We start from the raw sequence: 72,089 nt of genomic DNA, 5'->3' as shown, positions 1-72,089 counted from the left end.
GGAAATGGTATTGGGGCAGTGATTGTTACTCCTCAGGGAACCCATTTTCCTTTTACAGCAAGGCTAACTTTCAAATGCACGAATAATATGGCGGAATATGAGGCATGTATTATGGGATTGGAAAAGTGTATTGATCTTAGGATCAAACATCTTGATGTTTATGGTGATTCGTCCCTTGTTGTTAATCATATTAAGGGTGAATGGGAGACGAATCAGCCTGGCCTCATCCCATATAGAGATTATGCGAGGAGGATTTCAACGTTCTTTACTGAGGTTGACTTCCATCATATCCCTCAAGATGAGAATCAGGTGGTAGATGCTCTTGCTACACTTGCTTCGATGATTATGGTGAAATATTGGAATGAAGTTCCCAATATCACTATGATGCGCTTGGATAGACCAGCTCGCGTATTTGCAGTTGAAGAAGTGAAAGACGATAAGCCATGGTATTATGATATCAAGTATTTTCTCTAGAGTCATATTTGCCCGCCAGGGGCATCTGTTAAAGATAAGAAGACTTTGAGAAGATTATCTGGCAGTTTCTACCTCAATGGTGATGTGCTTTATAAGAGGAATTTTGACATGGTTCTGCTCAAATGCGTGGATAGACACAAAGCAGACCTGTTGATGACTGAAGTCCATGAGGGTTCATTTGGTACTCATTCCAATGGACATGCTATGGCTAAGAAGATGTTGAGAGCAGACTACTATTGGCTGACAATGGAGTCTGACTGCTGCAAATATGTGAAGAAATGTCACAAGTGTCAGATTTATGCGGATAAGATCCATATTCCCCCGACACTTCTGAATGTTATTTCTTCATCATGGCCTTTCTCTATGTGGGGAATTGACATGATTGGCATGATAGAGCCAAAGGCGTCAAACGGTCACCGTTTTATTCTCGTAGCAATTGATTACTTCACCAAGTGGGTTGAAGCGACACCATATACGAACGTGACCAGGCAGGTGGTTGTGAAGTTTATCAAGAATCAACTTATATGCCGTTATGGTGTGCCAGACAAGATCATTATTGATAATGGATCTAACTTGAACAACAAGATGATGAAAGAGCTGTGTAGTGAGTTCAAGATTGCACATCATAATTCTTCTCCATATAGACCCAAGATGAATGGGGTTGTTGAAGCTACTAACAAGAACATCAAGAAGATTATCCAGAAGATGGTTGTTACGTACAAAGATTGGCATGAGATGCTACCATTTTCTTTGCATGGTTATCGTACATCTGTCTGCACTTCAACAGGGGCAACCCCTTTCTCCCTTGTATATGGCATGGAGGTTGTGCTCCCCGTGGAGATTGAGATCCCATCAATGAGAGTCTTGATGGAAGCCAAGTTGACTGAGGTTGAATGGGTTCAGAGTCGTTATGACCAGCTGAATTTGATTGAAGAGAAGAGATTAACTGCCATGTGCCATGGTCAGTTGTATCAGCAAAGGATGAAGAAAGCCTTTGATAAGAAGGTTAAGCCTCGTGTGTTTCGAGAAGGTGACCTCGTGCTCAAGAAAGTCTTGTCTTTCGCGCCCGATTCCAGGGGCAAGTGGACTCCAAACTATGAAGGTCCATATGTTGTCAAGAGAGCCTTTTCAGGCGGTGCTTTGATACTTACAACTATGGATGGGGAGGATTTCACTCATCCTGTGTATTCAGATGCAGTCAAGAAATACTTCGCCTAAAATAAAAATAGAATAGCTCGCTAAGTTAAAAACCCGAAAGGGCGACTTAGGCAAAAATGAGCGTCTCGGTGGATTGAAAACCCGAAAGGGAGATCCAGGTAAAAGTTAGAGACACAAAAAGATGAATATATATATCCCGCTAGATTGAGTACCTCACCCTAGGGTAATCTAGGCAAAAATTAGGGATTTGGCGAGTAACTGCATCTTGACAAGACTTTGTTCTACCAGCTGTCGTCTGTCAAAGATTCTCACTCAGTCATCGTCAACTGAAGCTTCAAATACATTGGATCCAGAGTTGGTGGAGAAATTGTCATTATGTTCAACATAGCCCTTTTTCCAATATATATCACCAATTTAAAATTTTGTAAAGATCCATGGAGTCTCGCCATTTGCGGACTACCATTCTATCAAATAAATTTGAGCCTTTATCCAATTTTTCGCACACTTATTTGTTTTTGTTTAACAAATGTTTGCATGTTTTAATTTATAAATATCATTGTTTTAAACAAATAAAGTTTTTGTAAAACTGTTTTTAAACAAAGTGAACATTCACAATGATTGAAAGGATATACGGAATGTCTTCGGTGCTCTCCCAAGGATAGTACGATTTCCAAAAGGGTAAGACATTTGTTCATATTCCTAGCACATTTGTTTTCTCTTCATCATCTTTCAGGTTGTCTCCTCAGCAAGTGCAGAGAAAGGTGATACATCATCAAGTCCCCAGGGAATCTGGAGTTTTGGCCTTGATCTTTCGGGAGATGTGTATACCTCCGTCCTTAGATCCCTAGAGAGTCTGAGTTTGGCATTTGCGTTTTATCAATTATATGGTTGTCATCCCTTGTGTGGACTGACCTAAAGTCCCTTATAGGTTGATGAAAATTGATATGTTATCTATTTTCGAGGAAGTTGGTCTTTCCCTTAGCATAAATGAAAATCTCCCGCAGAGTAAGCAGGAATTCCCGGCATGAGTGAAAGCCCTCAGCAGGTTGGCTTGTAATCTCTCCTCGACATGTTGCCTACAACTCATCCCCGGTAGGGTTGCTCACAGCGGTTTATCCCCAGTATGATCGCCTTCAGTCTTCCCTAGAGGAGTTGCCTGATCAGAGCCTGATATTTGTATTCCCCTCCTTATTGGAAAGTTTCCTCCTAGCAGGACTAGTGTTGAAGATGTTGTGTCCTTCCCCAACAGAGAATTGGTTCTCTCTCCTTGGCAGAGATATCTCTTCGGTAGATGAAAGCAAGGATTTTGATTGTTGAAACTTCTATTTGGTGGGTGTTCCCCATAGAGCTTTATATCTTTCCCACTGATAAGTTCCCCAGTAGAGTTTCTTCTACGATGGATCCTATCCGTGTTGATCTCCTCGATAGAGTTTCCTCTACATCGGATCATTTGTCTGTTCAGCAGCAAATCCCTGGCGGTGACTCTATAGCTTCCCCATCAAAATAATTTGTTCCTGCTCCCGGTGGCATAAATGTTTTCTGCATGTTCCTGAGAATAGTTGGAAGATCCCCAGCATTTGGTAGTTACGACTTTTGCTAATCCCCAACAGTGGTCTCTGATTCCCCAACATTAGTCATTGTCCCTGGAAACGACTCTGTTTGATCCCCAGCGGTGATTGTTGTTTCCTGGTATTAGATGCTCCCCACCAGATTGGATTTTCTCCTGTGGGTCTGGCCTTCTCTTTTGAGATGTTATACCGGATGTCTGTCCATTGATCCTTGGACCGGTTTGTGTTAGATATGTCTGTTTGTCAGCATTAATCATACATAAACCACACATATACATGCATAATCATAGCATTCAGATATTCATGTTGCATCTTTTGCCATATATCTTTGCTTGTTATCTCCTGCAATTGGTGAAATGATCCTCCCCAAGCAGATGATTGTGTCTGATCTCTCCATATAGAGTCAGCCTCATAGGCAGAAAGTGTCTATCTTTCCTTCATCATTCCCCACTGAGTTATGTCCTCGTGGATGATTAAGGTTTCAGTTTCCTCCCTAAATATGTATTGGGATGGAATTACCCCCCTGAGTTATATCCTCATTGGGTTGAGTCTTGATTCATTGTGTCTTTCTAGTTTGTTCCTAGATTGACCCTTTTCTTATTATTTCCCCTGCAGTTCGCTGTGGTTTAGGTAATTAATTACCCAGTTGTAAGACCCCAATTTTCCCCTAAGATCCCTCATGACATCATAGCATTGCATTACATAGCCTAAAGGATCATTGAGCATCTTGGCTTCCTTTCCCTTTGGGTAGGGATCTCTTGTGAGTGGTTTGAAGATCACCAGGCATGCTTGAATTGTATATCATTGCTTTTCTTGTTTTATTCACTAACCAAAAGCACAAAAATATGTCATTAACATTTTGTTTTGTAGCTTAAGCAATCATCAGGTCAAAGAGCTTCAAGGAGATCTTCTGTGTAAGAGATGAAGTATTTTTCTTGAGATGAGGACCACATGATCATTATATAGAGCTTATGTGAGCTAGGGTTTCATTTTGATGCAATTTCCCCAAGTGGTAAAGGCTCAAGCTAATCAGACATTTCAAGGTCATCTGAGGACCAGAAAAGTCAACTGTGCAGTCAACTAAGGGCTATGAGTTGGGAAAATGAGTTGAGACACCTCATTCATGTTCAAATGAAGTCTATTTGTCATTTTAATGATCTATCTTGAAGATTCAAAAGTCATGGCAAAAGTTACTAAAAATGGAAAGTGACCTGTAATTCAAAGTTTCCAAATTTGGAAAGTTTCTGGTCCATATTCAACTTGACTTTTCAACATCAAAGAAGATTTAAATGGATTTTTGGTGAACATGAAAGTTGAATATCTTTGTCTCCCCTTTTCAAAAAGTCCTATTTCATGTCCATATGATGATTGGTTGAGAAGTTATGGTCTTTTGATCACAAAGTATACATGGAAATTCAAAATGGCCTAACTTTTGATACAAAGCTCCAATTTGGTCCATTCTTTTTGCAAAATACTCCTCATGACCAATACTTCTCAAAACAAGCTTTGCCATGCATGAGAGAAGCTTGTATGCTCGCTATTTCATTCATGTTCATTTTGGAGGGAATTTCTACAATTCAAAATTGGCTTATGGTAGAAGCAAATTAATCATTCCATCATGACCATGGGATAATTTGGAGTGAATTCCAAGCATCGCATGAGATTTGGCACGTGCAATATGGCTACATGAGCTTAATGTGCATTTTTTACAATTGCCTTATAACTCCTTAATCATGATTAGTACAAGGCTAATTTGGTTTTCAGTGTCATTAGCACACCATATAAAAGCCAAACCCTAATCTCAATTGCTGATAACAGAATTTCAGATCTCAAATTTTCCATTTCCCTCCATTTTTCTCTCTCTTCGAAACTTGAATTTCTCCACACAATTCTTCAATATTCTTGTAGATTCTTGATCAGCATGCTTCATTGAGCAAGAATCAACCATTGGTTTGATCAATTCAGTCCATATTCGAGCTGTTCAAGTGCATCTTCATGGAAATGGATGTTTGAAATTGAAGCAGATCCAAGCGTTTTCAGTTGATTCTTTTTCCTCAAAGCTTCAAGGCAAGGAAAGTATAGTAGATCTGGAGTTGTAGAGTACTCGAGGACACGAATTCAGAAGCTTCAAGTTCAAGGTGACTTCAAATCAATCTTCTCCTTTTGCTATTTTCTTGTTATAATTGTGTAGATCTCACTTAGTTGAGCATGCTGATATATTTAGATCTTGATTTGGCTTAGAATTGAGGTTGTATGATGAAATGGAAGTTTTGTTCATGATAATGTTTTTGTCCGATCCGTAAAACCTAGCATGAATTAGTTGATTTGAATATGATATTTGGACTCCTGGTTGAAATACAGTTCGATTGATGTACAAGTTGTTCGTTTCTGGAAATTTTTTGTCGTGAATCCGCCGGAGCTTGGCCGGGGAAGACGACCGGAGCTACAGCTCCGGCGTCTGGTTTTGTTTAGGGTTTATCCCGTGTGGCCTCCATGTGTACCTCACGTGTCTGTTTAATTGGCCATGATTCCATTGACTGTGCCATGTGTTGCGTTGAATGCTGACTATGCTTGCCATGTAATAAATGAAACGTTGCGTTTCATTTAGCTTGCACGTTGCCATGTGTGTTTGCTTACTTGTCCATTCCATTGGTCCTAATTGCTTTGACTCGCTTGCGTGTGCCTTGACTTACTGACCATGCATGTTGACTGTTTAATAAAACTGTGCGTTTTGGCATTTGAATATGAGCCGTGTGATTGCATTTCGCGCTTTATCCAATGGTTCTGATTAATTCTGGATTAATTCAAATATTATTTCCCTCCATTTTATTTTGTTATTTCATATTATTTTTCTCATCTTTAAAAAATCATAAAAAATAGTAAAATGCTCCAAATTAACTCCAATTTTTTTTCATAGTTCTGTTTTAATGTCTATTATTTTTTGATATTATTTTCATGATTTGTGGATTGCTGGATTTTCTATGTGTGATTTTTGATTCCATGCCATGCCATTTTGATATGTTGTGTTCAATGCTTTGTGAAATCTTCATTGTTGATCCAATTGATCTGATTTTTTGTATGCTTGATCTTCACTCATGATATGATTTTTGAGCACTGGTTTGGAATTTTTCTCATATGCTATCACTGTTTTTGACACATGAAGATGTAGTGTGACAATTTAAGTCACATTTTTGACATTGCATTTGTGCATTTTTGTTCACCTATCATTTGAACCTTTCTGGAGTTGATTTTTTGCATGATGATTGTTCATAACATGAGGAGCTTGCATAAAAAATTTCATAGCCTTGGCATACATTTCTGATTTAATTTGGATTTTCTAAATTGGATGTCCATTTTGAGCTCATTTGTTGGTCTTTGCATAGCATGAACCATTTGATGCCTTTCCTCTTTGAATTGATGCTGGTCCTTTTGAGGACATTTTATGACATGTTTGAACTTGCTTTGTGCAAAAGATTGACTTCTGTTTTAATCATTTGGTTTGGTTTTGAACCTAGTCTTTGTACTAGTGTTTTGTGCATAAACTAATTGTGCTTTGTGTTTCAGGTTTGGACATTTAGCATTGATGGTTGGTTTGGTCTCACTTTATGAGATGAAAATGATTTGAATTCTATCTTTTGTTTGTTTTGTAGGATTCTAAGTGATAGGCTTGAGCTCATTTGAGTGCTTGACAATTGTTCATTGAGTTGTGTACAGTTGGATGGTTTCACTGTTTGTTTTCTGATTTTTATGTCTGAAGTACTAACTGGTTAGCCTTTGTACAGGTACCTTAGTTGCTTGCTTTTAGCTCTTGCTTGAGCTTTGAATTGTGGTTGATACACCACTTAGGTAGCTATTCTCTTACTTCATGTAGTCTGGAAGTCCTGTCACCTTTTTTGGCAAGCATTTTGCTGGAAGTCCTCCTTAAGAGGCTCTGTTTGTGTTTGTTTACAGATTGTGCCAAAGACCTCTAGATGAGGCATGTGTTACTTGATAAGTCCTCCTAAGTGAAGAGGCAATTGACGGATAAAAAGGATTAGCAATCAATCCTCCGTTATTCAGTGAGTCGTTCATTATGCTCGCACTACGTGCTGATGCTTATGAACAAGTACCCAAGATCTTTGTCCAATGTCTGTCAAGTGGAATAGGATCCCTCTTTCTGGATCCCCACGCTTTCTTTATCATGAGCTAACCCAGGCTAGGGTTAAGAGCATGAGGTTTCATCCTCATTTCCATTTAGATCAGCTTCACCCTAACTTTCAATGTTAGTGGTTAAGAGCTACAAATTACACTTGTACAGTTTGACTTATTTGTCGAGGTTGATATGACCCCTCTTGACTAAAGCCCACCCATTTGTTTGAGCCTCTTGGTTGTATATAGTGTGTGATGCATTGTTTGCTTGATTGCTTTTGATGTGTTTGCCTTTGGTGTTTGTTTGTTGTTGTTAGGAGTCGGATCTAAGTCCATATATTGGCATTCTGTTTCCTTTTTGTGGCTAGGAGTCAGATCTAATTGGTTAATATAACCCACTCAAATGTTCTTTTGTGGTTCCATATGTCCACTTCTTAATCAAATTTTTCATAACCTTTAGCTATTAGGTTTGAGTTATCTTTGTGGTAGATGTAATACTCACCTTTGTCCTTAGTGATGGACAATGAGTCTTCCATGCTTATTATAGGGTTAACCCCTCACTAGCATGTTGAAGCTATCCTCACATGGTGGACTTGTGGTTTTTCAGGTTGAGTTTTCTCCCTTTGATAACAAAAGACCTTAAGGCTTTTGGACCAATCAATCCACTCATTTGTTTTTGAAATCTTTTACCCGAACTACGAGGTTTTGATCCTAATCTTTTTATAAGAGGGTACGTAGGCAATGGGTTTATCCATCCAAACACAAAATGTAAATAAACTTGTATATTCTTTTCTCATCTCTTCAATCATGTTTGCACAAAATAATTTTCATAAACAATAACCTTTACGACAAGCGTGAAAAGGGCTCCCTAGGAGTACCTAGGATGTTTTGGGTGCCTAACACCTTCCCATTACATAACCAACCCCCTTACCCAGATCTCTGTTTCTTTTACTAGTTTTGTTTGTAAAACTTTTTAGGTTTTTGTTCGCTTTCTAACCATTCCTTTGGATAAATAGAAGTGCGGTAGCGACTCGACTTTGTATGATTTACCTTGGATTTAGTCAATATTTCCAATGGTAACGAATACACCGCTACACCAGTAAATAGTAATTATTCATTCTCTCCCCAGCGGACGTTGTGGCCTTCTACCCAATAACCGGTAGTTGTAAGTCCTACTTCTATGGTTTTCTACCCAGTAACCGGTAGATGTAATCCCCTCTTTGTTGGTTATCTTTATCCTATATTCGGTATTGATATTCCTTCATTCTTTGAGTATACCACCCAGCAACCGGAGATATATCTCCTGGATGATTGCTTTTGTTAAGCAATTTACCCCCATTGAGTCATCTTTCATTTACCCCTGTTTGGTAATGATTGTTTCTCCCCTTGATTGGTCATCATTATATACCCAATAATCGGTATCCTGATGTCCTTTCTTTTCGGTCGATCTATCCTTTATTAACCCAGTAACCGGTTGTGGATAATCTTCCATGCGAGTATGTTATCTACGTTCTGACGCTAATAGATAATATATCTCATGCACTTTTCAGTCGAAGTCTTTGTTCTTCCCCAGTTGAGTAAGATTCGTATTTCCTTATGGAATCGAATGTCTATCCTGTAGTCGAGTTTGCTTTTCCAGCCCTCCCTTTGGAGGATGAGTGTCTTGGATATGTTCCCAATTCACGCCTGGTTGGTCACCTATTATATGCCCAGTAACCGGTATCCCTGGTGTTCCTTCCTTCTGCTCCCTATTAGGACTTTTTGTCCCCTGTGGAGTCAGATTTTCCTGAGTTGAAATTTTTCCTCAGATGTTTGGATGATCGATATCTCTCACCCTTATACCGGTCTTAGATATTCTTTCTCCCTGAGCATGTTGTTCTCTCACCCTTATACCGGTTTTTGATCACATGTCTCTTTTCGAGTTTATTACCCAGTAGCCGGTAATATTTTGTTGTTTCTTCCTCAGCTGAGTCCTTTGTGGACATCCCCACCTGAGTCCAGATTTTTATCTGAAGTACCCTTTGTGGATAGTTTTGCCGTATTGGCATATTCCCCAATACATGCATCTTGGTGTCAACTCGAGTCTTTCCATTGATTTATTTTCAGGGAATCCCTTCGTGTCTCCCAGCAAGTTTTCAAGTCGTGACTTGCTCACGCATTTTTACCCTATTTTCCCCAGAGTCTCTGTCTCCCTAGTGAGTGTATTACTCCTATGGATTTTCAGTTTCTCCGGATTTCTTTTTCCTTTGTGGACACATATCCCCACAGAATATTAACTTTTGCATACATACATCTGCATTATGAGGTCTCTTAGGGACCAAAATTCGTCTCTTTGTTATTATTTAAGCCCATTCTACCTCGTCGAGACGAAGATTTTAACCTTCATATCTCCGGTTAGAATGACCTTAAATAGAGGCATCTGTAAGACCCTAATTTTGACCCTAAGATCCCTCATGGCATCATATCATTGCTCATTGCATTTTGCCTCAAGGATCATAGCATCTTGGTTCCTTTACCCTAGGGTTGGGACTTGTGTGAGTTGGTTTGAGATCACCAAGCATGCTTGAATTGTATATTATTACTTTTCTTATTTTGTTTACTAACCAAAAGCACAAAAACATGTCAGTAACTTGTTTGTTTTGAAACTTAAGCAATCATGTGTGCCCTTGCTCCTAGGAGGCTCCTATGCTCAATGAAGTGGCCAGATAAAGATGAAAGCAAGCATGAAAATCGTTCCCAAAGCTCCCAATCATCATATATGTCTCCCAAATATGTCAATTTGCCAATTTGATCAAGATAACCAAAGGGGCTTGAGGATTGTTTCCCAAGGAAACCCTAATTCATATGTGCATTGACTGTGCCTTGCTCATGAAGCAACCTCAACCTATGATCAAATTCAATCAAGGGAAGTTCTTTCATTCACTATTTTGTGCATATATGAGCTTATTTGAGTATCCTGAATCATTCATTCATCAATATTTGAGGGTTGGACTTGAGAAGTTGACCAGTCAAGTCATCTGACCCAAATTGAAATCCATTGAGACCTAACTTTTGATATGTTTGTCAAATGAAGATGACCCCAAGCTAAAAAATGTTCTTAAGAACCATATGAACAACTTTCATGTTCATCAAAAATCCATTTGAAACTTGGAAGGTCATTATTCATTTCAATACATTATAGGTCATTTTGATTGAAACCCTAATTTTGGGTCAACTTCCCAAGGACCTAACTCACTCATTTTTTATGATTTTGAGGTTAAACCAATTGAATTGGGAAGCTTACGATGTCTAATTAAAATGTTATGTTGGATCAAATTTCATAATCCTAAAATAAACACATGTGATAATACAAAACATTATAGGTCACTTTGGACCAAAGCCATTGAATCTTGAAAAAGTCCAACTTCAAGTGCCCATAACTTTCTAATAAAAAATCCAAGTGATGCAAACTTTAAGTCCAAATTGATCATCTTGAAAATATCTACAACTTTCATGTTGGAGGTTTTTCCATTTGAAGCTTGCATCACTGAAACAGAAAGGATTAAAGTTGGTCACTTTTGGCAAAGTTTTCAAAGACATGTTTTTTACTGCAAACTTCATGGCCAGTTTTCACAATTTTACAAACTCCAAATGGATTTTTGTTCAACATAGCTTCTGTTCCTTATGTCAAGACCTTTCCAACCACTACTCACATGCCTTTGTTTGGATATTCTAAGAGTGAGTTTCGAAGAGGGGAACATTTGTGATCAATTATGCATTACACTTTGTAACTTGATGCACAAGCCAATGTAGCTCAGAATGCACGTCCATTTCAATTCATTATGCTATCAGCTTGCAAAACCATCAGCTTTTGGGCCTCACATGCGCCTGTACAGGCCCATGCATGGAGGACCCAAAGCTTCATGCACACGAATTCCATTCACCTTGCCTTGCATATCAGCTATATATAGGAACCTTGCTTCATTCAATTATCAACCTGAAGGCGCCTAAAGCTCTGCTGAAATCCATTCCCAACCTCACACAAAGGAATTTTGAATTTTCATTTCTCTTTTCAAGTTTGAATTTCAACAAACTCAGTTGATCTTCAACACTTATTCCTTAGCCTTGCACTCATACCATACCTCAAGTTCAAGCTGCAAGTAAGAGTTTGGTTGGATCGTGCTCATCGAAGCTGCACTTCAAAGGTTTACATCTCAACTGTTTTGATTCGAATCTCATCATATATTGTGCTTTGCTTGTGTTTGTTTGGTCTCTTAAGTTCTCGTGTGAGAGGAAAGCCAATGGTGGCTTTAATTTCATGAATTGATGCATTTCAGATTGAACACTTGGATTTTCCATCTCAGATTTCTCCTTCCATAGGGATCTTGAGAGAAATCCAAGGTTACAGGGGTGATGTATATCACCCCAGCTTTAATTTGGTATAAGGCACGTGTAATTTGGTTGAGGTTGCAAAACCTGCAACTGGTGGCCGGTTTCTGTTTGCACACCGGAGAAGACGGTGGTTTCCACCACCGTCCCCACGTGGAAGAGCTTTGGTCTTTGGATCTCACATGAGCCTTTTAATATCAGCCTTTGCCTTGTTTGACTTTTTTTAATTTGTTTTGTTACGCGTTGGACTAATGATCACCATGCGCGCGCATTAGTCCACTTACGATTGCTTAACATAGCGCTAAATTGCCTTATGGCACACTAACATTAACTTGCGCTAAATTGCCTTATGGCGTACTAGTCATGATCTCTAACTTGCGCTTATTTGCCTATAGTTTTAATAACCAGCCTCAGATAGGTGTGACTACTACATTAGTCCACTTACGATTGCTTAACATAGCGCTAAATTGCCTTATGGCACACTAACATTAACTACAAACACTAACTTTAATTCAAGCATTTAATTCTTGCAATTTACTTTAATGCAATTTAACTTCTTGCTCATTTATTCATATTGTCTTTTCCCTTTGCTCATTTGAGCTCATGTTTATGTTTATGCTATTTTCCTTTTGGTCACTTGAGCTTATTATTGTATATAAATATATTATTGCTTTGTGTTTGTTTTTTGTGATTGTTTGTGTAACCCAATTCAAAAAGGAGAAATGACTTAGACTTAGGACCTAACCTAGGCTTAATGGAGTTCAAGAGCAACTAGGTCTCATGCCTTTAGAATGCTAAATTTGTTAAAGAGCAACTAGGCCTCACGCCTTTAGAATGCTTAATCTTGAAGTTGGCTTGAAAGGACCCCTAATCTAAACTCTCTTTGTCCATTCCTCTTATTGCATTGTGAACTTTTTGATTGTTTGTTCTTGTGTGATAGGGATTCCAAACTTGAGATAGTTAGAAGGACCATTGTCATAAGCATCTAAGTTAAGAGAGACAAGCCAAATGGAGATCCTAGGAGCTTGATTGAATATTTGTTTGATTGCTTGAGTTAATTGCTAAGTCCAAAGGAAATGAGCATCTTGAATCATCTTTATGATCTCAAGAAAGGAACTCCAAGGGTTTTTATCTCTTCCCTCATCTTTGCATGTTTAGGACTAGCCCTTCTCTTCTTCTCTCCACTCTAACCCAAGCCAAACTCATTTTGTGCAAACATTGACATTGTTTTAAAATTAGAAACCTAGGCATTATGCCTTTGATTTTTCAAACTCTTTTCATTAATACTTATTTTGAATCGAATCTTAAGTCAACTTTGACTTCATTTTGTGAATACTTCTAATTTGTAAATACAACTCACTCAAGATTGTTTTTGTGGTTCCAATCACCACCTTTATGAAAACTTTTTTGATAAACATTAGCCATAGGTTTGAGTTATCATAGTGGTTGATGTAAACCTCACCTCATCCTTAGTGATTGGACTGTAAGTCTTCCATACTTAATATAGGGTGGATCCTTCACTAGTATGTTGAAGCTCTCCTCACAATGTAGATTGTTGGTTTAGGTTGAGTTTTCTCCCTTTGATAACAAATAACCTTAAGGCTTTTGACAAATCAATTCACCAACTTCTTTTGAGATTTATACCCCGAACTACGAGGTTTTGATCCTACCTTTGTGATGGTACGTAGGCAATGGGTTTATCCATTCAAACACAAAAATTGTAAATAATTTTTATATTCTTTTCTCATCTCCCCAATCATGTTTTGCACAAATATTTTCACAAATACCAACCTACCATACAAATTTGCAAAAAGGGCTCCCTTAGAGTACTAAGGATGTTTTGGATGCTTAAAACCTTCCCATTACATAACCAACCCCTTACCCAGATCTCTGACATTTTTATTAGTTTTTGATTTTATAAAACTTCTTGGTTTTTGTTGGCTTTCTAACCTTTCCTTTGGATAAATAGAAGTGCGGTGGCGACTCGAATTGTATGATTTACTTTTGATTTAGTCAATAAATCTAAAGGTAACTAATACCCCACTACAGAAATGCAAAGACATATTTTTGGTATTTTGGTTAGTGAAATGATAAAATACAAGTATGATACAATCACAAAGTGCTTGGTGATCTCTCCCAAAACAAACCCAATGAAGGATGGGTAAGGAGGATGCCAAGGTAATATCCCAATGCTAATGCTTATGTTGAAATTGCATGAGGGATCTTAGGGTCAAAATTGGGGTCTTACAGCTGCCCCTATTTAAGGACAGTCTAACTGAGGAGGCGAAGGTTAAAATCTTCATGTCAACTCAATAGAATGGGCTTAAATAACAACAAATAGAAACAAATTTTGGTCCCTTAGAAACCTCATGATTCGAATGATATGAATGCACAAGTTAATGCTCCGTGGGGAAATATTGCCACAAAGAAAAAGAAATCAGAGAGACCGAAGATCTGCCGGAGTATAACGTATTCCATAAGGAAAATTCACTAGGGAGACAAAGACTCTGGGGGAGAAAAGAGTCATGCGTAGGTCAGGCTACGACTTAAAACTACTGGGGGACTCGAGGAAATCCATATAAAATGGAAAGACTCAGCCGGGGAAACAAAACATCTGCAGGGGATACGAGTAAGTCAGGATAAAAAAGATCTGACAGAGAGGACATCCGTCATCGGCTAAGATGTACATATCAAGGATGACTCGCTGGGAACCGCCAGGAAAGGAAATTCATTATCGGTTACTGGTTAAGAATAACCTTGCTGGGGAAAACTGCAGAAAATAGGATTTACAACTACCAGTTACTGGGCAGAAGACCAAGGGTGAGAGTATCCGTCATCGGTTAGGATGAACATATCAAGGATAAACTCAACAGGGAAGAAAATCCATCATCGGTTAAGATGAACATATCAAGGATAGACTTGCCTGGAAATGCCAAGGAGGATACCCGTCATCAGTTAGGATGAATATATCAAAGATATACCAACTGAACAAAAAGGGTAGGAATTACATCTATCGAAAGCTGGATAGAAAACCGTCAGAGAGAGAATCCGTCACCGGTTAGGATGAACATATCAAGGATTAACTCTGCGAGGGGATAAAGTAGGATTTACAACTACGGGTTACAGGGTAGAAGACCAATCAAAGAGAAAATCTGTCACCGATTAAGATGAACATATCAAGGATAGACTCTGAAAAGGGGATACAATAGGATTTACAACTATCGGTTACTGGGTAGAAAACCACAAAGAGAAGATCCGTCATCGGTTAGGATGAGCATATCAAGGATCGACTCTGATGAGGATCATAAAATAGGGATTATATCTATCAGTTACTGGATAGAATACCAAAGAAGAGAAAATCTGTCACCAGTTAAAGTGAACATATCAAAGATAGACTCCGCATAGGGGAAAAATAGGATTTACAACTACCGGTTACTGGGTAGAAAACCACAAGGAGAAGAAAACCCGTCATCGGTTAAGATGAACATATCAAGGATTAACTCTCTGAGGAATAAAATAGGGATTATAACTACCTTTTTACTGGGTAGAATACCAAAGATGAGAATATCCGTCACCGGTTAATGTGAACATATCAAGGATATACTCAGGCAGAGAAAAGAAAGATATACGTCACCGGTTAGGATAAACATATCAAGGATATACTTCCTGGGGACTCTACTGAGGATAAAAATAAGGGTACTTTTGCCGAGTATTGGGAAAGAAGTAACAAACTGCAAACTAAGAAGAACATTACCAGCTACTGGGTAATAGACTCTTAGGGAACCAAAGCATCTATCTAGGTAAGAGCTAGAAAGAAACAGTCAATCAAGACTCAACCCAATGAGGACATAACTCAAAAGGAGTAATTCCATCCAGAAAATCTACTGGAGAGGAAACTGAAATAACAACCATCCACGAGGAAACAAACTCAGTGGGGAAACAGAGAAAGGTTAAAGTCTTTCTACTTAAAGGGGCTGACACTGTACAATTAAACGAGGACAGACACCAGATTTGGTATGGGGATAAAATACCGCCATGACAGAAAATAAGAATCTCAAACAAATCAAATATGAAGATGCGAGATATGCAAATTATGAAATTATATGAATGTATAAGTATATATGATGGTCATGCTGACAAAACGATCACGAAGGATACAAAGGTGTCGCAAAGAATTTGAACCATCGGTACAATCCTCGATCAATCCACAAAATATGGAGACAAACTGCTGGAGAACAGAGAGATCAACATCCCAAAGGTTCAAACCTAACTGGGGAAGGAGGAGATCTGCTGAGGATAGAATAACTAATTTGTGGGGAATTTTAGGTCAACACCATAAAAATGGGAGACAACCCTACAGAGAAATAATCATAACAAAAGCTGCTCAGAAACCAGGAGGAAACTCTGACTAGGAGCAAGTTGAATAGCGATTAGTAGGGAAACCAAAGCGATCCACTGGGGAAGATCAACCATCTCTGAAGATCAACCCTGCTGAGGAAATACAAACTTTGTTGGGGAAAGCAGAAACTCTTTCGGGGAAAACAACACGCCGCAGGGTATCTGAATCAACCAAATCAGCTGGGGACAAGGAAAGAAATTCCGTTGAGGCTCAAACACTCCGCAAAGGAACTGAATCAACAGAAATGTCTAGGGATATCCAAAGGGTTAACTTCTTGGGGAACCTCTGATGTTTCACACTTAAGGACTTGCTATCCATTGAAATACTGTTAATATTCCTTTTAACTTGCTTTGGAAAAATTCTTGAGTTTATATACTAAAGAAAACTTGATTTTGATTTAAAAACTTAATTTCAAAATGATCATAATAAAATTTAAAACTATTGGCTGAAATAAATAAGAGTAGAAACAATTTGGATAAAAGCTCAACTTTATTTAATGGAATGGTAGTCTGTAAATGACAAGACTCCATAGATTTTTACAAAGTTGAAAATGGTAATTTACATGGAAAAGGGGTACATTGAATACAAATGATCCTTAATCCTTCTACCAACTCTTGATATCCACTGTGCTCTTGACCACTGCTAGGGTGATGAATCGATGTCAACCCTTGTGCTCAATCAAACCTTCAAAACACTGAAGATCAGCAAAATGTAGTTACTTGCCATAATCCCTAATTTTTGCATAAGTTGCCCCAAGGTGGGGTACTCAACTTATCGGAATATTCTTTCTGTTTTATGTCTCTAATTTTTTCCTGGATCGCCCTTTCGGGTTTTCAATCCACCGAGACACTCATTTTTGCCTAAGCCTCCCTTTCGGGTTTTCAACTTAGCGAGCTATTCTTTTCTTTTTAGGCGAAGTATTTCTTGACTGCATCTATGTTCACAGGACGAGTGAACTCTTCACCATCCATAGTTGTAAGAATCAATGCACCGCCTAAAAAGGCTCTCTAAACAACATATGGGCCTTCATAATTAGGAGTCCATTTTCCTCTGGAGTCGTGCTTTAACGTCAAAATCTTCTTGTGCACAAGTGTAATACCTCAAAATTTGCCCCCCTCATTCATGCATTCATTTTTATGTCATTTAACATTTCATATTGCATTTCATCATGTTAATCGGAATTAGATCCAAGAAGCTTGAATATCATCCAAGACATTTTGTGGGTCCTATCTGGGTGATCAGTCAACACAAGGGAATGGCTTGAGATACTTCCAACATGTTCAAATGGGGTCTATTCATCAGTCAAAACGTTAATCTTGAAGGAGCAAAAGTTTGTTCATGAGTTGTCATGCTCGCTAGGCGAGCAGAATGGGTCGCCTAGCGAGTCCCAAGAAAAGCCACCAGAATCACCTACGCTCAGAGGAATTTCTTGAACTGTCATGCTCGTTAGGCGAAGCCCACGCGTTTTGAAAATAAATAAATAAATAAATAAATAAATAAATGAATGAATAAATAAATAAACAAAATATAATAGAAAAATCTTGGACTTGGACCTCTCTCTTTTGAGCCGACAAAGTCACAAAAATCAGGTTATAAATGCTAGACTTCCATCTCCCAAAAAAACCCTGGGAAAAAGATAGTGAGAGAAGAGCTAACAGAGTTCAGAGCAACTTCTAGAGACTGAAAGGAACTCATCTGCAAAGAGCCAATTCCATCTTATATAAACCCTCAGATTGCTTTGCAAACCCAACCGGGCAATTCAATTTCATTCGATCTCTCCAATCAGGTTTGCCCTATTTCCACTACTTTATACTTTCAACCTGAAATTTTTGATATCCTTTTAATACATTTGTTTGACAAGAGGTTTAGGCCTCCTACCCTTGGTTGCTTTTTGTGAACTTTAATGGCATGATTCATGTAACTCTATTATTTGGGGCAACTCTTGATTGCACCCCATCTTGTCACTCTAACCTGTTTGTTGAGTTTTTTGTGAGGGCTCACATGACTCCTGAAAGGATAGCTTGCTTGGCATTCCACTTTATTTGTGGGACACCATTTGGAGATTTATTCTGATTACCTGTATTGACTTGCTTTCTTTGATGGTGCCAGCTCGAGAGATCTCTGGGTTTCTTATTTCTTTATCTGTTATTACTTCGGATCTTTATCCGTGTGGTAGATCTCTTGATCCTTTATCTTTCCCGCATTTTACCGCTTTCTTAGCTGGAAGACCTCAATAGGAGGCAATGTTTTCTTTTGCTTGTTTACTTTTGTGCCCAAAGACCTCCAAGAAGAGGCATCAGTGCTAAAGACCTCCCTGAAGAAGCAATTGACGGATAAAAGGGATTAGTAATCAATCCCCCGTTATTCAGTGTGTCGTTCTTTAAGCTCGCACTACGTGTCGATGCTTCAGAACAAAAGCCCAAGATCTTTTGTCCGGTCAGTCAGTGGAGAGGGTTCCACCTTTCTAAATCCCCACTTTTTGTCATGAGCTCACCCTGTCCAGGGTTAAGAGCTATGAGGTCTTATCCTCATTACCCGTTTGATCTGCTCACCCTGACGTTCAATGTCAGTGGTTAAGAGCCCATTTGATTACCTTTTTCATGGCTTGTTTGTCGAGGTTGATATGACCCCTCTTGACTAAAGCCCTACCCACGTATGTTTGAGCCCCCTTGTTGGTGTGTTTACTTTATGCATATTTGTTTTGTATGGTGTGATCGTCTCCCCATAGGATTGCTAGGCTTCGTATAGTCTCCCGTTTGCATGTCAATTAAGGTAGCATTGTTCCTTTGTCTAGGACTTCCTTTTTGTATGAGCATTCCTAAAACACAACAAACTCATTGATTTTTCTTCTCCTAAGAACCCGTTAACTCCTTCTACTACAGGCGAGTAAGTCTCCAAAGGTCGAGCATCCGGTAGATTGCGTAGTAACATCGTTCATCCAAAAATATAACCCTTAACCCGTAGGTAGCCGAACTACGGCTTGCTCTGATTCTCATTCCAGATGAGATATGTAGGCATAAGATGTGATGTCTTAGCGAGCACACTCCTCTTTAACCTATAGGTAGACGAGCTACGAAGACTCTCATTCTCATATTCATATGAGATACGTATGCAGTGGATGCGACATCCGTGCGAGTCATTTTCTTTTGACCCCCTTTTAGTAAATAGTACATTAGATAAACCCACACCCTTTAGACAAGAACAACAAGTGTGGATCCCGTAGAGTACTACGGATGCGTAGGGGTGCTAATACCTTCCCTTCGCATAATCGGCTCCCGAACCCAAGATTTGGTTGCGAGACCTTGTCTTTTCCTTTCCTTTTTTCCAAGTTTACTTTGAGCGTTTCCTTTCCCTCCTTTGGGATAAATAACGCGCGGTGGCGACTCTTCTGTCATTTCTTTCTCGCCGGTTATCTTTTCGCATCTCCTTTTTCGCAGGTTGCGACAGCTGGCGACTCTGTTGGGGACATATTTTCCCTAGTGGGCCTTTCCTAGCGTTTGCTTGTTTATTGTCTATTGTGTGTTATTTATTGCTTTGCATACGTATCTGCTTGCATTGCATCCTATGTGTGATTTACTGTCTCATGCATACTGTGCTGGCTGTGTATCTGTTTCACTGTTGGGTGGGAATCACAAGAGGTAAAAGGCCCAATACACAGGCTATGAGTGAACTTTGGGACACCTAGGAAAAGAGTGATTCATGGGAAGCGGGTGGTATGGCGCCACTTAGCGGAACATGGTATCACGAGCAGTTCAGATTCTGATGGGGTATTATCGTTGCATACACCTGGTATGCATATGACGGTATTCTTGAAAGGATTGTTTATCCTGCGTTTCTCTTGACCTTACCCTGGCCTAGATTACACCCGTGAGTGGGGCGGGAATGATCATTTACAGGTACTGATGGTGACTTGTTCTGTTGGTGACCATGTCCTGTTGGTGACTTTTGTTTGGTTCTTGTTGGTGACCGTTGGTTCTGAAGTATGGGTTCTAAGTTGATGACTGTGTTCTATGGTTCTCGATTCAGAATTCATGCTGAAGTTCTGATCCTGTGCCTCGTGATATACAACCAACCCGATTTTCTGGAGCAGAGTTTTGATCTCGTATTACATTCTTCAGTGGTTTTCTCTTCAGACAGTGCAACCCAACAGATATTCAAGCAGATACAGCAACCTTGATTTGCATGTCACTGCATTGCATCACATCATTCTGCATTCATATCATTTAACACATGTTTATCCATTTCTGTGGGGTTTATATATTCTTCTTGATTCTAGTCGGGGTTTTCTGGTACTTATTAAAAGGGATATTTTATCTGATGAGAGACTGGAATCAAAGGGGTAGAATACCTTTGGAATTGATAAACATAATACTGCACTTGCATATTCATTAGCATGTCTTGCATAACAGGTACTGCCGCAGTGTTCTCAGTTTGTTTGGTGTTCCACTAGCAGGATAGCTGACTCAGGCATTCACCGGTACGGTACCCGCAGAAATCAACAGAGAGTAATGGAAAGCCTACAAGCAGAGCTCGCCGAGATGAAGATCCGCATGAACTAATTCATGGATGTGGTTCAAGGGGTGGCTCAGGGACAACAAGAGCTCAGGCAGATGATGCAGAGGAATCCCGCCACTACTCAACCAGAGACGTTGACTGATCCTCCAGCTGAAGAGGTTAACGGACCCAGTGGACCGGGGCCTACCCCGATCCTACATGTCACCTCCGGTCAACAACCCGTCCATGATGACCAGGAGGATCAGTTCCCCTTGCTTCAGGAAGACTTTGGAATGAGTCATGGTATGGACCCTATGTTTCGGAGAGAAGGGGATGCGAGTGCCTTATCTTCTTGTCAGAACAGGGGTAACAGGAGGAATAAATTTCAGAACTATCATCAACAATCGTATGTTGCGGCTGTGACCATTCCGGCTGCAGCACCACTACAACAACAACCACAGCGTTAACCAGCTCAGTACCAACAACAACAACCGGGTAATAGACCCGCCTATCAACAGAGGTAAAGGATGATGGACCGGCATTTTGACACTCTTCCAATGTCATACGCTCAGTTGCTTTCTAGTCTTCAACAACGACAACTTGTGCAGTTACGCACTCTGGCTCCTCCCGTTGGTAGACTTCCGATGGGTTACGACGCTAATGCTAGGTGTAGCTTCCACTCTGGGGCACCTGGCCACAATATTGAGAACTGCAAAGCTTTTAAGCACATAGTTCAGGACCTCATAGATTCGAAGGCAATCGACCTTGCACCGGCTCCGAATGTCGTCAACAATCCCATGCCCCAACATGGTGGTGCAAATGTTAATATGATGGAAGGGGAAGCCAGACCCGTCAAAGATGTGTTGAAGCTGAAGACTCCGTTGTTGGATATCAAGGGATACTTGTTGAAGGCCGATGTTTTCCCCGGTTGTGGGAAGGGTTGTTTGGATTGTGCTACTCAGAGTGGAGGTTGTTTGAAACTACAGCAGGGTATCCAGGCTTTGCTCGACGAAGGTATCCTCCAGGCTGAAGATTTGTCTGTCCAAGAGTCTGTGGAAGGGGTTGAGGAAGAGGTGTTTGAAGATGCTACTGATGAATTCGCAGATGTTGTTCCTACTGATTCTGTAATCCATGGTGGTGTATTTAATTTTTCCAATGTGGTTGATTCTGATGTAATTGAACTTGATTCCCATGTTTCGGATGCTTGCATTTCAATGAACGAGATTTCAGAGTATGACTATGATGTTGCTACTATCACCATTTTGTACCCAACTAATCAGATCAGTGTACCAGAAGCGCAACCGGTGCCACCAGCGCGACCATCTGCTATGACTATCACAACCCCTGGTCCTTTACCTTTCACCAGCGAAAGGGCCATTCCTTGGCATTATGGGGGGAGTGTGTACACGCACGATCATGGGATAGAACGACCACTAAAGGTAGAAGAGGGTCAGAAGTCTGAACCTGAAGTTGAAGGTCCTGCAGTGGACAATGTTGGTGGAATCGGGCGATTCACCAGGAGTGGTAGACTGTTCTCACCACCCGTTACCCAAACTGATAGTGTTGATGCTGCGGCAAAAGCCAAAGGCAAGCAGGTCATGAACGAGGGTGCCTCTGCACCACAGGCTGGTTCTGAGCCTACTTTTGCGAAGGATGTGGATGAGCTTTTGAGAATTATAAAGCGAAGTGACTACAAGGTAGTCGATCAGTTGATTCAGACTTCGTCCAAGATATCCATTCTCTCACTCCTATTATGTTCGCAGGCGCACAGGGAGGCACTGCTGAAAGTCCTAAATGCTGCATATGTGCCTCAGGAGATCTCAGTGAACCAACTAGAAGGGATCGTTGCAAATGTTCATGCAAGCAACGGGTTAGGTTTTACTGATTCTGACTTAACACCAGCTGGACGCAACCATAACAAGGCTTTGCACATCTCGATGGAATGCAGAGACACCGTGTTATCTCATGTTCTGGTGGATACAGGTTCCTCTCTCAATGTGCTACCCAAGAGAGCCCTAGCAAGGTTAGAAGTAGAGGGTTTGGTCCTGAAGCCTTTAGATCTTATTGTGAAAGCCTTTAATGGTTCTAAGAGGTCGGTGTTCGGAGAGGTAGAATTGCCAATTCAGATTGGATCACAAACCTTCAACACCGTCTTCTATGTGATGGATATCAGTCCTTCCTATAGTTGCCTGTTGGGTCGTCCTTGGATCCACAACGCTGGGGCAATCTCTTCAACTTTACATCAAAAGATTAAATTCCCAGTCAATGGAAGGATTATCACCGCCTGTGGTGAGGAGGACATTTTGGTCAGTAACCTGTCTACATTCAAGTATGTAGAGGTAGAAGGTGAATTTCATGAGACCCTATGCCAGGCCTTTGAGGCAGTTCAGATCAAGGACGCATCTCCGGTGGAAGAAGTTAAAGCGGGTGCCTCTATCTCGTCCTTTAAGCAGGCACAAGCCTTGGTAGATTCAGGTGTTGCTCCCGGTTGGGGACGTCTGTTGGAGTTATAGATGAAAGAAGACAAGTTCGGGATTGGGTATCAGTCAGCTCTGACTTCTACAACTTCAGCGCCTCAGACTCGTCAGGGGCCGATTACTTTCTCCAGTGCTGGCATCATTCAGTATGGCCAGGTCTCTGCGGTCAACGATGAAGATGGGGATAGTGATTGCGACATCGATAACTGGGTGCGTCCGAGGATCCCGAGTGAAGTCATCAACAATTGGTCTTCTGAGGAGATTGTCCAAGTCACTTTTCTGGAGGAGTAATTTTCTTTGTTTATTCATGCATATCCAAGTCTTACGTTCCGGCGAAGGCGTAATGACTCATTGTAGGGCTCATCTATGTGGATACCTGCATTTTTTATCATAAATAAAGGACGTCTTTTTGCATTCAAATATTTTGCTCACTGTCTTTCTATTTTTGCAGTTTTCAAAAATTAAAAAAATATTTGGCAATGTTTTGTTTAGTTTTCATTCTTTGTTCACACTCATAAGCACATACCATCACTCATGCAGATGTACGTCACCAGATCCTATTGATAACGGTTCTGCTATGGCTCACTTCGACTTTGAAAATCCAATCTTTCAAGCTGAAGAAGAGGGTGATGAAGACTGTGACCTCCCGGAAGAACTTGCCAGGTTATTAAAATAGGAGAAAAGGGTCATTCGACCGCATCAAGAGTCTGTTGAAGTGATTAATCTCGGCACCGAGGACGCCAAGAGAGAAATCAAGATAGGGGTTGCTTTGGAAGATAATGTGAAGAAAGGGCTGATTGAATTGCTGCAAGAATATGTTGACATCTTCGCTTGGTCTTATCAGGACATGCCAGGGCTTGACACAGATATTGTGGTACACCGTTTGCCTCTTAAAGAAGGTTGTCCTTCGGTCAAGCAGAAGCTCAGAAGAACAAGACCAGAGATGGCTGTCAAAATAAAGGAAGAAGTGCAAAAACAGTTGGATGCAGGGTTTCTAGCAGTCACAAATTATCCGCCATGGGTTGCAAACATCGTTCCAGTACCTAAGAAGAATAGAAAGGTACGGATGTGTGTTGACTACCGGGATCTGAACAGAGCTAGTCCTAAAGATGATTTCCCATTACCTCACATCGATGTTTTGGTGGATAACACAGCTCAGTTCTCGGTATTCTCCTTCATGGATGGCTTTTCTGGCTATAATCAAATTAAGATGGCACCAGAAGACATGGAGAAGACAACATTCATAACCCCATGGGGCACCTTCTGCTACAAGGTGATGTTGTTTGGTCTGAAAAATGTCGGAGCAACATATCAACGAGCGATGTTGACTCTTTTCCATGATATGATTCATCATGAAATCGAGGTTTATGTTGATGATATGATTTCCAAATCTCAGATGGAAGAAGAACATTTGGTGAATCTGCAGAAACTGTTTGAGCGTTTGAGAAAATTCAAGTTGAGGCTTAATCCGAACAAGTGTACTTTTGGGGTGAGATCTGGAAAATTACTGGGTTTTATTGTTAGTGAAAAAGGGATTGAGGTGGATCCGGCCAAAGTAAAAGCGATACAGGAAATGCCTGAGCCAAGAACAGAGAAACAAGTCCGTGGTTTCTTAGGGAGGTTGAACTACATACAAGGTTCATCTCTCACCTAACAGCCACGTGTGAGCCAATTTTCAAGTTGCTAAGAAAAGATCAGGCTATCAGGTGGAATGACGATTGTCAAAGGGCTTTTGAAAAGATAAAAGAGTATTTGCAGAATCCTCCTATCCTTGTGCCTCCGGTCCCAGGGAGACCGCTGATTATGTATTTCACAGTACTAGACAATTCCATGGGTTATGTTCTCGGTCAACACGACGAGACAGGTAGGAAAGAGCATGCCATCTACTACCTGAGTAAGAAATTCACAGATTGCGAGTCGAGGTACTCGATGCTTGAAAAGACATGTTGTGCACTTGCATGGGCTGCTAAGCATTTGAGACAATACATGCTGTCTCACACAACCTTACTGATCTCCAAGATGGATCCAGTCAAATACATATTCGAGAAGCCAGCTCTCACCGGAAGGGTTGCTCGTTGGCAAATGGTACTGACAGAGTATGATATCCAGTATACATCCCAAAAAGCCATCAAAGGGAGTATTCTGTCAGACTATCTTGCTCAACAACCGGTTGAAGATTATGAGTCAATGAAGTTTGATTTTCCAGATGAAGACATCATGTTCCTCAAGATGAAAGACTGTGAAGAGCCAGTTGTTGAGGAGGGACCTGATCCAGATGAAAAGTGGACTTTGTTGTTTAATGGGGCTGTCAATGCCAGAGGAAGTGGAATTGGTGCTATCATTACTACACCGAAAGGTGCCCACATGCCTTTCACCGCTCGTCTGACTTTCGAGTGCACCAATAATGAAGCTGAGTACGAGGCTTGTATCTTGGGTATTGAGCAAGCCATTGATTTGAGAATCAAGACTCTGGACATCTTCAGAGATTCAGCTCTAGTGATCAATCAAGTGAATGGTGATTGGAACACTCTCCAGCCTACTCTGGTCCCTTACAGAGATTACACGAGAAGACTGTTGACTTTCTTCACAATAGTAAAGTTGTATCATATACCTCGTGATGAGAATCAGATGGCAGATGCCCTTGCCACTCTATCCTCCATGATCAAGGTGATTCGGTGGAACTGTGCCCCCAGGATCGATGTTGTGCGCCTTGATAGGGCCGCATATGTGTTTGCTGCTGAACTGGTAGTTGATGACAAGCCTTGGTACCACGACATCAAGTGCTTTCTAAAGAATCAAGAGTACCCTGCAGGGGCATCCAGTAATGATAGAAAGACTTTGAGGATATTGGCAGGCAGTTTCTTCTTGAACAAAGACGATGTTCTGTATAAAAGGAACTTCGACATGGTTTTGCTCAGATGCGTGGATAGACACGAAGCAGACATGTTAATGCAGGAAGTTCATGAAGGCTCCTTCGGTACTCATGCCGGCGGACACGCAATGGCTAAGAAATTGTTGAGAGTGGGTTATTACTGGATGACCATGGAATCTGATTGTTTCAAATATGCTCAGAAGTGTCATAAATGCCAGATTTATGCTGATAATGTACATGTGCCGCCAAATCCTTTGAATGTGATGTCTTCGCCGTGGCCTTTCGCTATGTGGGGCATTGATATGATTGGAAAGATTGAGCCGACCGCCTCTAATGGGCATCGCTTCATCCTTGTTGCCATCGACTATTTCACCAAGTGGGTCGAAGCAGCATCGTTCGCGAATGTCACCAGACATGTGGTTGCCCGTTTCATCAAGAAAGAAATCATTTGTCACTATGGGATTCCCGAAAGAATCATTACTGATAATGGTTCTAATCTCAACAACAAAATGATGAAGGAATTGTGCCAGAACTTCAACATTCAGCATCACAATTCTTCCCCTTACCGCCCTAAGATGAACGGTGCTGTTGAGGCGGTAAATAAGAACATAAAGAAGATTGTGCAGAAGATAGTCGTTACGTATAGAGATTGGCATGAGATGCTACCCTTACTCCCTTGTGTATGGTATGGAAGCAGTCCTACCTGTTGAAGTGGAGATTCCTTCTCTAAGAGTCCTGTTGGATGTCAAGTTAGACGAAGCTGAATGGATTCGGACAAGGTTCAATGAGTTGAGTCTTATCGAAGAGAAGCGAATGGCAGCCATTTGTCATGGGCAGTTGTATCAGAGTAGGATGAAGAGAGCCTTTGATCAGAAAGTGTGTCCTCGATGCTTCCCAGTCGGAGATTTAGTGTTGAAAAGGATCCTTCCTCCTCAGACAGATCACAGGGGCAAGTGGACTCCTAACTATGATGGACCGTATATTGTCACCAAAGTTTTTGATGGTGGGGCCTTAATGCTTGCAACTATGGATGGTGAAAACATCACTTCCCCTGTGAACTCAGATGCAGTTAAAAAATACTTCGCATAAAATAGACCCGCTGGACAGTAAAAAGAATAGTCCAGGAAAAAATGAGCATCCCGACGAACCAAGAAAATGAAAAGGTTCGGGCAAAAATTAGGGATTGAAAATGAAAAGATCGTACACCCGGTAAGTTGAAAACCTGAAAAGGCAACTTAGGCAAAAATGGGTATCCCGGTGGATTGAAAACCCGAAAAGGGCGATCCAGGCAAAAGTTAGGGATTAAGCGAATGACTGCGTTATGAGTAGTTCTGAATCTCATCTCGTGTCAATGACTGGAAACTTTTGAAGGATAGGAAACAATCCAATCACTCTTTTCAGAAAGCTGATCATCTGGAGGATCTTGAAGACGAGCAAGTCATAGCAGAATTGGAACCCGGTAGAAAACCATTTCACATTGCCATTAGATTAATTTTTGTTTTTATCTTTTGTGCGATTACCTCTTTCCAGGGATTGCTTCCTGATGTAAATGCCTATTCAGAGGCCATTCAATCAATAAAATCATGTTATTCAGTATATCTCTGTTTTCATTTTCATTTTACTGTTTTGTTTGCAAAAATGACGTCCGAATTTTTGATAAACATTGCATCATGAAACATAAGAGCTTTACAGGTACATGCTTAATAAACATTTAAAATTGCTGTAAATGTTAAGTGCTTTAGATCGTCTATTCAGAACAGGTAACCTCGGGGCATTTCCTTAAGGTTCCCAGCCGATGATCGCGAATGTTTTCCCCCAACAGTCAAAGATGGTATCTTATCCCTGCAGAGCTGATCAGAGCATTGGATTCTTCGATCCCCAGCAGGCTCTCACTGTTGTACCTCCCCCAAGCGGTGGTTTCAGATTATACACTCCCTAGTAGAGTTGACAGTGCCAGACTGTATATCCCCATCGGAGTTGACAGTGCCAGACTGTATCTTCCCAGCAGAAGCGGCTGCTCCTTAGAGTTCGATGCCAGATCGATAATCCCAATGCCAGATCCATGGTCTCTTTCCTTGAAGCAGAATCTCGGTACCGTATCGGTGTTAGCGTCCCCTGCTGAGTCGTCTCTCTCGCAGATTATGGTTGCCAGAACCACCGTCGCTTCCCCAACAACAAGTTTTCAGTGCCGTTCTCTCCCCAGTCAGAGTCTCGGTATTTCGTCATTGCTAGAACACCGTGTAGCGGGTCATTTCCCCACAGAGTTCTTTACGCTGTGCATCTCCAACAGCCTTGTTAGGGTCCAGAAGATGGTGATAATTTCCCCAACAGATTCCCTTGCCTCGGCTTGGCATTCTACCCAGCATTTCGCATCCCTGCATGTAGAATCATATTGAATTGCATCCTCGCAAATCGCGTAGCATTTCCATTTTCATGGAGCATTACGCCATTGAAAAATTCAAATATACGCATGTAAAGCATAAAACATTCTCGGTATCCCAAATGATAAGCCAGAAGTTGTTTCCAGTACTCAGACTGAAGATTGTTCATGACTTACCTTTATTATCCCTAGCAAGTGTCATTGGCCCATGCGCCGCCTCTATTATCTTTCCCTATTTTTGCCGATGCTGACAGGCATGAAGTTTTTCTGGTATTCAGACCGGAGTGACGTTCAGGCTAGTTTTTCGATGTTCAGATCGAAGAAGTTTCAGACGTTCAGGTCGATGCAACTTGTGGCATTCAGGCCAAGTTTCCGGTATTCAGACCGAAGTGGCATTCAGGCCAATTTTCCGATGTTCAGATCGAAGAAATTTCCGACGTTCAGGTCGATGCAACTTGTGGCATTCAGGCCAAGTTTCCGGTATTCATACTGAAGTGGCATTCAGGCCAATTTTCCGATGTTCAGATCAAAGAAGTTTCCAACATTCAGGTCAATGCAACTTGTGGCATTCAGGCCAGTTTTCGGTATTCAGACCGAAGTGGCATTCAGGCCAGTTTCCAGTATTCAGACCGGAGTGGCGTTCAGGCCAGTTTTCCGATGTTCAGATCGAAGAAGTTTCCGACGTTCAGGTCGATGCAACTTGTGGCATTCAGGCCAATTTTCCGATATTCAGATCGAAGTGGCATTCAGGCCAGTTTTCCGATGTTCAGATCGAAGAAGTTTCCGACATTCAGGTCGACGCAACTTATGGAATTTAGGCCATCCTCTCGGTGTTCTCACAGTTTCAATCAAGAAGACACACTCTCGATCTTGCTTCAAAGCTTTGATCAAGAAGACAAATCAGTCCAATTCAATCATCAATGGATGACTTGAATGACCTACAGACACAAACCCTAGCTCTCTCTCTAAATTTCGCTCAGTCTTGGTTGTGTGTACAATCAGGTTTTATAAATCCCTTTTTATAGAAGTAATGGACACCTTGAAAACCCTAGATATATTTTCCAATCAAATCTTTTCATATCAACTGTAAAGATCTCCTTGGAAAATAAACAAATCTGGTTGATATCCCTGAAAGAATGCGCCAGCTAGCCATATCTTCAATCAACCAATGATTGCCACCAATTGTGCAATCACAAAACACCAGACATTCATACTGAATGTTCTGTGTACAAGATGTCAAGACATCGGGTCTGACATCTGGAAAAATCCTGCATAATCCAGTTTCCTTTTATAGCAGGTACAGCCATATCAGATACCATCATAATGAGTATGTCAACTGAAACAATCCTGCAGCATATGTCTTCCATTTAAGCTTCAGCAGGTACAACCAATATCAGAAGCCTTGTCAATGTATATGGCATTCTGAAACAATCCTGCTTGCATATGTTCTTCAACTCCAGCAGGTACATAGGATATCTCATGTTAAGACATCACACATGACATCTTGTGAACACTCTTTGTTTTACCAAAATTGCTGCCAACTCTTAGAATCAACAAACTCCCCCTTTGGAAAATTTTGGCTAAAACATATATCTGTCCTTTTTGTTCACAAGTTAAACTATCAGCAGTTAAACCACATAATAGTAGTTTAATCAGCAGCAGAAGCAAAACAATTACTAGTTATGGCTACTAGTAATACACATATGCACAAGGGTACTTCTCCTCCCCCTTAATCTGTGCAACAATCAACAGAATTACTAGTTATGGATGCAACTAGTAAGACACACAAATGCACAATGCACACGGGTACTTCTTCTCCCCCTAAATCTGTGCAATAAGATCTACAGTACCTGTACCAGCCAGAATGTCATACTGACATCTTCTTTAACAACAACACCTGTGCACCATATCAGACATCCTGTTTGACATCTGTAAACATACAACCATACTGTTGTAGCACCTGTGCACTTCTTCCAATAATAGCTGTCCTCCAGTCCAGCCACATACAACTTCCATAACAAGCACCTTCTCCCCCTTTTTAGTCAAAATTGACCAAAGGTGACCAATTAGACAAAATAAATGTCTATTAGTCTAGCAGAGAGAGTTAAAACTGATGTTATAACATTAAGCATTTTAAAACAGAATATTCAGGAAGTACACAATATCATTATACACAGCAGAAAGCTGAGATAATGAACAAATTCAAGGAACTCATTAAGAGCCCTAAATATTACGAAACAGGCATCATGAGGACTGCCACAAAATACAAAAAAAACAGAAAGAACATCAGCTTTCCAAACAGCAGCCCAGCTACCACCACACCTTCCAGCACCCCTCCAAGTCTTTAATACAGCCAGGGACAATTAATCAGAAGAAGAAGTATCTCCCTCACCTTCATCTTCATCTTCAGCTACACCTTCAGAGTCTTCTGAGCTTCCAGAATAGGATTGGGATCTTGTATTTGATTCCTTTCCAGCCTTTTCTCTGCCTTCCCTTTCCAGGCTACAGATGAGAACTTCTAAAGCCTCTTTTCTAGCTTTTGCCACCTTTATTCCATTGTCCAATTCCTTGCAGGTCTCTTTCAGTTGGTCAATGAGACTTCCTTTGGATGCAGACTCCCTTCTGGCAGATGTCATGACATCATTGACATGACTTTCCTCAAACAGCTTGTAATGGATGGACAAAGGGGTTTTCCTCCTGCTAGGAATATCACTTGTCCTCAGGGTTCCTAGTTGTTGACTCAGGATGATCCCACAGATGATAGATGGGAAAGCAATGGGCAACTTTATAGCATTGGTGGAAGCATGTCTAATGGTTTGTTCAAATATGAACTTGCCAAAGTCATAGTTAACCCTTGTTCCAATAGCATGAATGATCCTCCCAAGAGAAATGGAGATGGTGGATATGTGATTAGTAGGAAACCAATTTGCAGAACCAATCTTATGCAAGAAGGCATACTTGACAGTTAGTTTACTAGCTGCAAGGTGTTTCCTACTGGGCCATTCATTAACTTGGCCAGCTGTAATCATCCTACAGATCTCATTATTTGTGGCCTCTAGATATACTCCTTCATTAGTTCCTCTTTCCAGGAACCTGTTGATGATGATTGGTGAAAGATTCACACACTTACCCCTAACAACCACTTTGCAGACCTCCCTGCTGCTTTTTCCATAACTCTCATCAGGAATGTTTACAATGAATTCTTTGACTAGCCCTTCATAGCATTGAGGCAGAGCAGTCACATTTTTCATTAGACCAACTGCCTTGATTAGCTCCATTACTTCCTTTACTTCAACAGTCTCTTTCCCTATTTCTCTTTCAACTGCTACCCTTCTTTGAGTGACAAACCTCCATTTGTCTAGGTGCTTAGCAGCTACTTTGTTGGAAGACTTCTTTACAGCTTTCTTTTGTCAGAGGAGATGTCTGGAACATCGTCTTCATTAGATTTAGACCTTTCACTGTCTTTCTTCTTTCTGACCTCTACTTTACTCCAAGATTTGGAGGGACCTATACCAACAACCTTTTTCTCTTTCCTACCTGTCCTCATCTCAGCCATACTCTTCCTCTTTCTCAGTCTATTGGCTACACTTGTTTTCACAAGATTGACCAACGTGTCATCTTCTTCCTCAGACCTTTCTTCCTCAACGTCCTGAGCAGTATCAGGTGACCTTCTAGGTAAGTTTTTTCCAAGTGAACACAGACCCTCAGAAGCTACTTCCTTTTCTGTTTTAGATGAGTTATCATCTTTCTCAGCTTGGTTTTCCACCTCAGGTGAGGGTTCCCTTCTGGACAGAGGGGTAAAAATGTCCTTAACTCCATGCTCTTCATTCAGTATGCTAGTAACTAGGTTTCTTATGATGCGATTAGTAGAGTGCATGTCCTCTTTATCAGGCGATTTTTCAGGAGTGTTACCTTGCTCAGCTCTAGTCATGGAAGGTGAGCTTGGAACGTTACCTGGTATCATACGCAAAGGAGTTACTTCTATCAAATCTTCATCTAAGAATTCCATGGAGGAAGTTCTAGTATGGAAGGATTTTGAGCTAGATGTTGACGGATGTTGAGACATGTTGTTGAACTTTTGATAAAACTTTCTTTGCCCTAGCAGAGGTTCTTTGATTGTGTTCAGGCAGAGTGTGTTATTTCCAATACTAAGAGATGGTTCATTAGTAATGTGGCTTTTTCTTTTCATTGGGCAAACAATATTTTTCTTGCCTTTTCCACTCCACATTAATTGCCATACTTTCTCAAAAAAACACGCCCCTAATTTTCCCTTTTCCTCATGCAAGTCCTTTGCAGTCAGGTTATCATAATACAATGTCATAACATCGAGTGTGACATTGTAGGTAATTCTCAGCAATTTCATCCACCCTGGTTGAGCATTGTTGTTTTCAACTAACATAGTTCCTTGTGTCTCAGTTCCAGCAAAGCTCTTACTAACTTCAGACTTCATACCACCAGTCATGTGTTCAGGTGTTTGTGCCATCAAGACCTTTTCTTCCTTGGGGTTAGCTATTAGCACCCTTACCTGACACTTTTCCTTTCCCTTGATGATTCTTCTTGCAACTGTACTTATCTTAGAGTGGTTATCCATTTGAGAGCTCCATATGTAGCAGTTGTTGTTGGTCCTGATTCCTTTCATAATTACTTCACTGTCTTTGTTCACAATTAGACATTCATTTTTAGTAAAGATGATATTCAGACCTTGATCTCCTACCTGACTGATGCTTATTAGATTTGAACTCAAGCACTTGACTAGAAGAATATTGTCAAGTTTAGGAGCTCCAGGACATTCAAGCTTGCCTATCCCCTTTATTTCACCTTTAGCTCCATCACCAAAGGTTACATAGCTTAAGTCATGAGGGTGAAGATCAGTTATCAAGTCTGAGTTCCCAGTCATGTGTCTAGAGCATCCACTATCAAAATACCATTCTTCTTTGAGAGCCATTAGACTAGTGACATTAGTCTTAGGAACCCATTGCTTCTTGTTGATAGGCCTGTAATATTTGGGTCTGGGTTGATAGTGGATCTGTTGATGACCATGGCTAGGATAACCATACAGCTTATAACAGGAAGACTTAGAGTGTCCAGCTTTCCCATAGTAATGGCATCTCCATCTTTGGTGTCTGCCATACTGCTGTTTTCTCTTCTGCTGTTGCTGATGAAGGTGGGTAGGGTAACCATACAGCTTATAGCAGAAGGCCCTTGAGTGTCCAAATTTCCCACAGTAATGACATCTCCATCTTTGGTGTTTGTATTTTTGCTGTTCTTTCTTCTGATGGTGTGACATATGATGTGACATCTTGGAACTCCTCTTACTATTGCTGCATTTAGGTTTAGCTTGAGGTTTGCAGCCAGTGTAGCTACTTTCAGCCTTGGTTTTATGGTACTCTAATCCAGATTTGACTCCTGTGATTTGTCCAGTCTGAAGAATCTTGTCTAAGGAGTCAGATCCATTGTTCAACATCCTTACATACTTGGTTGTTTCTTCTAGTTTTGAGTTTAAGAGCACAACTTCAGTCTTTAGCTTGAGGATAGTTTCCACATATTCTGCTTTTTCTTTCTCCAGTTGGACTATCTTCTGGCTCTCAACTTCTTGATCTTCATCTAGCTTGACCTTTAGAGTCACAACTTCTGTTTTCAATTTGGAGATGGTTTCCAAGAATTCTACCTTCTCATTCTCAAGTTGAGTTATGTCCTTTTCCTGGTTTAAAGACTGTTTGTTCAGTTCAACACTTTTCTGACACAGTTCTCTGTAGGTATAGGCCAATTCCTTAAAGGTTACTTCACCATCACTTGACTCTTCATCAGATTCACATCTTCCTGTCAAAGCAGTCACAAGATTTGCAGCCTCTTCAGTATCACTCTCATCAGACCATGTGGCAGCAAGGCTCATCTTCTGTTTCTTAAGGTAGGTCCCACATTCAGACCAGATGTGTCCATACCCATCACATTCATAGCACTGAACCTCTTTTCTTTCTTTGGACTTCTCATCTGCTCTTGCTTTTCTTCTAGCATTGTTGGATTTACTGATGTCAGACGAGATGTTCTTGACATTTGCCTTGGATCTGACATCCATTTTCTTTAACAGTCTGTTAAACTGTCTCCCCAGCATTGCAACTTCATTGGCCCATTATTTATCCACATCTTGACTGTTTTACTCTTCTGTGTTGGAAACAAAGGCAATGCTCTTGGTTTTCTTTTCAGTTCCCTCAAACAATCCCATCTCAAAGGTTTGGAGGGAGCCAATTAACTCATGTACCCTCATGTTGGAGATGTCTTGAGACTCTTCTATGGCAGTCACCTTCATTGCAAATCTCTTAGGGAGTGACCTAAGTATTTTTCTCACCAACTTTCCATCTGTCATCTTCTCTCCCAGGGCTCCTGAAGCATTAGCTATCTCAAGGATACTCATGTGAAATTCATGAATGTTTTCATCTTCTTTCATCCTTAAGTTTTCAAACTTTGAGGTGAGCAGCTGGAGTCTAGACATCTTTACCCTAGAGGTGCCTTCATGAGTGGTCTTGAGAATGTCCCAAGCATCTTTGGCCAGTTCACAGTTATTTACCAGCCTGAAAATATTCTTGTCTACACCATTGAATATTGCATTCAAGGCTTTAGAGTTTCCAAGAGCAAGATCATCCTCCTCCTTGGACCATTGTTCTTCAGGCTTCTTTTCAGTCGTGGCTTCTCCTTCTTTAGTGACTACAGGGTGCACCCATCCTTGAAATTCTGGTATCAGATATAAGATGTCGAAGGTAATGTCACGACACTGATATCTGGTTATAAACAATGGATAAACAGAAACAGAATGGTAAAGCAAATAACACAAGCAATTGTTAACCCAGTTCGGTGCAACTCACCCACGTCTGAGGGCTACCAAGCCAGGAAGGAAATTCACTATAATAGAATTAGTTCAAAGACTATCCGTACACTTCACCAAGTTACAGTCTTTATCACCTAATCTCTACCCGTGCAATTTCTACCTAAGCACTCTTAGATATGAGAACCCACTCACTTCCCTTACAATCACACACCCGTGATTGATTACAGTAATCCCTTGTGAAAAGAAAATACTTTTCAATTACAATATTCTTGATTTTACTTCACAGTTTCAATCAAGAAGACACACTCTTGATCTTGCTTCAAAGCTTTGAATAAGAAGAAAAATCAGTCCAATTCAATCATCTATGGATGACTTGAATGACCTACAGACACAAACCCTAGCTCTCTCTCTAAATTTCGCTCAATCTAGGTTGTGTGTATAATCAGGTTTTCTAAGTCCCTTTTTATAGAAGTATTGGACACCTTGAAAACCCTAGATATATTTTCCAATCAAATCTTTTCATATCAGCTGTAAAGATCTCCTTGGAAAATAAACAAATCTGGTTGATATCCCTGATAGAATGCGCCAGCTAGCCATATCTTCAATCAACCAATGATTGCCACCAATTGTGCAATCACAAAACACCAGACATTCATACTGAATGTTCTGTGAACAAGATGTCAAGACATCGGGTCTGACATCTAGAAAAATCCTGCATAATCCAGTTTCCTTTTATAGCAGTTACAGCCATATCAGTTACCATGACAATGAGTATGTCAACTGAAACAATCCTGTAGCATATGTCTTCCATTTAAGCTTCAGCAGGTACAACCAATATCAGAAGCCTTGTCAATGTATATGGCATTCTGAAACAATCCTGCTTGCATATGTTCTTCAACTCTAGCAGGTACATAGGATATCTCATGTTAAGACATCACACATGACATCTTGTGAACACTCTTTGTTTTACCAAAATTGCTGCCAACTCTTAGAATCAACAAACTCCCCCTTTGGCAAATTTTGCCTAAAACATATATCTGTCCTTTTTGTTCACAAGTTAAACTATCAGCAGTTAAACCACATAATAGTAGTTTAATTAGCAGCAGAAGCAAAACAATTACTAGCTATGGCTACTAGTAATACACATATGCACAAGGGTACTTCTCCTCCCCCTCAATCTGTGCAACAATCAACAGAATTACTAGTTATAGATGCAACTAGTAAGACACACAAATGCCCAATACACCAGGGTACTTCATCTCCCCCTAAATCTGTGCATTCAACAAAAACAGCTACTGAAATCATCAGCACCTGTACTAGCCAGAATGTCATATGACATCTGCTACAACAACAACACCTGTGCACCATATCAGACATCCTGTTTGACATCTGTAATCATACAACCATACTGTTGTAGCACCTGTGCACTTCTTCCAATAATAGTTGTCCTCCAGTCCAGCCACATCCAACTTCCATATCAAGCACCTTCTCCCCCTTTATAGTCAAAATTTGACCAAAGGTGACCAATCAGACAAAATAAAAGTCTATTACTCTAGCAGAGAAAGTTAAAATAGATGTTATAACATTAAGCATGTTAAACAGAATATTCAGGAACTACACAACCATCATTATACACAACAGACAGCTGAGATAATGAACAAATCCAAGGAGCTCATTAAGAGCCCTAAATATTACATAATAGGCATCATGAGGACTGCCACAAAATACAAAAAACAGAAAGAACATCAGCTTTCCAAACATCAGCCCAACTTCCACCACACCTTCCAGCACCCCTCCAAGTCTTCAACACAGCCAGGGACAATTAATCAGAAGAAGAAGTATCTCCTTCACCTTCATCTTCATCTTCACCTGTACCTTCAGAACTTTCTGAGCTTCTAGAACCTCCACTGGATTGGGATCATTTATTTGATTCCTTTCCAGCCTTTTCTCTGTCTTCCCTTTCCAGGCTACAGATGAGGACTTCTAAAGCTTCCTTTCTGGCCCTGACCACCCTTATACCATCTTCCAATTCTTTGCAGGTCTCTTTCAGTTGGTCAATCAAGCTTCCTTTAGTTGTAGACTCCCTTCTACCAGATGTCATGACATCCTTGACATGACTTCCTTCAAACAACTTGTAATGGATGGACAGAGGGGTTTTCCTCCTGCTAGGAATATCACTTGTACTCAAGATTCCTGGTTTTTGACTCAGGATGATCCCACAGATGATAGATGTGAATGCAATGGGCAACTTAATAGCATTGGTGGAAGCATGTCTAATGGTTTGTTCAAATATGAACTTGCCAAAATCATAGTTATCCCTTGATCCAATAGCATGAATGATCCTCCCAAGAGCAATGGAGAGGGTAGATATGTGATTAGTAGGAACCCAATTTGCAGAACGAATCTTATGCAAGATGGGATACTTGACAGTTAGTTTACTAGCTGCAAGGTGTTTCCTACTTGGCCATTCATTAACTTGGCCAGCTGTAATCATCCTACAGATCTCATTATCTGTGGCCTCTAGATCTACCCCTTCATCAGTTCCTCTCCCCAGAAACTTGTTAATGACAGTAGGTGATAGTTTCACACACTTACCCCTAACAACCACTTTGCAGACCTCCCTGCTGCTTTTTCCATAACTCTCATCAGGAATGTTTACAATGAATTCTTTGACTATCCCTTCATAGCATTGAGGCAAAGCAGTCACAGTTTTCATAAGACCAGCTGCCTTGATTAGCTCCATTACTTCCTTTACTTCAACAGTCTCTTTCCCTAATTCTCTTTCAACTGCTACCCTTCTTTGAGTGACAAACCTCCATTTGTCTAGGTGCATAGCAGATACTTTGTTGGAAGACTTCTTTACAGCCTTTCTTTTGTCAGAGGAGATGTCTGGAACATCGCCTTCATTAGATTCAGAACTTTCACTGTCTTTCTTCTTCCTGAACTCTACTTTACTCCAAGATTTGGAGGGACCTATACCAGCAACCCTTTTCTCTGTCCTTATCTCAGCCATACTCTTCCTCTTTCTCAGTCTATTGGCTACACTTGTTTTCACAAGATTGACCAACGTGTCATCTTCTTCCTCAAACCTTTCTTCCTCAATGTCCTGAGCAGTATCAGGTGACATTCTAGGTAAGTTTTTTCCAAGTGAACACAGACCCTAAGCAGTTAGTTCCTTTTCTGTTTTAGATGAGTTATCTTCTTTCTCAGCTTGACTTTCCACCTCAGGTGAGGGTTCCCTTCTGGACAGAGGGGTAAAAATGTCCTTAACTCCATGCTCTTTGTTCAGAATGCTAGTAACTAGGTTTCTTATGATGCGATTAGTAGAGTGCATGTCCTCTTTATCAGGCGATTTTTCAGGAGTGTTACCTTGCTTAGCTCTAGTCATGGAAGGTGAGCTTGGAACGTTACCTGGTATCATACGTAGAGGAGTTACTTCCATCAAATCTTCATCTAAGAATTCCATGGAGGAAATTCTAGTATGGAAGGATTTTGAGCTAGATGTTGACGGATGTTGAGACATGTTGTTGAACTTTTGAGAAAACTTTCTTTGCCCTAGAGGTTCTTTGATTGTGTTCAGGCAGAGTGTACTATTTCCAATACTAAGAGATGGTTCATTAGTAATGTGGCTTTTTCTTTTCATTGGGCAGACAATATTTTTCTTGCCTTTTCCACTCCATATTAATTGCCCTATTTTCTCAAGAAGCCAAGCCCCTAATTTTCCCTTTTCCTCATACAAGTCCTTTGCAGTCAGGTTGTCATAATACAATGTCATAGCATCGAGTGTGACATTGTAAATAATTCTCAGCAATTTCATCCATCCTGGTTGAGCATTGTTGTTTTCAACTGACATAGTTCCTTGTGTCTTAGTTCCAGCACCGCTCTTACTAACTTCAGACTTCATACCACCAGTCATGTGTTCAGGTGTTTGTGCCATCATGACCTTTTCTTCCTTGAGGTTAGGTATTAGCACCCTTATCTGACACTTTTCCTTTCCCTTGGAGATACTTTTTGCAACTGTACTTATCTTAGAGGAATTATCAATTTGAGAGCTCCACATGTAGCCGTTGTTGTTGGTCCTGATTCCTTTCATAATTACTTCACTGTCTTTGTTCACAATCTGACATTCAGTTTTAGTGAAGATGATACTCAGACCTTGATCCCCTAGCTGACTGATGCTTATTAAATTTGAAGTCAGGCCCTTGACCAGAAGAATATTGTCAAGTTTAGGAGCTCCAGGGTACTCAAGCTTGCCTATCCCCTTTATTTCTCCTTTAGCTCCATGACCAAAGGTTACATAGCTAAAGTCATGAGGGTGAAGATTAGTTAGCAGGTCTTGGTTCCCAGTCATGTGTCTGGAGCATCTACTATCAAAATACCACTCTTCTTTGTGAGCTATTAGACTTAGAGCATTAGTCTTAGGAACCCATTTCTTTTTGTTGATATGCATGTGATATTTGGGTCTGGGTTGATAGTGGATCTGTTGATAACCATGGCTAGGATAACCATACAACTTATAACAGGAAGACTTAGAGTGTCCAGCTTTCCCACAGTAATGGCATCTCCATCTTTGGTGTCTGCCATACTGCTGTTTTCTCTTCTGCTGTTGCTGATGAAGGTGGGTAGGGTAACCATACAACTTATAGCAGAAGGCCCTTGTGTGTCCAAATTTCCCACAGTAATGACATCTCCATCTTTGGTGTTTGTAGTTTTGCTGTTCTTTCTTCTGATGGTGTGACATATGATGTGACATTTTGGAACTCCTCTTACTATTGCTGCATTTAGGTTTAGCTTGAGGTTTGCAGCCAGTGTAGCTACTTTCAGCCTTGGTTTTATGGTACCCTAATCCAGATTTGACTCTTGTGATTTGTCCAGTCTGAAGAATCTTGTCTAAGGAGTCAGATCCATTGTTCAGCATCCTTACATACTTGGTTGTTTCTTCTAGTTTTGAGTTTAAGAGCACAACTTCAGTCTTTAGCTTGAGGATAGTTTCCACATGTTCTGCTTTTTCTTTCTCCAGTTGGACTATCTTCTGGTTCTCAACTTGTTGATCTTCATCTAGCTTGACCTTTAGAGCCACAACTTCTGTTTTCAATTTGGAGATGGTTTCCAAGAATTCTACCTTCTCATTCTCAAGTTGAGTTATGTCCTTTTCCTGGTTTAGAGACTGTTTATTCAGTTCAACACTTTTCTGACACAGTTCTCTGTAGGTAGAGGCCAATTCCTCAAAGGTTACTTCACCATCACTTGACTCTTCATCAGATTCACATCTTCCTGTCAAAGCAGTCACAAGATTTGCAGCCTCTTTAGTATCACTCTCATTAGACCATGTGGCAGCAAGGCTCATCTTCTGTTTTCTAAAGTAGGTCCCACATTCAGACCTGATGTGTCTGTACCCATCACATTCATACCACTGAACCTCTTTTCCTTCTTTGGGCTTCTCATCTGCTCTTGCTTTTCTTCCAGCATTGTTGGATTTACTGATGTCAGACAAGATGTTCTTGACATTTGCCTTGGATCTGATATCCATTTTCTTTAACAGTCTGTTAAACTGTCTCCCCAGCATTGCAACTTCATTGGCCCATTCTTTATCCACATCTTGACTGTTTTCCTCTTCTGTGCTGGAAACAAAGGCAATGCTCTTGGTTTTCTTTTCAGTTCCCTCAAACAATCCCATCTCAAAGGTTTGGAGGGAGCCAATTAACTCATGTACCCTCATGTTGGAGATGTCTTGAGACTCTTCTATGGCAGTCACCTTCATTGCAAATCTCTTAGGGAGTGACCTAAGTATTTTTCTCACCAACTTTCCATCTGTCATCTTCTCTCCCAGGGCTCCTGAAGCATTAGCTATCTCAAGGATACTCATGTGAAATTCATGAATGTTTTCATCTTCTTTCATCCTTAAGTTTTCAAACTTGGAGGTGAGCAGCTGGAGTCTAGACATCTTTACCCTAGAGGTGCCTTCATGAGTGGTCTTGAGAATGTCCCAAGCATCTTTGGCCACTTCACAGTTATTTACCAGCCTGAAAATATTCTTGTCTACACCATTGAATATTGCATTCAAGGCTTTAGAGTTTCCAAGAGCAAGATCATCCTCCTCCTTGGACCATTGTTCTCCAGGCTTCTTTTCAGTCGTGGCTTCTCCTTCTTTAGTGACTACATGGTGCACCCATCCTGTCAAGACAGCTTTCCAAGCCTTGTTATCAAGGGATTTTAAAAACTCTACCATTCTAGGTTTCCAATAGTCATAGTTAGAACCATCCAGGATTGGTGGCCTATGAACAGATCCTCCATCTCTTTCCATTGTACCAGAAAGTATAGCCCTTAGATCTCACCCAGAACCAGAGCAGGATGCCTGCTCTGATACCAATTGAAATTCTGGTATCAGATATAAGATGTCGAAGGTAATGTCACGACACTGATATCTGGTTATAAACAATGGATAAACAGAAACAGAATGGTAAAGCAAATAACACAAGCAATTGTTAACCCAGTTCGGTGCAACTCACCTATGTCTGGGGGCTACCAAGCCAGGAAGGAAATTCACTATAATAGAATTAGTTCAAAGACTATCCGTACACTTCACCAAATTACAGTCTTTATCACCTAATCTCTACCCGTGCAATTTCTACGTAAGCACTCTTAGATATGAGAACCCACTCACTTCCCTTACAATCACACACCCGTGATTGATTACAGTAATCCCTTGTGAAAAGAAAATACTTTTCAATTACAATATTCTTGATTTTACTTCACAGTTTCAATCAAGAAGACACACTCTTGATCCTGCTTCAAAGCTTTGATCAAGAAGACAAATTAGTCCAATTCAATCATCTATGGATCACTTGAATGACCTACAGACACAAACCCTAACTCTCTCTCTAAATTTCGCTCAGTCTTAGTTGTATGTACAATCAGGTTTTCTAAGTTCCTTTTTATAGAAGTATTGGACACCTTGAAAACCCTAGATATATTTTCCAATCAAATCTTTTCATATCAGCTGTAAAGATCTCCTTGGAAAATAAATAAATCTGGTTGATATCCCTGATAGAATGCACCAGCTAGCCATATCTTCAATCAACCAATGATTGCCACCAATTGTGCAATCACAAAACACCAGACATTCATACTGAATGTTCTGTGTACAAGATGTCAAGACATCGGGTCTGACATCTGGAAAAATCCTGCATAATCTAGTTTCCTTTTATAACAAGTACAGCCATATCAGTTACCATGACAATGAGTATGTCAACTGAAATAATCCTGCAGCATATGTCTTCCATTTAAGCTCCAGCAGGTACAACCAATATCAGAACCCTTGTCAAAATATGTGGCATTCTGAAACAATCCTGCTTGCAAATGTTCTTCATCTTCAGCAGGTACATAGGATATCTCATGTTAAGACATCACACAAGACATCTTGTGAACACTCTTTGTTTTACCAAAATTGCTGCCAACTTTTAGAATCAACAATCCTGTCAAGACAGCTTTCCAAGCCTTGTTATCAAGGGTTTTTAAAAACGCTACCATTCTAGGTTTCCAATAGTCTTAGTTAGATCCATCCAGGATTGGTGGCCTATGAACAGATCCTCCATCTCTTTCCATTGTACCAGAAAGTATAGCCCCTAGATCTCACCCAGAACCAGAGCAGGATGCCTGCTCTGATACCAATTGAAATTCTGGTATCAGATATAAGATGTCGAAGGTAATGTCACGACACTGATATCTGGAAATAAACAATGGATAAACACAAACAGAATGGTAAAGCAAAACACACAAGAATTGTTAACCCAGTTCGGTGCAACTCACCTATGTCTGGGGGCTACCAAGCCAGGAAGGAAATCCACTATAATAGAATTAGTTCAAAGACTATCTGTACACTTCACCAAGTTACAGTCTTTATCACCTAATCTCTACCCTTGCAATTTCTACCTAAGCACTCTTAGATATGAGAACCCACTCACTTCCCTTACAATCACACACCCGTGATTGAAAACAGTAATCCCGTGTGAAAAGAAAATACTTTTCAATTACAATATTCTTGATTTTACTTCACAGTTTCAATCAAGAAGACACACTCTTGATCTTGCTTCAAAGCTTTGATCAAGAAGACAAATCAGTCCAATTCAATCATCAATGGATGACTTGAATGACCTACAGACACAAACCCTAGCTCTCTCTCTAAATTTCGCTCAGTCTTGGTTGTGTGTACAATCAGGTTTTCTAAGTCCCTTTTTATAGAAGTAATGGACACCTTGAAAACCCTAGATATATTTTCCAATCAAATCTTTTCATATCAGCTGTAAAGATCTCCTTGGAAAATAAACAAATCTGGTTGATATCTGAAAGAATGCGCCAGCTAGCCATATCTTCAATCAACCAATGATTGCCACCAATTGTGCAATCAAAAAACACCAGACATTCATACTGAATGTTCTGTGTACAAGATGTCAAGACATCGGGTCTGACATCTAGAAAAATCCTGCATAATCCAGTTTCCTTTTATAGCAGGTACAACCATATCAGTTACCATGACAATGAGTATGTCAACTGAAACAATCCTGCATCATATGTCTTCCATTTAAGCTTTAGCAGGTACAACCAATATCAGAAGCCTTGTCAATGTATATGGCATTCTAAAACAATCCTTCTTGCATATGTTCTTCAACTCCAGCAGGTACATATGATATCTCATGTTAAGACATCACACATGACATCTTGTGAACACTCTTTGTTTTACCAAAATTTCTGCCAACTCTTAGAATCAACAGTATATCTCCTGGATCATTTCCTTTGTCAATGTATCCCCGGCGAGTCATCTTTCATTTGCCGTTACTCGGTAATGATCGTTTCTCCCCTTGATTGGTCATCATTTTATACCTAGTTTTTGGTATTCCCGATGTCCTTTCTTTTCGGTCGATTTATCCTTTATTAACCCAGTAATCGGTTATGGATAATCTTCTGTGCGAGTATGTTATCTATGTTCTGACGGTAATAGATAATATATCTCATGCACTCTTTGGTCGAAGTCCTTTGCTCTTCCTCATTCGAGTAAGATTCGTGTTCCCTTTGTGGAAACGAATGTCCATCCTGTTATCGAGTTTGCTTTTTAGCCCTCTTTTGGATGATGGGTGTCTTGGGAATATCCCCCAATTCACGCCCTGGTCGGTCACCTATTATATGCCCAGTAACCGATATCCCTGGTGTTCCTTCCCTTTCTGCTCCCTACTATGACTTTTGTCCCCTGTGGAGTCAGATTTTCCTGAGTTGAAATATACCTTTTGGGTTTTCCTCAAATGAGTTTGGATATCTCTCACCCTTGTACCGGTATTTGAAATTCATTCTCCCCGAGCATGTTGTTCTTTCACCCTTATACCGGTGTTAGGATCACATGTCTCTTTGAGCTTATTACCCAGTAACCGGTAATACCTCGCCCTGGTGTTTCCCCAGAGGGGTCCCGCTTGGATATTCCCCAGCGAGGTCCTTTAGTGGATTCTCCCCGTCTGAGTCCGGATTTTCATCCGAAGTATCCTTTGTGGGTAATTCCGCTGTATTGGCATATTCCCCAATACATGCGCCTCTGAGTCAGCTCGGGTCTTTCCATTGATCTATTCTTTTGGAATTCTCCCCCCCAAGTTTTGAGTCGTGCCTTGCTCACGCAAGTTATCTCATTTTCCTATCCCCATAAGAGTCCCAGAGTCTTTGTCCCATTGAGTGTGTTACTCATATGGATTGTCAGTTTCTCCAGATTTCTTTCCTTCTTTGTGGACACATATCCCCACAAAGTATTGCCCTTTTGCATACATACATCTGCATCATGAGGTCTCTTAGGGACCAAAATTTGTCTCTTTGTTATTATTTAAGCCCATTCTACCTCGTCGAGACAAAGATTTTAACCTTCATATCTCCGGCTAGAATGACCTTAAATAGGGGCATCTGTAAGACCCTAATTTTGGCATCATAACATTGCATTTGCAAAGCCTCAAGGATCATGAGCATTTTGGTTCCCTTTGCCTTTGGGTGGGGACCTCTTGTGAGTGGTTTGAGATCACCAAGCATGCTTGAATTGTATATCATTGCTTTTCTCATTTTTATTTACTAACCAAAAGCACAAAATATGCCACTAACTTTTCTTGTTTGTAGCTTGAGCAATCACAAAGTCTGAGAGCTTCTAGGAGATCCTTTGTGCAATGATAAGGTCAAGAGAAGATGAAAGCAAGCATGGCAATGGTTCCCAAAGCTCTCATCCATCAAATATGCCTCCCTAGTATCTCAATTCATCATTTTGATCAAAGCAAATCAAGGGATTTGAGGTTTGTTTCTCAAGGAAACCCTAATTCATCTGATCATCAACAATGCCTTGCTCATGAAGCAACCTCAGCCCATGGTCAAATACCATCAATGGCAGTTCTTTAATTCATTATTCCATGCATATTTGAACTTATTTGATTGTACTCACTCATCAATTCCTTAAGATATGAGTTGTGGACTTGAGAAGTTGATCAGTCAATTCATCTGACTATGTTGAAATACACTGAGACGTAACTTTTTATGTGTTGGTCAAATGGGGATGAACCCAAGAGAAACAATGTTCTTAAGGAAAATGTGAACAACATTCATGTTCATAAAAATTGGATTTGGAGCTTGGAAGGTCATCATCCATTCTAAGACATTATAGGTCATTTTGACTAAAACCCTAATTTTGGGTCAACTTCCCAAGAACATAACTCATTCATTTTTTATGATTTTGAGGTGGGACCAAATGAATTGGAAATATTATTGTGTCTACTTTAAATGTTATGTTGAGCAAAATTTCAAAATCTCAAAATAAATACATGTGATAATGCAAAACATTATAGGTCACTTTGGGCCAAATGCATTGAAATGGAAAAGAGTCCAACTTCAAGTGCCCATAACGTCTTCATCAAAAATCCAAATGATACAAAATTTATGTCCAAATTGATTTTCTTGAAACGATCTACAACTTTCATGTTGAAGGTTTTATCATTTGGAGCTTGAATCATTGAGACAGAAGGGCTTGAACATTGGCCAAATTTGGAAACTTCACTCATGCATATTTTGCACCCTACACTTTAAGCTCAAAATTCACTAATTTCCAAGGCCCAATTGAAATTTTGATCAACATATCATTTGTTCCTTATGCCACAAGCTTTCTAACGATTACTCACAAGGTTGCATTTGGAGTTTGGAAGCACCATTTTTGAAGACATGAAAGATTAAGTCCATTTTGTGAAATTCAATTCAATTGCCATGCATGAGCTGATTACACTTAATGCACACGACCATTTGCCTTTCACATGAACTCAGCAGGTTATTTCAGCCTTCATTGGGCCTTCCACATGATCACACAAGCCCATGCCATGCAAAATCCATTTGCCATGCACACGAGTTAACTCATGTATTCAGCCCTCTCCAGCTATAAATACATGTGCTATGCTCTTCAATTCTCCAACCAGAAGGCGCCTGAAATGCTGCAAGAGTGAATCCCTAACCATACCAAAGGAACAAAGTTCATTTTTCTTCAAAAACTCAGATCTGAAATTCAATTGCATTTGGTTGAATTTTCAGATCTAAAGTTCCTAGACCTTCACCATTTGATCTTTTGAAGCTTCTGTCTGCAAAAGGAACCAAGGAAAGTGACTCATTTCTTCATAATCCAATGGGTTTTGATCAACTGGTTTTTGCTTCGAATCTCATTATTCTTTGATCCATTGACCTTGATATTGTGTTGTCTGAAGTCCTCTCTATAGAGGCATCATTATTGAGTGCTTAATTGTTGAAATCGAGCAAGTTCACTTGAACATCACCAAACTTCCATCTCTAATTTCTCTCTTAATAGGAATCTAGAGTGGAAGTGAGTGGTATAGGAGTGATATACATCACTTCACCTTTCGAATGGTGCCTGGATCGTTCATTTTAGTTAGCATTTGAACCTCTGTGTTTTTTGACCTTCGCCGGAGCTCACCGGAGAAGACGGTGGCGCTGGCCACCGTCTCATTTCCAGATCAATCCTGAGTCGTGTGATGCATTCTCCAGATTTAATCTCCACGCTCCATTCTTATGACTTTTTTAAATACCACGTGTGGTTGCATTGACCGTGGAACATGTTGGACACGCGCCTCTGGATGCTTGGATCTGCCAGCTCAATTAATGAGCTCAGATCCAAGGGCTTACGCTTTTTTCCTTTTTTAATTCTGATTTTATTTTCTATTTCATTTTTAATTCCATCTCATTTTCTAAAATCCATATCTCTTTTATTATTGGTCCAAAAAATATGGGACCAATTGCATTATTTCTCTTTTAATTTCTAGTTTCTAAAAATGATTTTTAATATTTTTTATTTTATCATTTGCAATTTTTCAATAATTTTCTCTTTTCTGGTTATTTTTAATTCATTTTAAATAGTTTTTGATATTCAAAAATTTCAAAAATATTTTTCTAACCTCTTTGAATGATGATGGATCTATGAAAAATATTCTCTTCAATTTATTAATTGATTTGAGATTTATTTGAGATTTTAGTTCAATTAGGTTATTTTTATTCATTTTTAATTGATTAAAAATAGTTTCTGACTTTTAAAAATGCTGAAATTTTTTGTCAAACTTTGTTTGACTATGTTGAACTTGGGATAATTCACTTGGACTTTTTTAAAGTTGATTTGAAGTGAATTTGAAGTTTGACCTTTCTTTAATATTTTAATTCAAGTTTATTTTCAAATATTAAAAATGCCAAAAATATTTTGTTTATTTCTTGATTTCCAATCTTCATCTCATTTCAGATTTTTATGGTTTGACCTTGATCTTCCCTATCTTTGGTCAACATTTATGGATTGGTACATTCCTTTATCCATCTTCTTCTTCTTCTTCTTCTTCTTCTTTTCTTTTTGATCAATGAGTTAAAGGTTAATAAGTTAGCATTGATTAGGGAGGTTTAATCTTCCTTGATTCAAATCTAATTCATCTTGATCAAATGATCAAGTGAATGGCTTTGCATTAAGGATAGATTGCTTCTTAAATCATGCAAAGGACTTAAACCAATACAAGATCATTTCTCTTCCTCTTTTTGGCATGGCAAGTTGTTGGAACTTGGCTCACTAATCAAGATTTCTAACTTGTGTTGTTGCCTACATTATTATTGACCGGCCTTAGATAGTTGTGACTTCTACATAAGTCCAATTACGATTGCTTAACATAGCGCTAAATTTGCCTTATGGCACACTAACTACTAACATTAACCATTAACAATTAACATTTACTTTTTGCTCTTTACTTTTATGCAATTTACTATTCTTGTACATATTATTCATTTTCTTTTTCCTTTGCTCATTTGAGCACATGTTTATGTTAATTCAATTTGCCTTTTGCTCACTTGAGCACATAATTTTGTATATATTTTTGTGCTTGTGCTTTTATTTTGATTGTTGAGGACCAAAATGCAAAGAAATGGATAAATGGACTTAGTTTCTAGGACTTTCCCTATGCAAATTGGAGTAAAAGGATCTTAATGTGAAGATGGACCAAATCTCTAAACTCACTCTTGTCCATTCTTGATTTGTTTCATAAAACTTTTGATGTGTGTGCTCTTGTGCTAGGGAATCCTATGAGAGCTCAAATTGAAGAACCATTGCCATGTTCAACCAAAGTGGAAGTTACAAGATGCATTGAGGATCTCTTAAGAGACTTCTTTGTTTGTTGCTTGAGCTTACTATTATTTTGCTTGCATATTCCAAAGGATGGGAGCTACTTGGATCATCAATATGATCTCAAGAGAGGAACTCCATTTGTGGTCTTGTTTCTTATCCTTCATCTATTGTATGTTTAGGACTTTAGCCATTCTTCTTCTTCCTTCCACTATAACCCAAGCCCAAACTTTTTGTGCAAACATTTAACACTTCTTCTCAAACATTAGAAACCTAAGCCTTATGCTTTTGATTTTCAAACTTTCTTTTCATAACACTTATTTTGAATTGAACTTCTAAGTCAACTTTGACCATATTTTGTACATACTTTTCATTGGTAAATATAACCCATTCAAATGTATTTTTGTGGTTTCAATGGCCACTTTCTTAAGCAAATTTTTCATAACCTTTAGCTATTAGGTTTGAGTTATCCTTGAGGTAGATGTAATACTCACCTATATCCTTAATGATGGACAATGAGTCTTCCATGCTTATTATAGGGTTAACCCCTCACTAGTATGTTGAAGCTATCCTCACATGGTGGATTTGTGGTTTTAGGTTGATTTTTTCTCCCTTGGATAACAAAAGACCTTAAGGCCTTTGGACCAGACAATTCACCAACTCATTTTGAGATTTTTACCCCGAACTACAAGGTTTTGATCCTAATCTTTTTAAGATGGTACGTAGGCAATGAGTTTATCCATCCAAACACAAAAATGTAAGTAACTTGTATATTCTCTTCTCATCTCTTCAATCATGTTTGAACAAACAAATTTTCACAAAATACCAACCTTACAACAAGTATGAAAAGGGCTCCCTAGGAGTACCTAGGATGTTTTGGGTGCTTAAAACCTTCCCATTGCATAACCAACCCCCTTACCCCGATCTCTGACATTTTTACTAGTTTTTGATTTGATAAAACTTTTAGGTTTTTGTTCGCTTTCTAACCATTCCTTTGGATAAATAGAAGTGCGGTGGCGACTCGACTTGTATGGTTTACCTTGGATTTAGTCAATATCTCTAATGGTAATGAATACCCCGCTACAGAAAAGTGGCGACTCTGCTGGGGAATATCCTTTGCCTAGTGGGTTTTGCCTACTTTTCATATTTGTTGTATTGTATTGTATATTGTTTTGTGACATATTTTTGTGCAATTTGGGATTACTGTAATGTATGTAATGATTGAATTGCTTGAATATTAATTCTTTGTATGCTTGGTGATCTTTGTGAGTTGATTTCTATACCCGAACTCGAGTGCACTTAGGATAGGAGAATGGCATAGTCTTGTTGACTTGTGTGGAGTTATTCCTTAGCAAGTTGACTTGCAAGTCCATTCACTTGGTGGAGGTCATGTTGGGATCAATAATGTCACACAAGTAGTTGTGGTTAGACATTACTCTTTCCAATATAGACCTTAGAAGCCAAGGACCTTAGTTTACACGGCCAACTTGGCCTATTCTTAGGATGTAGTGCGAAAGTCGTTCAAGTGTAAGATTTGATACGATTGTTACGCGATACTACACTCATAAGAGTCTCTCTTGAGAATATTTTTGGAATACGAGTAGTCGTTTATCCGATAATATCTGAAAGATGGGATGATGACTATGGGAACCTCTTGTAGAACATGTTTGGCAGGTTAAACCCTAATACATTCCCTTTGGGTGGTTCTTAACCGAGACTCCATGCTCGTGACTTGCAACAAACCCTTGATTCATGGTTTATCCGTTCATGTATCCTTAATATCAATGGAACTTGGGTGTTGATAAGGTGTAAACCATAATCCACCAAAATGGATGATTGATATTAAGGATGACATGATCCATCCCATGACCTTTGTTTGGTGTGCTTTGCTTGATCCTTGAGTGTGATTGTTGCATCCATGCATTCATGCACCCATTTGCATCCGTATCATCAATAATAAGAAAATTTTCAAGGAACTTAAGAGGTTTATTTGCAAATTTTCAGACATGGAAAGACAAAGAAGGAATACAAAGAAGTACAGTTTCAGACAACCTGACTTGAAAGAGTTAAGGAATTTGACATCCTATGTACTAGATCACTTGGGTTTCAAGGCTCGTTTTGGAAAGCTTCTTTCTCTTCTGACTATTGAAGTGGACGAAGGATTGATGAGTGTATTGGTGCAGTTTTATGATCCCTTGTACCGTTGCTTCACTTTTCCGGATTTCTAGCTTTTGCCTACGCTTGAGGAGTATGCCTACCTTGTGGGTATACCTATTCTAGACCAGATGTCGTTAAGTGGCTTAGAGAGTGTTCCTACTTCTCAAGAGATAGCAAACATGTTGCATATAGATGAATCTCTGGTTGGTGCTCATATGACTACCTGTAAGACCCCAATTTTTGCCCTAAGATCCCTCATGGCATCACAACATTGCATTTGCAAAGCCTCAAGGATCATGAGCATCTGGGTTCCCTTTTGCCTTTGGGTGGGACCTCTTGTGAGTGGTTTGAGATCACCAAGCATGTTTGAATTGTATATAATTGATTTTCTCATTTTATTTACTAACCAAAAGCACAAAAATATGTCACTAACATCTTTTGTTTGTAGCTTGAACAATCACAAGCTCTAGAAGCTTCTAGGAGATCCTTTGTGCAATGATAAAGTCAAGAGAAGATGAAAGCAAACATGGAAATGGATCCCAAATCTCTCATCCATAAAATATGCCTCCCTAGTATCTCAATTCATCATTTTGATCAAAGCAAGTCAAGGGGTTTGAGGTTTGTCTTCCAAGGAAATCCTAATTCATCTGATCATCAACAATGCCTTGCTCATGAAGCAACCTTAGCCCATGGTCAAATACAATCAAGGGAAGTTCTTTAATCCACTATTCCATGCATATTTGAACTTATTTGAGTTCCCTCAATAATCAATTCATCAAGATTTGAGGCATGGATTTGAGAAGTTGGTCAGTCAATTCATCTTACTATTTTGAAATGCACTAAGACCTAACTTTTTATGTGTTGGTCAAATGGAGATGATCCACAGAGCATAAATGTTATTAAGGACAATATGAAAAACTTTCGTGTTCATCAAAAATTGATTTATGTCTTGGAAGATCATCATCCATTCCAAGACATTATAGGTCATTTTGACTGAAACCCTAATCTTGGGTCAACTTCCCAAGAACATAACTCATTCATTGTTTATGATTTTAAGGTGGAACCAAATGCTTTGGAAAGCTTATTGTGTCTAATTCAAATGTTATATTGAGCAAAATTTCAAAATCTCAAAAGAAATACATGTGATAATGCAAAACATTATAGGTCATTTTGGACCAAAGTCATTGAAATGGAAAAAAGTCCAACTTCAAGTGCCCATAACTTCTTCATCAAAAATCCAAATGATGCAAAATTTAAGTCCAAATTGATTTCTTTGAAAAGATATACAACTTTGATATTGGAGGTTTTTCCATTTGGAGCTTGCATCATCAAAAGAGAAGGGCTTGAAGTTGGTTCATTTTGACAAAATTCTCAAAAGCATATTTTATGCATTGAACTTCATGGCCTGTTTTCATAAATTTCCACACTCCAAATGAGTTTTTTTTCAACATAACTTTTGTTCCTTATGTCAAGACCTTTGGATTTTGCAAAGGGGACTTTGGAATACTTGAAGTTTTATGACCAATTATGCATTTCATGATAAATCTCCATGCACAAGCCATTGCAACTCAGAGTGCACGTCCATTTCAATTTGGTATGATATCAGCTTGCATTTGCACTTGATTTTGGGCCTCACATGCGCCTGTACAGGCCCATGCATGGAGGACCCAACTTCATGCACACACGAGTTCTTCACTTGCTTGCATCCATCTCAGCTATAAATACATGCCTTGCCTCATTCAAATATGATCCTTGAATCAACCTGAAGCTCTGCAGAAATTATTCCAAGCCATACTTAAAGGGATTTTCACTTTCTTCCTAAAAATTCAGATCTGAATTTCAACTACCTTGGTTGATTTCCAGACCTATAATTCCTTGACCTCATCTCCTCTCCATCTCCAGAGCAAGCTGCAAGCAAGAGTGTTGAAGGATCGTGCTCCATAGATCTGCATTTAGAAGGTTGATGTTCAAACTTTTTTCCATCGAAACTCCCTAATTATTGCTTGTTCCTTGTGTCTCTATGCTTGGCTGAAGTCCTCTCAACATAGGCAACTTGTTTGTGACCTTAATTTTGCAAATCCATGAACTTCAGTATGAACACCATGATTTTCTCTCTCTGATTTCTCGCTTTATGAGGATCTAGAGGAGAAACCAATGGTACAGGGGTGATGTACATCACCCCAACTTTCCAATGATATGAGGATTGTCCCTTTTGGTTGAGATTTTATGACTTGCAACTTTGGCCGGAAAATGCAAGCTCACCGGAGAAGACGGTGGCGCTGGCCACCGTCTCATTGCCAGATCAATCATGAGCCATTGGATGCATTTTCCAGTTTATATCATAGCCTTTAGATCTATTGACTTTATTTAATTCCTTGTGTTTCTCATTGACCTTGGACTATGGTGCACGCGCAGCTCATGACCATTAGATCCTCCACGTCAATTAATGAGGATCCATCCAACGCTTCCTGATTTTTGCTATTTTCTTATTTCTGATTTTATTTTCTTTATTTCCTTTTATTTCAAAAATTCATATCTCTTTTATTATTGGTCCAAAAAATATGGGACCAATTGTATTATTTCTCTTTTAAATTCTAGTTTCTAAAAATGATTTTTAATATTTTTTATTTTATCATTTGCTATTTTTTAATAATTTTCTCTTTTATGGTCATTTTTAATTCATTTTAAATAGTTTTTGATATTCAAAATATACAAAAATATTTTCTTAACCTATTTGAATAATGATGGATCTATGAAAAATATTCTCATCAATTTATTAATTGATTTGAGATTTATTTGAGATTTTAGTTCAATTAGGTTATTTTTTCCTCATTTTTAATTGATTAAAAATAGTTTCTGACTTTTAAAAATGCTGAATTTTTTTTGTCAAACTTTGTTTGACCTTGTTGAACTTGGGATAATTCACTTGGACTTTTCAAAGTTGATTTGAAGTGATCTTGAAGTTTGACCTTTCTTTAATATTTTACTTCAAGTTTATTCTCAAATATTAAAAATGCCAAAAATATTTTGTTTATTTCTTGACTTCCAATCTTCATCTCATTTCTGATTTTTATGGTTTGACCTTGATCTTCCCTATCTTTGGTCAACCTTTATGGATTGGTACATTCCTTTTCATTTGATGCACTTTATCTTCTTCATTTCCATTATCCATCTTCTCCTTCTTCTTTTCTTTTTTTTGATCAATGAGTTAAAGGTTGATAAGTTAGCATTGATTAGGGAGGTTTAATCTTCCTTGATTCAAAGCTAATTCATCTTGATCAAATGATCAAGTGAATGACTTTGCATTAAGGATAGATTGCTTCCTAAATCATGCAAAGGACTTAAACCAATACAAGATCATTTCTCTTCCTCTTTTTGGCATGGCAAGTTGTTGGAACTTGGTTCACTAATCAAGACTTCTAACTTATGTTGTTGCCTACATTATTATTGACCGACCTCAGATAGTTGTGGCTTCTACATAAGTCCAATTACGATTGCTTAACATAGCGCTAAATTTGCCTTAGGGCACACTAACTACTAACATTAACCATTAACCATTAACCTTTACTTCTTGCACTTTACTTTTATGCAATTTACTATTCTTGTACATATTATTCATTTGCTTTTTCCTTTGCTCATTTGGGCACATGTTTATGTTAATGCAATTTGCCTTTTGCTCATTTGAGCACATATTTGTGTATATATCATGGTGCTTGTGTTTTGTTTTTGATTGTTGTGGACCAAATGCAAAGAAATGGACAAATGGACTTAGACTTTAGGACTTTCCCTATGAAAACTTGGAGTCAAAGAGCAACTAGGCATTGGGCCTTTAGATTGCTATAAAAGTCAAAGAGCAACTAGGCATTGGGCCTTTAGAATGCTATAAATGTTGAAGAGAACTTTGAAAGGACCAAACTCTAAAACTCCTTCTTGTTCATTCTTGATTGTTTGATGGAACTTTTTAATGTGTGTGTTCTTGTGCTAGGGATTCCAACATTGAGCCTAAGTGAGGAACCATTGCCATGAGCTTCTAAGAGAGAGCGATCTAAGAGCCATTAAGGAACTTTCCAAGAGCTAAATTGATTGTTGACTGCTTGAGCTTACTATTATTCTGCTTGCATATTCCAAAGGATGGGGCTACTTAGATCATCAATATGATCTCAAGAGAGGAACTCCATTTGTGGTCTTGTTCTCTTATCCCTTACCTATTGTATGATTAGGACTTTAGCCATTCTTCTTCTTCTTCCCTCCACTCTAACCCAAGCCAAAACGTTTGTGCAAACATTAACACTTTTTTTCAAACATTAGAAACCTAAGCCTTATGCTTTTGATTTTCAAACATTCTTTTCATAACACTTATTTTGAATTGAACTTCTAAGTCAATTTTGACCATATTTTATATATACTTTTGATTGATAAATATAACCCATTCAAATGTCTTTTTGTGGTTTCAATGGCCACTTTCTTAAGCAAATTTTTCATAACCTTTAGTTATTAGGTTTGAGTTATCCTTGAGGTAGATGTAATACTCACCTATATCCTTAGTGATGGACAATGAGCCTTCCATGCTTATTATAGGGTTAACCTCTCACTAGCATGTTGAAGCTATCCTCACATGGTGGATTTGTGGTTTTAGGTTGAGTTTTCTCCCTTGGATAATGTCGCAACCTGAAAAAAGGAAATGCGAAAAAACAACCGGCGAAAAAGAAATGACAGAAGAGTCGCCACCGTGCGTTATTTATCCCAAAGGAGGGAAAGGAAACACTCAAAGTAAACCTAGAGAAAGGAAAGGAAAAGACAATGTCACGCAACCAAATCTTAGGTTCGGGAGTCGATTATGCGAAGGGAATGTATTAGCACCCCTACACATTCGTAGTACTCTACGGGATCCACTCTTGTTGTTCTTGTCTAAAGGGTGTGGGTTTATCTAATGCACTATTTACTAAAAGAGGGGTCAAAAGAAAATGACTCGCACGGAGGTCGCATCCACTGCATACGTATCTCATCTGAATATGAGAATCAGAGTCTTCGTAGCTCGGCTACCTATGGGTTAAAGAGGAGTTTGCTCGCTAAGGCATCGCGTCTTATGCCTACGTATCTCATTTGGAATGAGAATCAGAGCAAACCGTAGTTCGGCTACCTACGGGTTAAGGGTTGTGTTTTTGGGTGAATAACGTTACTGCGCAATCTACCGGATGCTCGACCTTTGGAGACTTACTCACCTGTAGTAGAAGGAGTTAACTTGTTCTTAGGAGAAGAAAAATCAATGAGTTTTTTTGTGTTTTAGGAATGCTCATGCAAAAAGGAAGTCCTAGATGAAGGAACAGTGTTGCCTTAATTGACATGCAAACGAGAGACTATATGAAGCCTAGCAATCCTATGGGGAGATGATCACACCATACAAAACAAACATGCATAAAGTAAAATGCCAACAAGGGGGCTCAAACATACATGGGTAGGGCTTCAGTCAAGAGGGGTCATATCAACCTCGACAAACAAGCCATGGAAAGGTAATCAAACGGGATCTTAACCACTGACATTGAACGTCAGGGTGAGCAGATCAAAAGGGTAATGAGGATAAGACCTCATAGCTCTTAACCCTGGACAGGGTGAGCTCATGACAAAGCGTGGGGGTTCAGAAAGGTGGAACCCTCTCCACTGACTGACCGGACAAAAGATCTTGGGCTTTTGCTCTAAAGCATCGACACGTAGTGTGAGCTTAAAGAATGACACATTGAATAACGGGGGATTGACTACTAATCCCTTTTATCCGTCAATTGCCTCTTTATGGAGGTCTTTAGCACTGGTGCCTCTTCTTGGAGGTCTTTGGGCACAAAAGTAAGCACACAAAAACATTGCCTCCTATCGAGGTCTTCCAGCTAAGAAAGCGGTAAAATGCTGGAAAGATGAAAAAGGGATCAAGAGAACTACCACACGGATAAAGATCCGAAGTAACAGCAACTAAAAAAATAAGAAACCCAGAGATCTCTCAAGCTAGCACGATCAAAGAAAACAAGTCAGCAAGGCAATCAGAATAAATATCCAAATGGTATCCCACAAATAAAGGGGAATACCAAGCAAGCTATCTCTTCAAGAGTCATGTGAGCCCTCACAAAAACTCAACAAACAGGTTAGAGAAACAAGATGGGGTGCAATCAAGAGTTGCACCAAATAAGAATCAAAATGTAACCACATGAATCATGCCATTAAAGTTCACAAAAAGAGCTCACAAAAAAGCAACCAAGGGTAGGAGGCCTAAACCTCTTGTCAAACAAATGCATCAAAAGGGTATCAAAGCTCAAAGTCAGGGGGTAAGGATCCACACATCAAGCCTTGACATACATACTAAAACATGTGCCCGGACGTAATAGGAAGCGTGTCATAGCGAACACAAAACATATTGGAGAGCAAACAGAAAAAGCAGCTACTGTCGCGATCGCTACTGTTTCGCCTAGCGAAGTCTTAGTGAAGCTTCGCTGCAGGGTCGCCTAGCGATGGGCTAGCGAATTCCTGCGGGTTCTGGATTCTCCATTGAGAATAATACGATTTCAGGGACCCCAAACCTTACGGTATCCATCTCATAAATTAAATGGTCAAACATTCAAGGCATTATTCTACACATTTATGCATATCTAAACTCACATGCAAAACCTAATGATACCCACTCTTCTCAATCTACCATAATACTTCATACATTTAGAAATTTCAAATTGAAATCATAAAATAATGGGAATAAGGCAAACCTGATTGGAGAGATCGAATGAAATTGAATTGCGCGATTGGGTTTGCAGAGCAATCTTAGGGTTTATATGAGAGGGAATTGGTTCTTTGCAGATGAGTTCCCTTCAGTGTCCGGAGGCTGCTCTAAATCCTGTTAGCTTTTCTCCTTCCTTCTAGTCTGCTGGTCTTTTCTGGGAGATGGAAGTCTAGAATTTATTACCTGATTTTCGTGGCTTTGTGAGCTCAAATGAGAGAGGTCCAAGTCCAATATTTTTCTATTGTATTTTGAAAACGCGTGAGCTTCGCCTAGTGAAGAACTTGCTCGCCTAGCGAGCATGACAGTTGTAAGACCCCAATTTTTTCCCTAAGATCCCTCATGGCATCATATCATATCATGTCATTGCCTCAAGGATCATTGTGCACCTTTGCTTGCCTCCTAATGGGTGGGTATCTTTTGAGTGTGGTTCTTGATCACCAAGCATGTATTGCATTTGTATATCATTGCTTTTCATTTGTTTACTAACCAAAAGTACAAAAATATTGTCATCTAACCTTGTTACTTGCAGATGAAGCAAAGTAGGTCAAAACAGTCAAATCAGTCATTGAGCAATAGATGGTGGCCATTCTTGAAGAATTTGGGCACCATGATTATTCATAAGAGATTCATATGAGTTATGGTATCATTTGGTTTCAAGATCTCAAGAGAAAGAGGCTTGAAAGTCATCAGAACATGGCTCAGTCAACCAAAACCCTAGCAAAGTCAACTGTGGTCAACTGTACATTTAATCAGGGATTTGAAGGTGTGAGATGGTTGGAAAGGTCTCATTCATGTCCATACAAGCCTCAATTGACATTTCAAACATCCACAGTCAAGGATTTGAGGTCATACAAAAAGTTTCCCAAAATAGTAAGGACTTGTAATTTTCAGCTGCCCAAAATGGAAAGTCCTTCTCCTCAAGATTACATGTCCAAGAAAGCTTCAAATCAAATTTTGTCCAACATGAAAGTTGAAGATCTTGCTCTTGCCTTTCCAAAAAGTCCAAGAACACTCATTTCTCATTTATGGTTGGCAAGTTATGATCAAATCATTTTCAAGAATTTTGGAATTTCAAGGAGGCATAACTTTCAAACCATTTGGCCAATTTGGGTGATTCTTTTTTGAGCAAATCCCATTTGACATGTACTATCATGATCCATCATTACATTTCATCAAAAAGCATCACATAAAAAGGTCATTTTTCAAGTGAACCAATTAAATTTTGGTGGGAAAAATAGTGATTTTCAAAAATACATGGAATTTTCATGCCAAGCCAATTCAAATTGCTTCTAAACATGATTTGTGACTTGCTTAAACTGGTTGTGCACTGTTCCATTGGTTCAAATTGAGAAAGGGCAATTTTGCCAAATTTCATAACAAGCTTCATCCACTAATCCATTCCAATTGTGCTAATCATGATTAAGAAGGTGGATTAACAGGACTATAAGAGCTTAATTGTAACAGAAATTCGAGATCCACAATCATTTTCTCAGATCCAAAGCAAAAATTTCCAAAATTCTCTCAACTTTTCTCACACTTTTTCACTTTGATTCACCAAATTTCATTGTGCTTCGTGCTTGTTCTTGCATTGTTCATCATTGGCAGGGGAAATTGAACATCTGTTTGAAGCTAACAGTGGAAGATCTTGGCAAAATCGCGGCTGTTAAACATCTTGCTCATCCATGGCATCTTGAAGTTTCTCCATCATCAAGCATTTCTGAGCTAAACTACCACTTCTATTCATCTTCCTAAGCATCATAGGCTACCTGTTTCTGCGATTGGTGGTTTGAAAAGCACAAGAACACGAACTGCACCTTCAAGAGGTATGAATCCAAATCCTTCGATTCTTGAAACTGGCATGTGGTTTAGGTAGATCTTGCAACATAGAATACACTGAAACTTGAATCGTGCTAATCCATTAAGTATTGATGAAGAAATCTTGATTTTAAGTTTGGACATCAAAACTTCTTTTGATCGAACCTTTTGCTATGCTTAGAATTAGAACAGATCATGATTATATTGTTGATCCTTGTTGAAAGACGAATCGATCCATGTATGATTTGCCAATTTCTGTGAGATTTTGTTCATATGGATGATGAACATCAAGAACACGTTGAATGCGTTTGATTTTCGTTCCAGATCGCGTTCAGATCTTTGTTGCCTTGCCTTGTGTTTAAATTCATGTTTCCCGCGCCCCTTGGCCAATTGAGCGTTGCCACCTCACTAAATGAAACACAGCGTTTCATTTAGTGAGCGTCTAAATTACAACAATGCCACTGCCTCCATTTAAACTCATTTTAATTGACAAATGTTTATTTCATTTTCATCATTAACTTCAAAAATTCATAAATAATTCTTGGATGATCCAAATTGTGTGGGGATTTTTGCATCCATCTCTATTTTTCATCTAGTTTTTTATAGGTATGATAACACAAGTTGTGCACGGCTGGTTTTTATTTTGGTCTAGTGTCTTTGTTCATGTATGTTTCTTGCATATGTTTTGCCATTTCATTCATGAAATCTTGATGCTTGCTCCAAAATGCTTGAAATTTTACATGCATGATCTAGACTCATTCCTGGTGATTTTGGTATATGGTTGCTAATTTTGCATTTCTGGATTGAGAGATATGATGTGGTCTTCATGAGTGTGACAATGTATGTCACACTAGGTTTTGTCCAACTTATTGAATTTTGTTTCCATGTTTATGCTATGCCAATTGCTCTGAATTTTTGCATGTGATTACTTCTGTATGTCTAGTACGAGCATGATTTTTTGTAGATTTCCTATTTGATTGGGATTTTCTTTGCTGTTTAGTCATTTTTGAACTTTTGTGGAGTGTTAAACTTACATGACTTGTGAAATTCTCATGCCTTATCATATGAAGCTGAAATTTTGTGGATTGGTTCTTAACATGTTAAGTTTCATTTTGACTTTGGAGTGGTTCATTTATCTTATGCCATTTCTGTTTTACACTGGCCTAAAGTTGATAATTGATTTGTGGTCTTGTATGAGCTTGTATGAACATGCTGTGACTTGTTGATTTTAATTGATTGGCTTCCATTTATCCAAATGACATGAATTTTGGTGTGTTGATCATTGAATGTGTTCTGTTTAAGCTTGAATTTTCTGGGAATTTATTGAGCTATTTTGATTTTGGTTTGATTGTGATCCTGCTGTTTGCTCCAATGTGATTCCAAAATGCATAGTTTGACATGTTTAGCTTATGAAATGGATTTGGTGCATAGTTTTGATGTGGGACCAACTGGAAGTTGTTCTTATTTGATAAATCTTGATTTTGATCAATTTTCACTTGCTGTTTTGAATTTTTCACCTCCTTTTGACCCTAGGCTTGTCCTAGTGGTCTTGCTTCTCACATTTGAGTTGTTTTTTCAGGTTAAAGAAGCAATTGCTTCAAGGAGTTTAATTCAAGTTGATTGAGTTTGGTTTACTTGATTGTTATGAACTAACTTGGTTTGTTTTGTAGGATGCTAACTCATTTGCTTTGAGTTTGTGCTTTGCACATGTGATTGATTGTGTTGTCTGTTGGTTCTTATCTTGTCTGTTTTGACTTTGCGATTGGTATACTGATTATATTTGATTGATTTCAGGTACCATAGTCGCTTTAGTTCCTTTGAGAACTTGCTATTGCTTTGCTTTGCTTAAGCATTGAGTTAGACTCTCTTGTCTCCATGTAGTCTGGAAGACCTGGCTTGTTATTTAGCCAGGCACCTGTCTGAAGTCCTCCTTAAGAGGCAATGTTTGTGATTGTGTAACTTTGTCCCCAAGCAGGTAAAGACCTCATGTGAGGCAATTGGTAGACAAAAGAGATATGTAGCCTATCTCCTACTATTCTGTGAGTCACTCACCTTGCTCATACCACATGTGTTGATGCATAGTGAGTAAAAACCCAAGATCTATCGAGTCCTTAAATTATGGAGAGAGTTCCATCTTTCTGAACTCTCACACCTTCTGATATTCAATGCTCTCCTTGACCAGGGATAAGAGTGATGAGACACACCCCTCATATCCTTTCATCTGCTTCACCTTGGCTCTCAATGTCAAGGTTAAGAGCACCATTTACCCTATTCCAGTTGACTTTTAAGTCTAACCCCTTGATTGAGCCTAATTGTTTGGTTATAGTGAGTGCTGGATGACTTTGTTGATTGATTGCTTGTTGCATTTGTACATGCTTGCTTGCCTTGGTGCACTTATCATCATTGATTGTTCATTATTGCATGATCATCATTGCATATCTTTGTGATCCATGTTTGGTTTACCCATTGAGGACAACTGTAAGTCCATTAATTGGCCATTGTTCCTATGATTTGGAAGGGATAGAGTGTAAGACCATCTCACTTGGTCACTCATGTCCATTGCTTAAATGCTTGTTTGTTCGTTGTATGTGAGGATGCAATTATAAGACCATGTTGTTGGCATTTGTATTCCTATGATCACCCTTTGGAGGTTGGTATAAGTCCAGATAGATTGGCATCTGACATCCGCTTTGTGGCTTTGAGAGCCAAGGACAAAGCCACAAAACATTTGAATGTGTGAAGTTAATTGGTTATGAGTACCCATTTATTGGTATCCGATATCCGCTTTTGCTTTGTGAGATTGGTATAAGACCATTGATGGCATCCGATATCATTGTTTTGTTTTAGGAGATTGGTGTAAACCCATTTATTGGTATCCGATATCCGCTTTTGTGTGTGAGATTGGTATAAGTCCATTGATGGCATCCGGTATCACCTTGCTTTTATTTGCTTACTTGCATTGTTGCCCATTCCTAAGGACACACTTGAATCATCTGCTATATGATTTCAAGAGGTGAACCTTCCTAAGAAGTTTTACATTCCATCATCCATACCCTCTTTGTCCTAAACCTTTTCACACTTTGCTTTCAAAATTTTTTGACTTGTTGTGCAAACATCTTCATGTCTTTTCAAATTAGAAACCTGGACCATAAGTCCTTGACTTTTCAAACTCCATTTCATAACACTTCTTTGAATCAATCTTAATCATACCTCGACCATATTTTTTGAATACTCATAACCAATTAACTTCACACATTCAAATGTTTTGTGGCTTTGTCCACTGTTAATATGTTTTCATACATTAGCCATAGGTTTCAATTACCATAGCGGTTGATGTAAATCTTACCTTATCCTTAGTGAGTCGATTGTAAGACTTCCGTACTGAAAACAGGGTTAACCCCTCTAGTACGTCGAAGCCGTCCTCGCATGGTGGATTGTTGATTCGGGTTGAGTTTTCTCCCATTGGTAATGAAAAGCCTTAATGCTTGTGTTTTAAAATGAACTCACTAATTTTTGGAAATCTTTTAGCCGAACTACGGCGTTTTGATCCTTACCTTTGATGGAAGGTACGTAGGCAACGGGTTCATCCGTTCGAACACAAAAATAATAAAATTGTACATTCTTTTCTCATCATCCCATTCATGTTTGCACAATATGTCAAAAAACAAATAAACATTTTTATACAACAAGTGTGAAAAGGGCTCCCTAGGAGTACCTAGGACGTGATGGGTGCTTAACACCTTCCCAATGCGTAATTTACCCTTACCCAGACTCTCTGATCTTTTTATTGGTTTTCTACGTGTAAAACTTCTTAGGTTTTTGTTCGCTTTTTAACCAGTCCTTAGGATAAATAAAAGTGCGGTGGCGACTCGATTCTTTGTATACTTTGCTTATGGTTTAATCAATAAATCATATAGCGACGAATACACCGCTACAACAGTTCAGATTCGCTAAGCGAACCATGTTGCTCGCCTAGCGAGCATGACAGCTCAGGCTCTTCTCTTTGCTCCTTCAAGATTAGCGTTTTGACTGATGAATAGACCCCATTTGAACATGTTGGAAGTATCTCAAGCCATTTCCTTGTGTTGACTGACCATCTAAATAGAACCCACGCAGTGTCTTGGATGATATTCAAGCTTCTTGGAGCTAATTCTGATTGACATGATGAAATGCAATATGAAATGTTAAATGACCTAAAAAAATGAATGCATGAATGAGGGGGTAAATTTTGGGGTATTACAGCTGCCCCTATTCAATCAACTGGAGACCCGAAAAGAAGATAGCAGCGGCTTTCGCACTTTCGAGGTATTAAGGGATTGAATATAATAGACCTGAAAATTTACACTGAAGTGAATTAACAATGCCTGTCAGAATCGACAAAGAGGTGGTCTTGAAAGAAGAATCCGTCTGGTACGGTGAGAGTCGGTCTGAATACCGAAAAAGAATGTTAACCTGGATACCAAAATAAAGGGTAACATAGAAATAACCATGGCCTGAATGCCGCTCATCAGTCTGAATACTAGAAATGACTTCGATCTGAACATCGGAAATTTGGCCTGAATGCCACTTCGGTCTGAATACCGGAAAAAATGGCCTGAATGCCACAAGTTGCATCGACCTGAACTTCGGAAACTTCTTCGATCTGAACATCGGAAAAACTGGCCTGGATGCCACTTCGGTCTGGATACCGGAAACCTGGCCTGAATGCCACTTCGTTCTGATTACCGGAAAATTGGCCTGAATGCCACAAGTTGCATCGACCTGAATGTCGGAAACTTCTTCGATCTGAACATCGGAAAATTGGCCTGAATGCCACTTCGGTCTGAATACCGGAAAACTGGCCTGAATGCCACAAGTTGCATCGACCTGAATGTCGGAAACTTCTTCGATCTGAACATCGGAAAATTGGCCTGAATGCCACTTCGGTCTGAATACCGGAAAACTGGCCTGAATGCCGCAAGTTGCGTCGACCTGAACGTCAGAAACTTCTTCGATTTGAACATTGGAAAACTGGCATGAATGCCACTTCGGTCTGAATACCGGAAAACTGGCCTGAATGCCACAAGTTGCATCGACATGAATGTCGGAAACTTCTTCGATCTGAATACCGGAAAATTGGCCTGAATGCCACTTCGGTCTGAATACCGGAAAATTGGCATGAATGCCACTTCGGTCTGAATACCGGAAAACTAGCCTGAATGCCACTTCGGTCTGAATACCGGAAAACTGGCCTGAATGCCACTTCGGTCTGAATACCGGAAAACTGGCCTGAATGCCACTTCGGTTTGAATACCGGGAAATTGGCCTGAATGCCACAAGTTCCGTCGACCTGAACGTCGGAAACTTCTTCGATCTGAACATCGGAAGAATTGGCCTGATTGCCACTTCGGTCTGAATACCGGAAAACTGGCTTGAATGCCACTTCGGTCTGAATACCGGGAAAGTTGGCCTGAATGCCACTTCGGTCTGAATACCGGGAAAATTGGCTTGAATGCCACTTCGGTCTGAATACCGTGAAAATGATAATTGAGGCGGCGCGTGAGTCAACGACCTATGCTAGGGATAATAAGTCATGAGCAACCCTTAGTCTGAGTATTGGAAACAACTTCTAGCTTATCACTTGGGATACCGAGAATGCCTTATGCTTCACATGCGTATGTTTGAATTTTTCAATGGCCTAATGCTCCATGAAAATGGAAATGCTACGCAATTTGGGATGATGCAATGCAATATGATTCTACATGCAGGGATTCAAAATGCTGGGGAGAATGCCAAGCCGAGGCAAGGAATTCTACTGGGGAGATGATCACCATCTTCTAGACCCTGGCAAGGCTGCTGGAGATGCACAGCACAAAGAACTCTGTGGGGAAATGACCCGCCACACGGTGTTATGACAAATACAACATACCGAGGCTCTGACTGAGGAGAGAACGGCATTGAAAACTTGTTGTTGAGGAAAGCGACAGTGGTTCTGGCAACCATAATCTGCGAGAGAGACGACTCAGTGGGGGAAGCAAACACCGCTACGATACCGAGATTCTGCTTCAAGGAAAGAGACCATCGATCTAGCATCGAGATCATCGATCTGGCATCGAACTCTGAGGAGCAGCCGCTTCTGCTGGGGAGATACAGTCTGTCACTGTCAACCCCGCTGAGGATATATAGTCTGATACTGTTAACTCTACTGGGGAATGTATAATCTGAAACAAATGCTTGGGGAAACACAATAGTGAGACCCTGCTGGGAATTGAAGATTCCAACGCTCGGACCCGCTCTGTAGGGATAAGATACCAAATTCCAACCGTTGAAGAAAAACATATGCGATCATCTACTGGGTGCCTTAAGGAAATGCCCTGAGTGTACCTGTTCTGAATAGAAGATCCAAAGCACTTAAAATTTACAGCAATTTTAAATGTTTATTAAGCATGTACCTGTAAAGCTCTTATGTTTCATGATGCAATGTTTATCAAAAATTCGGACGTCATTTTTGTAAACAAAACGGTAAAATGAAAATGAACACAGAGATGTACTGAATAACATGATTTTATTGATCGAATGGCCTCTGAATAGGCATTTACATCAGGAAGCAATCCCTGGAAAGAGGTAATCGCACAAAAGATAAAAAACAGAAATTAATCTAATGGCAATGTGAAATGGATTTCTATCGAGTTCCAATTCTGCTATGACTCGCTCGTCTTCAAGATCCTCCAGATGATCAGCTTTCTAAAAAGAGTGATTGGACTGTTTCCTATCCTTCGGAAGTTTTCAGTTATCGACACGAGATGAGATTCAGAACCACTTAGAATGCAGTCATTCGCTTAATCCCTAACTTTTGCCTGGATCGCCCTTTTCGGGTTTTCAATCGACCGTGATACCCATTTTTGCCTAAGTTGCCCTTTCAGGTTTTCAACTTACCGGGTGTACAATCTTTTCATTTTTAATCCCTAATTTTTGCCCGAACCTTTTCATTTTCTTGGTTCGTCGGGATGCCCATTTTTTGCCTGGACTATTCTTTTTATTGTCCAGCGGGTCTATTTTATGCAAAGTATTTTTTATCTGCGCCTGAGTTCACAGGGGAAGTGAAGTTTTCACCATCCATAGTTGCAAGCATTAAGGCCCCACCATCGAAAACCTTGGTGACAATATACGGTCCATCATAGTTAGGAGTCCACTTTCCCCTGTGATCTGTCTGAGGAGGAAGGATCCTTTTCAACACTAAATCTCCGACTTGGAAACACCGAGGACACACTCTCCGATCAAAGGCTCTCTTCATCCGACTCTGATACAATTGCCCATGACAAATGGCTGCCATTCGCTTCTCTTCGATAAGACTCAACTCATTGAACCTTGTTCGAATCCATTCAGCTTCGTCCAACTTGACATCCAACAGGACTCTTAGTGAAGGAATCTCCACTTCAACAGGTAGGACTGCTTCCATACCATACACAAGGGAGTAAGGGGTTTCCCCGGTCGATGTACGTACTGAAGTACGGTACCCATGCAGGGCGAAGGGTAGCATCTCATGCCAATCTCTGTACGTGACGACCATCTTCTGCACAATCTTCTTTATGTTCTTATTTGCTGCCTCAACAGCGTCGTTCATCTTAGGGCGATAAGGGGAAGAATTGTGATGCTGAATGTTGAAGTTCTGGCACAACTCCTTCATCATTTTGTTATTGAGATTAAAACCATTATCAATAATGATTCTTTCGGGAATCCCATAGCGACAAATGATTTCTTTTTTAATGAATCGGGCGACCACATGTCTGGTGACCTTCGCAAATGACGCGACTTCGACCCACTTGGTAAAATAGTCGATGGCAACAAGGATGAAGCGATGCCTATTGGAGGCAGTCGGCTCAATCCTTCCGATCATATCAATGCCCCACATAGAAAAAGGCCACGGCGAAGACATCACATTCAGAGGATTCGGCGGCACATGCACCTTATCATCATAAATCTGGCATTTATGACACTTCCGAGCATATTTGAAACAATCAGATTCCATGGTCATCGAATAATAACCCGCTCTCAACAATTTCTTAGCCATTGCATGTCCGCCGGCATGAGTACCGAAGGAGCCTTCATGAGCTTCTTGCATTAACATGTCTACTTCGTGTATATCCACGTATCTGAGCAAAACCATGTCGAAGTTCCTCTTATACAGCACATCATCTTTGTTCAAGAAGAAACTGCCTGCCAATCTTCTCAAGGTCTTTCTGTCATTGTTGGATGCCCCTGCAGGGTACTCTCGATTCTTCAGAAAGCACTTGATGTCGTGATACCAGGGCTTGTCGTCAACTACCAGTTCAGCAGCAAACACATACGCGGCCCTGCCAAGGCGCATAACATCAATCCTAGGAACATAGTTCCACCTAGTCACCTTGATCATGGAGGATAGAGTAGCAAGAGCATCTGCCATCTGGTTTTCGTCACGAGGTATATGATGTAGCTTTACTATTGTGAAGAAAGTCAACAGTCTTCTCGTGTAATCTCTATAGGGGACCAGAGTAGGCTGGAGAGTATTCCAATCACCATTTACTTGATTAATCACTAGAGCTGAATCTCCGAAGATGTCCAAAGTCTTGATTCTCAAATCAATGGCTTGCTCAATACCCAAGATGCAGGCTTCATACTCAGCTTCATTATTGGTGCACTCGAAAGTCAGACGAGTGGTGAAAGGCATGTGGGCACCTTTCGGAGTAGTAATGACAGCACCAATTCCACTTCCTCTGGCATTGACGACCCCATCAAACATTAAAGTCCACTTTTCATCTGGATCAGGTCCCTCCTCAACAACTGGCTCTTCGCAGTCTTTCATATTGAGGAACATGATGTCTTCATCTGGAAAATCAAACTTCATCGACTCATAATCATCAATCGGTTGCTGAGCAAGATAGTCTGACAGAATACTCCCCTTGATGGCTTTCTGGGATGTATACTAGATGTCGTACTCTGTCAGTACCATTTGCCAACGAGCAACCCTTCCGGTGAGAGCTGGCTTCTCGAATATATACTTGACTGGATCCATCTTGGAGATCAATAAGGTTGTGTGAGTCAGCATGTATTGTCTCAATGGCTTGGCAGCCCATGCAAGTGCACAACATGTCTTTTCAAGCATCGAGTATCTCGACTCGCAGTCTGTGAATTTTTTACTCAAGTAGTATGTGGCATGCTCTTTCCTACCTGTCTCGTCGTGTTGACCGAGAACACAACCTATCGAATTATCAAGTACCGTCAAATACATAATCAGCGGTCTCCCTGGGACTAGAGGCATAAGGATAGGAGGATTCTGCGAATACTCTTTTATTTTCTCGAAAGCCCTTTGACAATCATCGTTCCACCTGATAGCCTGATCTTTTCTTAGCAACTTGAAAATTGGCTCACACGTGGCTGTTAGGTGAGAGATGAACCTTGCAATGTAGTTCAACCTCCCTAAGAAACCACGGACTTGTTTTTCTGTTCTTGGCTCAGGCATTTCCTGTATCCCTTACACTTTGGCCGGATCCACCTCAATCCCTTTTTCACTAACAATAAAACCCAACAGTTTTCCAGATCTCACCCCGAAAGTACACTTGTTCGGATTAAGCCTTAACTTGAATTTTCTCAAACGCTCAAACAGTTTCTGCAGATTCACCAAATGTTCTTCTTTTGTCTGAGATTTGGCAATCATATCATCAACATAAACCTCGATTTCATGATGAATCATATCATGGAACAGAGTTACCATCGCTCGTTGATATGTTGCCCCAGCATTTTTCAGACCAAGCGACATCACCTTGTAGCAGAAGGTGCCCCATGGGGTTATGAAAGTTGTCTTCTCCATGTCTTCTGGTGCCATCTTGATTTGGTTATAGCCAGAAAAGCCATCCATGAAGGAGAATACCGAGAACTGAGCTATGTTATCCACCAAAACGTCAATGTGAGGTAATGGGAAATCATCTTTAGGGCTAGCTCTGTTCAGATCTCGGTAGTCGACCCACATCCGTACCTTTCCATCCTTCTTAGGTACTGGAACGATGTTTGCAACCCATGGCGGATGATTTGTAACCGCTAGAAACCTTGCATCCAACTGTTTTTGCACTTCTTCCTTTATCTTGACAGCCATCTCTGGTCTTGTTCTTCTGAGCTTCTGCTTGACCGGAGGACAATCCTCTTTGAGAGGCAAACGGTGTACCACAATGTCTGTGTCAAGCCCTGGCATGTCCTGATAAGACCAAGCAAAGATGTCAACATACTCTCTCAGCAATTCAATCAGCCCCTTCTTCACATCATCTTTCAAAGCAGCCCCTATCTTGATCTCTCTCTTGACGTCCTCGGTGCCAAGATTAATCACTTCAACAGACTCTTGATGCGGTTGAATGACCCTTTCCTCTTGTTTTAATAACCTGGAAAGTTCTTCAGGGAGTTCACAGCCTTCATCACCCTCTTCTTCAGCTTGGAAGATTGGATTTTCAAAGTCGAAGCGAGCCATAGCAGAACTGTTATCAATAGGATCCGGTGACGTGCATCTGCATGAGTGATGGTATATGCTTATGAGTGTGAACAAAGAGTAAAAACTAAACAAAACATTGCCAAATATTTTTTGATTTTCGAAAACTGCAAAAATAGAAAGACAGTGAAAAAATATTTGAATGCAAAAAGACGTCCCTTATTTATGATAAAAAATGCAAGCATCCACATAGATGAGCCCTACAATGAGTCGTTACGCCCTGGGCGGAACGTAAGACTTGGATATACATGAATAAACAAAGAAAATTACTCCTCCAGAAAAGTGACTTGGACAATCTCCTCAGAAGACCAATTGTTGATGACTTCACCCGGGATCCTCGGACGTACCCAGTTATCGATGTCGCAATCACTATCCCCATCTTCATTGTTGATTCCTTCGGGTACCATATCGGTGAATTTCTGAGTCATCTACCCTGCTAGTGGAACACCAAACTGTAGGAGAATTTCCATCCAAGGCGCAGCGGAATTTAAAAATTTCTCCATTTAGTGATCCTTACGAATGGGCATGATTAGTGATAGAATTGTTACCTCTTGTGGCGATTCAAACCTTTGGTGCAGATCTCTGATAATGATCAAAACCTTTGATACAGATCCACCGGGCGATCACGAACGTTGAACGATGACAACGTCTCTACTCAGTCCACACGAACGGATTCCTTCAATCGCAGTGCTAGCTGTTATGAATGAAGGCTTTGAGTGAGAGAAAGAGGGAAACAAAATTCCAAGTCTCTACTTGAATTTCTGTCTGAGTGGATTGGAGTGACAATGCTTCTACCCAAGGGGTTCTATTTATAGAACCACTTGTGTGGGCTTCAAGCTAAAAAGCCCACTTAAGTGTATTTTGGCTCATATCTTAAGATATGCCCAAAATCACTTAAGTATTTGGTACCTTACCATATTTCGTCTCCCACTTAAGTGCATCGTACCTTACGGTGTTCCTTAGTTACTCTATCTTTCATCAATCCGTCCTTTGTGTGTGACCCTATAGGTTTTCGCGGTGTTGGCAATTATATTAAATCACGCATTTAACATAATAAACAGTGAGCGGTATCTAGCAACACATCACTGCTACCCAAGTCACGAAAATGTCATGTGATCTGACAAAACCTCCTGTGATAATAATTATGTGTATAATTACCCCTTTGCCCTTATGTCTATATTGAACACAAGGTATAGACCGTGTCACCCTTGTCCAGTTCAATATTGGGGCCATAGACATTTATCCTGTTACGCAGGATTGGCAAATTCCATCTAGGACACTCATGTCCCTCAGCATGCTTCGTGGAGTACCCATCAACTGTCTTTATGGTTATCCAGTTACGGACAACGTTGGATCAGCAGTAAAGCACTCGACTCTACATCTAGGATCCATAGTGGTTTCAGGTCGAAGAGTGGTATACACTATTATCACCATGAGAATAACTTATGACACTTTGCATAACTTTCTATATAGTATTCTCATAGCGGGTCAATCCGGTATAAATATTACTCCTAATATTCATACCTATGTTTAAGACTTGATAACTCTTTATCCATGATCCATGAGATGTGATCATCAGTCTACAAACATAATAGTCTTAATGCTTTAATGTTATCCCACTTCACACTAAAGCTCGACTACGGATACTTTAAGAATAGTGTCCTTATGTTTAATGTGTTCTCATGATTAAGTCACACTTAATACATTAAACGGACTATCTATTCCAGGGACTTTATTAATCAACCATAATAAATAAAATGCCTTTTATTATTAATAAATAATTCGATACAAGTACCAAAAGTATTGGCCTCTAGGGCTTACACCAACAATCTCCCACTAGCACTAGAGCCAATCAGACATACCACGTATGCCCATTGATCTAGTATGGCCATCATGCTTCTGCTGCGCAAGAGGCTTTGTCAGTGGGTCAGCTATATTGTCAAGTGTAGGTACTTTACATATTTTCACATCTCCTCTATCTATTATCTCTCGAATGAGATGATAACGCCTAAGTATGTGTTTGGATCGTTGGTGAGATCTAGGCTCCTTAGCTTGTGCGATAGCACC

The 72,089-nt window shown here is 39.8% G+C and overlaps 2 protein-coding genes across 2 annotated transcripts; both read right to left on the bottom strand.

Annotated features, from left to right (window-relative positions):
• Window positions 1-30,548: 30,548 nt before the first annotated feature.
• Window positions 30,549-31,596, bottom strand: LOC127078454 (uncharacterized). Its single transcript, XM_051018909.1, has 3 exons — window positions 31,277-31,596; window positions 30,711-31,126; window positions 30,549-30,571 (listed from the first exon to the last, which is right to left on the bottom strand). The coding sequence occupies exons 1-3, from the start codon at window positions 31,594-31,596 to the stop codon at window positions 30,549-30,551; spliced, it is 759 nt and encodes a 252-aa protein (XP_050874866.1).
• Window positions 31,597-37,059: 5,463 nt separating this feature from the next.
• LOC127078453 (uncharacterized) lies at window positions 37,060-38,607 on the bottom strand. The gene is made up of 2 exons (XM_051018908.1): window positions 38,511-38,607; window positions 37,060-37,820 (listed from the first exon to the last, which is right to left on the bottom strand). The coding sequence occupies exons 1-2, from the start codon at window positions 38,605-38,607 to the stop codon at window positions 37,060-37,062; spliced, it is 858 nt and encodes a 285-aa protein (XP_050874865.1).
• Between the last annotated feature and the right edge of the window lie 33,482 nt (window positions 38,608-72,089).

This window comes from Lathyrus oleraceus, chromosome 5 (genome assembly GCF_024323335.1).
Source record: "Lathyrus oleraceus cultivar Zhongwan6 chromosome 5, CAAS_Psat_ZW6_1.0, whole genome shotgun sequence".
Lineage (NCBI taxonomy): Eukaryota > Viridiplantae > Streptophyta > Magnoliopsida > Fabales > Fabaceae > Lathyrus > Lathyrus oleraceus.
The sequence above is the reverse complement of the archived record's forward strand: the minus strand, read 5'-3'. Positions and strand labels throughout refer to the sequence as shown.

What these genes read in the sequence shown, in the direction of transcription:
- LOC127078453 (XM_051018908.1), bottom strand. Translation starts at nt 38,607, where the DNA reads ATGGAATTCTTAGATGAAGATTTGATGGAAGTAACTCCTCTACGTATG. An exon ending in CATGACTAGAGCTAAGCAAG is followed by an intron (nt 37,821 to 38,510) that starts GTAACACTCCTG and finishes AATGCTATGAAG; the next exon opens with GGATAGTCAAAGAATTCATT.
- LOC127078454 (XM_051018909.1), bottom strand. Translation starts at nt 31,596, where the DNA reads ATGGAGCTAATCAAGGCAGTTGGTCTAATGAAAAATGTGACTGCTCTG. An exon ending in GCTAGTAAACTAACTGTCAA is followed by an intron (nt 31,127 to 31,276) that starts GTATGCCTTCTT and finishes ACAAACCATTAG; the next exon opens with ACATGCTTCCACCAATGCTA. An exon ending in AGCTGAAGATGAAGATGAAG is followed by an intron (nt 30,572 to 30,710) that starts GTGAGGGAGATA and finishes ATTTTGTGGCAG; the next exon opens with TCCTCATGATGCCTGTTTCG.